At 32.7% G+C, this 72,089-nt stretch overlaps 1 protein-coding gene across 1 annotated transcript; it reads left to right on the top strand.

Moving 5' to 3' along the window:
* The first annotated feature begins 28,303 nt into the window (after positions 1-28,303).
* LOC139853981 (uncharacterized) lies at positions 28,304-29,451 on the top strand. The gene is made up of 2 exons (XM_071843316.1): positions 28,304-28,402; positions 28,522-29,451. The coding sequence occupies exons 1-2, from the start codon at positions 28,304-28,306 to the stop codon at positions 29,449-29,451; spliced, it is 1,029 nt and encodes a 342-aa protein (XP_071699417.1).
* The last annotated feature ends 42,638 nt before the right edge of the window (positions 29,452-72,089 follow it).

Genomic DNA, 72,089 nt, shown 5'->3' with positions numbered 1-72,089 from the left:
GTATTTTTATCGTTTATTTCGTAATATTTATTGTTCGCTATATAGTTTTAAGTTTAGTATTTTGCCGTATTTATTTTTATATTTCTAGCTTTTAGGCTTTGCCGTAAAATTCCTTAAGTGTTTTTTCTTTAGAATTAAAACTTAGGCGCTTTAGAATTTTGCGACGCAGTTTATAGATCTTAGTGCCTATTTAAGTAATTGCCATTTTTCGTTTAGAATTCCTTTTAAGCTTTAATACCTTTAGGCGCAACTTTTTAATTTCTAGTTTTTAGATCTTTTAAGTTTCGACGCTCTACTTTTTTATTATTATTTTTCGACTTTTTGTTTTTCAACGCTTATTTTTCGACCTCTTGTTTTTTTTCGACGCGCTTTTTCTTTCTCATTTCTACACTCTAGTTTTTAGGACATAGATTTTTATTTCAAAATTTCGACGAAAAATTATTTTAAGCGGTTAAATTTATAGACATCCAAATTTTCTGGTTCGTAGTAATAGTTGGATTTGTTAGTGGCGAGTTGTGGGCTTCCGATTTAAAGGGTCCTGGCTACCTGCTGCATCTATTGGCTATTCAAAACGTGGGCAAAATCAGAAAAGTCTATTAATTTGATAACTTATATAATTTTTATATTTATAACTAATAGGATATTCAGTGAATGCACCGAACAAAACGTTCACCACCTTTCGTACGTTCACCACCTGTAACTTGATCAAGACATCTAGCGAATACTATCGCCGTTGATTTTTCTTTAGAATCATCATCTAGTCGAACAAGTTCTCCAACTCAAATTTCCTATAATCCATTTTTTGAACCCGATTTCACAATTGAGAACCCGGAGGATATTCAAGGACAATTCAGAGATCCTGAACCACTAATCATTCCTCCGGAACCACAAATTACACATCCAGAGATTGTCGAGGAAGAAACCATTAAATCAGAATCCTTTAGTGATTCATATTCAACAAATTCAATCATTGAAAATCTGAAACCTCTAAGTATGGAAGACCGAATGAGGGCTAAACTCACTGGCCAAGGTCACGCCATTATTAAACCAGATGTTAATGCACCAGATTATGAAATCAAATGACAAATCCTACACATGGTAACTAATCAATGCCAATACAGTGGTACGCCAAAAGAAGATCCAAACGAACATCTTTGAACCTTTAATAGGATCTGTACTCTATTCAAAATCAGAGAAGTTGAGGATGAACAGATCTATCTCATGTTGTTTCCCTGGACTTTAAAGGGAGAAGCCAAAGATTGGTTAGAATAGTTACCTGAAGGGGCGATTGATACATGGGATGTTTTAGTTGAAAATTTTGGTAAACAATTCTTTCCGGTATCTAAAGCCGTGAGATTTCAAGGAGAAATTTTTACGTTCACGCAGAAGCCAAATGAAACTCTATATGAGGCGTGGACAAGATTCGGAAAGTTGTTGAGAGGATGTCCTCAGCACGGTTTAGACACTTATCAAATAGTATAAATATTCTACCAAGGTGTCGACGTTGCTACACGAAAAGACATCGACACAGCAGCTGGTGGTTCCATTATGAAGAAAATCGCAACCGAAGCTCACAAAATTATTGATAACACAGCCTCCCACTCACATGAGTGGCACCAGGAAAAAGATATTTTTCGTTCATCTAAAGCGGCTAGAGCTGATTCTAGCCATGACTTTGATTCCGTTTCCGCAAAAATAGATGCTTTCGAAAGACGAATGGAAAAGATGACTAAAGATATTCACGCAATACGAATCAGTTGTGAGCAATGCGGTGGACCACACTTAACGAAAGATTGTCACATTGAGCAAACGATGGAACAACGTGAGAATGTTTCCTATATAAACCTAAGGCCGGGAAATAATTATCAAAATAATTATCAACTGCCAAGGCCAAACTTCAATCGAAACTAAAACATTCTTTACAATCCAAATGGACCCAATAATAACTCGTACAACCAACAAGGTCCGAATAACCAACCAACTCAAAACAACACTTTCAATCAACAAAGACCTAGCTTGTATAAACCACCACAACAAACCGAAGAGAAAAAGTCAAATCTGGAAGAAATGATGGCAAAGCTAATGGAATCTCAAACACAATTTATTACATCTCAAACCCAAACGGATGAGAGGTTCCATCAGTGATTAAGAACTCAAGAAGCTTCCATTTTGAATCTAGAAAAATATGTAGGTACTCTTGCTAGCATGATGAGTGAGAGAGAACAAGGAAAGCTACCGAGTAATACTGAAGTAAATCCTCGGAATGAGAATGTTAATATGGTGTCAACAAATTCTGAAAAATCAGCACCAGAAGATGGGAAGATTTTAGATGTGAGTAACAATGAAGAAGTTACAACACCACCACCACCCGAGTATGTAAAGCCAGTGGTGGCACCATACAAACCAACCATCCCGTTTCCAAGAAAATGAGTTGAGTATGAGCAAGTAATAGGTAATAAAGTTTGTGATACCTCTGGAAAGAAGAAGAAGAATAAGAAAGTACAAGAAACAAAAACCGTAAAGATAAACTCGGTGAAGACAGTTCCACCAAAACCTCCACCCAGGTTAGGTGATCCGGGTGAATTTATTGTTCCTTGTCTACTTAGTGATTGTGTCATGTATGATGCACTAGCAGATTTAGGTGCGAGTATAAGTGTTATGCCTCTTTCATTATATAAGAGATTAGGAGTAGGTGAGTTAAGTCTAATGGAAATGAGTGTTCGACTCTTTGATCAAACCATTAGGCACCCAGTTGGAATTGCTGACAACCTACCCGTTCAAGTGGGTAATTTAACCTTTCTAGTCGAATTTATTGTCATTGACATAGAAGAGGACCCAAACATTCCTCTAATTTTAGGTCGACCATTCTTAGCGTCTACTGGGGGGTTATCTTATGTAAGAGAGGGTAGAATGACACTTAGTAATGATGAAAAAGCAATCACCTTTATGATTCGAAAGTCTAAATCTCCACCAACCAAAACCGTTGAACCAACAAAAACGATTGGTAAGAACCATGTTGTTTTACCAACTCCAACGGTAGTGCTTAACAATAATAAAACGCCTAAGTGTGGGGAAGATGAAGTAACACCTAATGATGGCCTAATAACAAAGAGCCCCCTTGTTGATACGAAATTAAATGACCCCGTTATTAATAGTTCAATGAAGAAACTTATTAAACGGATTCGCGATGCTAGAACCAAGGGGAACTTTAAGTTATATAACCGGTTAGTATCCAATCTATCGCCTAAATAAAAGGCAAAACTAGTTGAATTTGTGGATATTACACAGGAATCTTGAAATGTCCCGTTCATATTGATTATAAACGTTCCATATTAATTGATTTCATTGCGAGGTTTGGACCTCCATATGAGACGTTTTTCAAAGACTGCATTCATTTTAAAACAAACCATAACCTTTATTTCATCAATAAAGGTTTAAAAAGCTTTACGTAGATTATCAAATAATGATAATCTAAAATATCCTGTTTACACACGACTATTACATAATGGTTTACAATACAAATATGTTACAACGAAATAAGTTTCTTGAATGCAGTTTTTACACAATATCATACAAGCATGGACTCCAAATCTTGTCCTTATTTAAGTATGCGACAGCGGAAGCTCTTAGTATTCACCTGAGAATAAACATGCTTTAAACGTCAACAAAAATGTTGGTGAGTTATAGGTTTAACTTATATATATCAAATTGTAACAATAGACCACAAGATTTCATATTTCAATATACATCCCATACATAGAGATAAAAATCATTCATATGGTGAACACCTGGTAACCGACATTAACAAAATTCATATATAAGAATATCCCCATCATTCCGGGACACCCTTCGGATATGATATAAATTTCGAAGTACTAAAGCATCCGGTACTTTGGATGGGGTTTGTTAGGCCCAATAGATCTATCTTTAGGATTCGCGTCAATTAGGGTATCTGTTCCCTAATTCTTAGATTACCAGACTTAATAAAAAGGGGCATATTCGATTTCAATAATTTAACCATAGAATGTAGTTTCACGTACTTGTGTCTATTTTGTAAATCATTTATAAAACCTGCATTTATTCTCATCCCAAAAATATTAGATTTTAAAAGTGGGACTATAACTCACTTTCACCAAATATCACTTCGTCGAGAATTTGACTTAGCCACGGGTTGATTCACGAACCTATAACAATATATACATATATCAAAATATGATCGAAATATATTCACAATATTTTCTTTATTACGTGTTGATGATTTTTAGTTGTCCAGTTAGCGGTCCGATGTTAGAAGTCCACAATTGATCGTACATGAATAATTTAATATATATATCTTGAATCAATCCACGACCCAGTGTATACATATCTCAGTATTGATCACAACTCAAACTATATATATTTTGGAATCAACCTCAACCCTGTATAGCTAACTCCAACATTCACATATAGAGTGTCTATGGTTATTCCGAAATATATATAGATGTGTCGACATGATAGGTCAAAACATTGTATACGTGTCTATGGTATCTCAAGATTACATAATATACAATACAAGTTGATTAAGTTATGGTTGGAATAGATTTGTTACCAATTTTCACGTAGCTAAAATGAGTAGTTTTTACCAATTTTGTTTTGCTCGCCATTTCTTCGTTTCTAATCCATTTTGAGTGATTTAAGCGGCCACGGTTTCGTATTGAACTTGACTTTATGAAACTAAACAGAAAAGGTATAGGTTTATAGTCAGAAATACAAGTTACAAGTTGTTTTTGAAAGAGGTAGTCATTTTCGTCGAAAGAACGACATCTTGATGACTGTTTTGAAAAACATACTTTCACTTTGAGTTTAACCATGATTTTTGGATATGGTTTCATATTCATAAGAAAAATGATTTTCCCAGAAGTATAGCTTTTAAATCAAAGTTTTTCATAGTTTTTAATTATCCAAACCAAAACAGCCCCCGGTTGTAACTACGACGGCGTAAATCCGGTTTTATGGTGTTTATCGTGTTTCCGGGTTTTAAATCATTAAGTTAGCATATCATATAGATATATAACATGTGTATAGTTGATTTTAAAAGTGTAGTTAGAAGGATTAACTTTATTTGCGAACAAGTTTAGAATTAACTAAACTATGTTCTAGTGATTACAAGTTTACCACTTCGAATATGATAGCTTTTCATGTGTGAATCGAATGATGTTATGAACATCATTACTACCTTAAGTTCCTTGGATAAACCTACTGGAAAATATAAAAATGGATATAGCTTCAATGGATCCTTGGATGGCTCGAAGTTCTTGAAGCAGAATCATGACACGAAAACAAGTTCAAGTAAGATCATCACTCGAAATAAGATTGTTATAGTTATAGAAATTGAACTAAAGTTTGAATATGAGTATTACCTTATATTAGAAAGATATCTTACTATAAATAAGAAAGATTTCTTGAGGTTGGATGATCACTCTACAAGATTGGAAGTAAGCTAGCAAACTTGGAAGTATTCTTGATTTTATGAAACTAGAACTTGTAGAATTTATGAAGAACACTTAGAACTTGAAGATAGAACTTGAGAGAGATCAATTAGATGAAAAAAATTGAAGAATGAAAGTGTTTGTAGGTGTTTTTGGTCGTTGGTGTATGGATTAGATATAAAGGATATGTAATTTTGTTTTCATGTAAATAAGTCATGAATGATTACTCATATTTTTGTAATTTTATGAGATATTTCATGCTAGTTGCCAAATGATGGTTCCCACATGTGTTAGGTGACTCACATGGGCTGCTAAGAGCTGATCATTAGAGTGTATATACCAATAGTACATACATCTAAAAGCTGTGTATTGTACGAGTACGAATACAGGTGCATACGAGTAGAATTGTTGATGAAACTGAACGAGGATGTAATTGTAAGAATTTTTGTTAAGTAGAAGTATTTTGATAAGTGTCTTGAAGTCTTTCAAACGTGTATGAATACATATTAAAACACTACATGTATATACATTTTAACTGAGTCGTTAAGTCATCGTTAGTCGTTACATGTAAGTGTTGTTTTGAAACCTTTAGGTTAACGATCTTGTTAAATGTTGTTAACCCAATGTTTATAATATCAAAATAGATTTTAAATTATTATATTATCATGATAATATGATGTACGAATATCTCTTAATATGATATATATACATTAAATGTCGTTACAACGATAATCGTTACATATATGTCTCGTTTCAAAATCATTAAGTTAATAGTCTTGTTTTTACATATGTAGTTCATTGTTAATATACTTACTGATATGTTTACTTATCATAATATCATGTTAACTATATATATAACCATATATATGTCATCATATAGTTTTTACAAGTTTTAACGTTCGTGAATCACCGGTCAACTTGGGTGGTCAATTGTCTATATGAAACCTATTTCAATTAATCAAGTCTTAACAAGTTTGATTGCTTAACATGTTGGAAACACTTAATCATGTAAATAACAATTTCATTTAATATATATATAAACATGGAAAAGTTCGGGTCACTACAAATCTGACCAATGGCTTAAAGCAAAAGTCACAGATATGCAAGTTGATTATGGTCCAAAAGAAATTGACGATGAAGTTAATCACAATTTCGACACCACGGCTACCTAAGTGTGGGGAGATTCAAATGTTCTAAGAAAAAAATGATGTCTAGAGTTAGTTGTTCTATTCTCGTGTAGTTCCGAGAACGGAATCCGATTGGTCTTTTCCGCTAGCAGACACTAAAGAACTAGTTTTCTCCCTCCATTCTGAATTTTTGTTTTGTAGGTTTTGTATTAAATTAATATGCATTTTTAAATTTAAGTTTTGTGTGAATTTAAAAACAAAAATTACTTTATTTCATTAAGTTTAAAAAATGATTTCTAAAATTCTTCGTAAGTTAAAGACTAGATCATAGAATTGAAATTGTTTTACCCGAGGGCGGGGCGAAAAATTTTGTTATCATTATTTTTAATTTTATTGATCTAAAGTATACCTAAAAAATTAAAAAAACCCAAAAATCTTTGCTTTTAAAACAATCGATTTAAAAACGACAAATTTTAAATTTTGTCGATGGCCGAACTAGGTAAACATACCGAAACTACCTAAAGTAAAAGGAAACAAAATTTTAAAAAAATTATTCATTTAAATTGTTTTAATAAATAAAGATTTTATAAATAATAATAATAATAATAATAAAAATATTATGTATGTTTGTAGTTTATCTTATGTACAAAATAGGGTAAGACATCGCACTTTCAAAGACTGACATTAAGTTCAGCAAAAGCTACTAATTTTAACGACAAGACGTAAAATATCAAATGTGATATAAAACAATATGTTTGCAAACTAGGTATTTTTAATCACTTTTCTACACTAATCACCCTCATGAATTTATAATTATAGTCTGATTTCATGCAAATGAGGGCATTGCATGATCTCAAGTGTGGGGAAGGGTTATAAATTCTCTCGGGTTTGCACTTGGTTGATTTGCAAAATTTTGTGAAAATTTGAAAAATTTTCAACTAAATGAATTCAAAATCATGTTTATACATATTTATGAACGATAAAAACTATTTGTTAATACCGAAATTATCGTTACCTCGGAAAGGACATAAATTGAGAAATAACCTAATATGCTTGAATTCATTTAAAATGGAAAAGAGGAGAATAAAAAGGCAAAGAAAAGAATAAATAAAAGCTAAGTGTGGGAAGAATTTATCAAGTTCTTCAAAACATATATCACATATTTGTACAAGATTATTGCAGGTACTTTTGCTTTAGACTAAACTAATCAGTTTTACCCGATTTATTGTAATACATTTGAAAGAAAGATGGATCTACACGATGAATCAATTCCATCATTAAAAGGAAGTAAAGTCTTCCGAAAAAGAAACGCGCTTCTTGATTTAGGTCAGGAAGTTGTCGTCCAGACCAGTTGTAGAGTCTACGAAAAACCTTGAAAAGTTTTCTCAAAAATTAACTGGAAATCCACGGACCTCAGCATCAAACAGGGTCGCCATGTGGTCAGACTTATCCTAACCATGAGAGGATCTGTCTCGTAAAATGGGGAGGGCGCCGTGCAAATTAGCTTGAAAAGACTAATGAATCAGACCCCCAGAAAGTATAATCTCCTTAAAGATCAAAAATCAGCTTTTAAGACTGATATTACTCAATCCTTAAGATTGATCTTAAAGATTGAGAATTCAAACTTATGGAATTCGATGATATCTAAACTCGAGCTTGAACGAGAAAATATTTTGATCAAAATAAAACCAAATTGTTTTCTGAAAACCTATTTTCAATGCGTTCATTACCATTGAACGTAAAATCCTAAGAATTCACCGAAATTCATTAGGTCACCTGAACCAAATCAGGTGTCAATCGTAAGAACGGTGGTTGCATAGCATGGTCGAAGACAGGACCTTGTGCCAGACCGAAAAATTATAGGGTGATCTTTACTATTGCTCCTACAAAGGATAGTAATTTCATCCGACACGTTGTAGACCATGAACATCTGCATGTCATTAGACATCATCTTAACAGTTACTTGTTCATCGCTTTCCTTTACAATCGGACGGTAATTTACCGAAAGGTAATATACGGAGCAAGTATACTGGACGTGTTGCTTTCCTAATACAAGGTTAGCAAGTGAGTGACACAAAACCGCAAGTTTTGAGACAAAATTATAAAAATACGAAACCCACAAAACCCACAAAAACATTTTACAAACACCGGTGAAGGGTTATTCCAGAAAACTTATCTAGGGTAAAAGCTAAAATGAATTTTCAAAAGATCAAATGTTTTCATAAAGATCCAATTTCCTTAAAGGATCTAAATTTTCATAGTCATGTGGGACTGTAAACCACATCGTTACTATCATTGCTTATACCGCCGTATCAAAATCACTGATGTATAAAGTGTGAGAATAAAAAAAGTGATTCAAGTGAAGTGTGATTTAATTTCAAGTTCTGTATTGCTTGAGGACAAGCAACGTTCAAGTGTGGGGATATTTGATAGTGCTCCAAAAGAACATATATTTATTCGCAATATCATCCCAATATGTAAAGTTTTTAGTTGCAATTGTTCTATTTTTATGTAATATTCGTTTAAATAAATAAGTGTGAAGACAAAAGAAGAAAACGAAGATTTGAAGACGCAAATGACCAAAAAGCTCAAATGTACAAGATATAATTCAAGTGGTTCAATTTATTGATGAGAAACGTCTAAAAATGACAAGAGTACAAGTCGCGGAACGCAAAGTGCAAGATATCTACGCGTACGAAAGGATGTTCGAAAATCCAGAACCGAGACATAAACCGAGCATCAACGCATGAGTCAACGGACCTAAAATTACAAGTCAACATTGCACAAGAATATAATATAATATATATATAATTATATAAAATTATATATATTATATTATATTATATATATTAAATTATTCGAGCAGCCCACGTTTTAATCAAGAGAGAGAGTGCTGGCCAGCCTGTCTATGTGATCGCATGAGAATAACAAAGGAATGCCATGCGTGTGATGACCCGGGAATTTCTGACCAAATTTAAACTTAATATTATATAGTTTTGACACGATAAGCAAAGTCTATTAAACCGAGTCTCATAATGTTTGAACTATTTCCATGAATGCATCTGACCTTGACTATTTCCGACGATTCACGAACAATCCTTTGTAAATAAATATGTAAATACATATGTAGATATAAAGAAAATAAATATATGTATATATAATATTTTGAATTAATAAAGTATACATTAGTTAATTAAAATTTATGTTGTTAAAAATAAATATGTATATATAAATGTAAGTATATGTATATTAACTTGAAATGATAAAATATAATACATAAAATAAGATACAAAATAATTAGATGTAATTAAAAATGAATATATATATATATATATATATATATATATATATATATATATATATATATATATATATATATATATATATACATATATATATATATAATATAATGTACATGTATCATTATTATTATGTATATCATAATATATGAAATTTATAAATAATAACTATCCTATAAAAGTCATGATAAAATATATGTTATGAATATTGAATTTTTCCACAACTAATAATATATAATCACAAGTTTGAATATAGTATTATATCAATATTATTATTATTACTCTCATTATTATTTCATGTTAATATTAATATATATATATATATATATATATATATATATATATATATATATATATATATATATATATATATATATATGTATGTAGATAGGAAGTTTGACATTATTGATTGATTATTTTAATATATTTAGTGCTACTCTCATTATTGTTATCAATATTATTATTTGTATTGTTAATATATATATAACTGAAATATATAACTTGATATTACTTGTATTATTATTAAAAAGAATCCTGATCATTGATATATTATTATTATTATTATTTGTTATTATTATTAATAAAATATTTTATTAAAAAAAAACTAAAATAATAAATATATAGAAATAGATATATAACAGTCATTTTTTTTTGTTTTAATCTGTTTGTTCTCTTCTGATCTTGCACCCGTGAAGAAGTGGCCACCAATCCCACCAGATATTGTGTACAGCTAATAGATCCTTTTATTTGTTATCACTAGATGTCAAAACAGAAACCAGATGGAGATGGGAGAGCACAACGTTTTTTATTTATTTATTTATTTTTTTCTCTGTTTTCTTCTTTTACTTGTACGCTGCTCATTTTTTTTAATTCAATTTCGAATCTGTTTTTCAAAAACTAATAATGTAGTTACCTTAGGAATCTTCCATTCAAACTATCTTCAAAATCTCGATTTCTAATTCGTTCTAACGAGCAAGAATTGTCGAGTCAAAGTTTGTTATAAATAAAGTCAACAGATTCGTTCTTGGTAAAATTTGATTTTGTTTTGACGTTTCAAGTTCAATTAACGATTTAAAAAGTTTATATGAGTGATTAGAAACATACTTTATGTTATAACCTTGGCCTAAATCGTTTACGAAATCAAAACATCAATTTTTTTTAAGAGCTGCTACAGCCGCGACTGCTTGTTCTTATTTATATTTTTTTTTTGTTTTTGTTTTCGTTAATCAAAAACACAGTTACATATTAGTAAATGTTTTCAAGTTTTAAATAAATCAACAAACTCGTTATATTTGTTATTGAATTTGAGATTGGATTGATTCGATCTTGAAGGAGGAGATGAATAAGAAAACAGTTTAAACATGGGTTATAAACAATCGAGTGGGTTGTAAAACAGATAAGTGAATTGGAGTACACGGTTTGGTGTAATGTCGGATTACCGAGAGGTCTCGGGTTCAAGCCCAGGCGTAGGCAATTATTTTTTTTGAACACTTATGAGGTAGAATTTTCTTTTCTTTTCTTTTATTATTATTATTATTATTATTATTATTATTATTATTATTATTATTATTATTATTATTATTATTATTATTATTATTATTATTATTATTATTATTATTATTGTTATGATTAGTATTATTATTATACTTGTTATTATTATTATTACTATTATTATTATTATTGTGTAAAGTTATAAATTTATGATGATAAAATAGTTAGAAAACAACATAGTTGTTAATAATTATGAATTGAAAGTAATAATCAATATATTATGGTTTTGACTTAAACTTGGAAATATATGTATAAATCATAGGTATGATGATAAGATTAATCGAAGATGCAAGTTATGATGATATATATAGCTATATGAAAGAATCACATGAACACACACACACACACACACACATATATATATATATATATATATATATATATATATATATATATATATATATATATATATATATATATAGTACTTAAAGGATTAAAATTTAACATAAATATTAATGAGGACTTAATTAAAAATTACTATTTATTATGCTCATTAACTTTAAAACGAAAATGTAAGTTATATAGGAATCGTATATATATTAACAGTAAAAAATAATATTATCATTAGTATTATAAGTATTACTAAAAATATAAATTTTTAGTATTAATATCATTATTAGGAGTATGATTAATATTATTATTATCATGAAAAATAATACGATTTTTGTTCATAAATATTGGTATTATTATCATTTTATAAGTATTGGAGTTATTATCATTAACCTAAGTATAAATAATAAGGTTATTATTATTAGTATTATCAACATTGAAAATTATTATAATTATAATCAAATACGACTTTTATTCACTATTATTACTATTACATATTATGATGTATATAAAAATATACTTAAAAGTAATAATACATATAAGTATTAATTAATTATATTAATAATCTTTATATAAATGCCCATGTAGAACAAATTAGGTATATTTCAAAACCATACAAATAAAAATCAATTTTTTTATATATATATACAAATCAAATAACTACTATATAAGGTTATAATATATAAATTTGTTCGATTACGATTATATATTTTAATATATATACAAATGATATAGGTTCGTGAATTTGAGGTCAACCCTGCATTTATTCAATGTCGTAATATGTATTTTTACTACAAAATACATTAGGTGAGTTTCATTTGCCCTTTTTACTCTTTACGTTTTTGGACTGAGAATACATGCAAATACTTTATTAACTGTTTTACAATATTTATATGCGTGATTTTCATTAATCCCTTTTTAAATGCTTTTGTAATATATATTTTTGGGACTGAGAATACATGCGATGTTTTTATAACTGTTTTACGAAATAGACACAAGTAATTGAAACTACATTATATGGTTGAATGATCGAAATCGAATATGCCCCTTTTTATTAAGTCTGGTAATCTAAGAATTAGGGAACAGACACCCTAATTGACGCGAACTCTAAAGATAGATCTATCGGGCCCAACAAGCCCCATCCAAAGTACCGGATGCTTTAGTACTTCGAAATTTATATCATGTCCGAAGGAGGATCCCGGAATGATGGGGATATTCTAATATGCATATTGTTAAGGTCGGTTACCAGGTGTTCAATCCATATGAATGATATTTTTGTCTCTATGTATGGGACGTATTTATGAGAACTGGAAATGAAATTCTTGTGGTCTATTAAATTGATGAAAATGATTATTTATGATAAACTAATGAACTCACCAATCTTTTGGTTGACACTTTAAAGCATGTTTATTCTCAGGTATGAAAGAAATCTTCCGCTGTGCATTTGCTCATTTTAGGGATATTACTTGGAGTCATTCATGGCATATTTCGAAAGACATTGCATTCGAGTCGTTGAGTTCATCAAGATTATTATTAAGTCAATTATAGTTGGTTATATTATGAAATGGTATGCATGTCGTCAACATTCGATGTAAATGAAAGGTTGTCTTTTAAAAACGAATGCAATGTTTGTAAAATGTATCTTATAGAGGTCAAGTACCTCGCGATGTAACCGACTATTGTGAATCGTTTGTAATCGATATGGACATTGTCCGTATGGATTAGGACGGGTCCTTTCAGTTGGTATCAGAGCAAAGGTCTTAGCGAACCAGGTCTGCATTATTGTGTCTAACTGATAAGTCGTTAGGAGGCATTAGTGAGTCTGGACTTCGACCGTGTCTGCATGTCAAAAGTTTTGCTTATCATTTCTAGTCGGAAATCATCTGCTTATCATCCTTAGGAAATTACCTGTTTATCATTCTTAGTCTAGACACATCGTACTGCAATGATTGCATGAATAGTGTATAGACAAAATTCGTATCTTAGCGTATCTGCTAATTCATATCTTAGCACATCTGTTATTGTTACCTTTGCCTGACAGCTTCCGTAGATTCCTCCGTAACTTATGGGATTTTAGTATTATATATGCATATGTAAACTATGTATTGCAGGGTACTAATCTACATCCTATAATCTATTTCTTATCGAAAATCCTTCATCTGATCGTACGAGATGAATCCTGCAACCAGTTCGAGTCCCTCAGATTCCGATAGCTATTCCGATAGTTATTCCGACAGCTATTCCGACATAGATGTTCACCTAAGCTCCAAAAACAGCGTCATCGGCATGAATCAACCAATCAGCCATTATCAATTCATCTGACGGGTTCGTAGTCGACTTAATTAATGGAAACGCGCAGAAGGCAATCCCTTCCACCAACCGAATTCACCTCTTGACAATGAACCTGAAGCGTTTACCGGCGGACCTATCCGAAACACCATCTTCAGCCTCATTTCCAGGGTAGCTCGTCACGATTATATTCTATCTAAAATTCTAAACCTTATTCATCTACTCGTTCCAACCGACAATCATCTTGGAATAATAGGAGAAGTCAATGAACTTCGCGCTCGAGTAATCAATCTGGAGAATATGGTACAAAATGTACCAGCTTCAGCAACATCACCGGCACCAACAGTACCATCAGTAACAACACCCGTACTATCAACAATCCATGTCTCAACATCTCATTATGTACCTCGAGTATAATCATCGTTCTACGTATCGTTCTACATCAATTATCTTCGTTCTTCATGACAATTAAGTAATCTCTAAATGTTTTAGAGATTATGTATTCTAGTTCTAATGGTAAACCAAGTGAGTTTAATATCACATTGACTCATTAAATCCATAATTACGTCTGACGAAAATATATATGTATATATGTTTTCATAAGGATTGTAATTAAAATTTTATTGTACAAACTGTTAATGGTGAAAATATTTTAACGGGTAGGTAATACCCGAGGAATATTTAGATTTCGCATTAATAAGTTACACTGTACATTCTTCGAATCTGTTTCAACAGTCATATACTATCCTACTTATATCCACCGATATACGTATCCGTTCACCAAAGAATAACTATTTTCATTCAAATTCAAATTTCATATTAGGATTTTGACATATCAGAATCCAACAAGTGGCATAATGAAGAAAAAAATGGACACAATAAAAATTGATTAGAAACACACTAATTAACAATATGAAATTTTGTTAAGAATCCACGCTAACAAAATCCTAGCTAACTGTTCCTAGCTAACTGTTAATTCCGTATTACATTTTATTTATCGCAATTTAATTATCGCAATTTATTTTATCGCAATTTAATTCTCGCAATTTTATTTATCGTTATTTAATTTCTGTTATTTATTTTACGCACTTTAAATATCGGGACACGTATTTAAGGTTTTGACATATCATATCGACGCATCTATATATATTATTTGGAATCACCATAGACACTCTATATGCAGTAATGATCGAGTTCTCTATACAGGGTTGAGGTTGATTCTACAATAATATATATAGTTTGAGTTGTGATCGAGTCTGAGACGTATACGGGTCACGACACGTATTAATTAATTCGAATATTAAATATTAAACTATATATATGAATTATTGGACTGTCAACTGTGGACTATCGACTGTGGACTAATAACATTAAACAATTAAAATAAAATTTTTTTTTATTATAACATATGAAACTAAACAATTCTTCAAGTTGCCACTTGATTTCATCTAAAACCTTAATTGTACCTTGACGATTCCAATCTGCATTCAAACTTTCATAATTCTTGAAAACACCTCAATCGATAGGATGAATCAACCGCACTTCATTTACGGAAGGAAAGATTTGTGCATATAGTTATGCACCTGAGAAACTCTCGACAACTGAGTAAAAGTTTAACACGTAGCCGCGTCAGATCCTTTGGCATTTATTAGCCAAAAAAAAAATAACTTTGCGGTTCTTCTTCAAAATAGCCAATTTTGTCACAGCTCCAGCAAGTCAACTTCGACTTTTTGTTTGAAACAACTTTATTATAACCTTGATACCTACGTTGTCTTTTCGCCTTCGTTACAGGGAACTGTTTATATCCCACCACATTAATAGTAAACGTACCAGCAACTTCACTACTCTTTGGCGTAAGTCACTTCGATAAATCACTATATTTATTCATAAATACCCTATCATATACTCATCCTCCTTTTGTAACAAGGATTGCCTTATCGGGAATCAGCAAATCAGTATTTTAAATCTCGCAATGTTTCTACATCAACAGTTATATGTATACATATAACATTTATCTCTTAGAACTATGATCTTTCATTTTGAAATTCTGAAAAGCACCTAGTCTGCGAATTAATACTCTTAATGTTGAAAAAGCTAAATGAAGCAGCAGAAACTGTAGACAACCGTAAACGACCTTAATCGTCGGAAGTTTAATGATAAAGAATAGTATGTTGGAAAAGCTCAGAAAAGTTGGAACTGAAAAAAGGATTGAGCTAACCATGAAGGAGACCAAGGACAAATACAAGGACCATACCCTATATTCAAAGAATCCAGAAAATTCTGGATCCGTTGAAATCTTTAGAGAATATCTTGCTCCAAAGTCATGTTAAAATCTTGCGGAAAATCTTTCTCCATCAACCATCGAACTTAGAAATTTCAAAATATCATCATCAATATCTTCGATATTTCTGAGGATATTTTTATAAATATTCTCATCCGAAATTATATACCTCTTCGTGCTTCCTGTGTATCATTATATTGGAAACATTCAATAGAAAATTTAGTACCGAAAACAGATTATGGGAAACTATGAAGAAAGCCGTGAACAAATCACAAAGAATAAGTTGACTTCAAAGAATCCAAATGATTCAATGTCTACTAAAATCTTTAGTGAATATCTTACTCCTTACTTTAAACCCTTGCAGATAATAGTTTCTATCATCCTCTGATCTTTGATATTCCGAGATATTATCGTATCTTTCATTATAAATATCCTCCATATTTCTGAAGATATTTTCATAACTATTCTTATCTGAAATTATTAATCTCTTCCTGATATCAGTGTTACATCATATAGAAACTGTTAGTTTCTATATTCTGTAAACTTTCAAGCTTAAAAATATGAATGTTATTGAAGTAATGTTGGGAACGGATGCATGAGTTAGTATAATATAATGACACTTGATCAACGTGATTATATTACAGTAAGTCATGCTGAGTTTCTAAATGGAACATGATGATTCACAGATTATAACGTCATCATGTGACATGTTACATAACTATTTCCTTCTGATTAACTTCTGAACATATCAATAAAATATATACTTAATAGTTCTATTCTCAGTGACTCTGGTAATTTGACAAATCAAATCGTGTTATTACGTTCTTTCTTGTTTAGAACATTATATTCATTCGAAACTCTATACTTACGAATTCTGGACCATTGCAAGAGGTGTCCAATCGTAAAAAGAAGAAACAAAGGGACAAAGTGAAAGGACCCATTCATATACATTATAAACGATTCACAATAGTTGATTACATCGCGAGGTATTTGACCTCTATATGATACGTTTTACAAACATTGCATTCGTTTTTAAAAGACAAACTTTCTTTACATCAAAAATTGACGGCATGCATACCATTTCATATTACATCCAACTATAATTGACTTAATATTAATCTTGATGAACTCAACGACTCGAATGCAACGTCTTTCAAAGTATGCCATGAATGACTCCAAGTAATATCCTTAAAATGAGCTAATGCACAGCGGAATATTTCTTTAATACCTGAGAATAAACATGCTTTAAAGTGTCAACCAAAAGGTTGGTGAGTTCATAGGTTTATCATAACAATCATTTCAATATATTAATAGACCACAAGATTTCCGTTTATAAATATATGTACACTCGCAAGTGTATAAAAGTATTCTATAAGTTGTAGGCACCCGGTAACAAGCCTTAACGTTCATGTTTTACCCTCTGAAGTACACCAGATCAGGTGTGTTTAAAATAACCTCGAAGTACTAAAGCATCCCATAGTCAGGATGGGGTTTGTCAGGCCCAATAGATCTATCTTTAGGATTCGCGCCTACCGTACATAGACAAGTAGTTTAATGTTACCAAGCTAAGGGTATATTTCTGGTTTAAACCCACGTAGAATTAGTTTTAGTACTTGTGCCTATTTCGTAAAACATTTATAAAAACAGCGCATGTATTCTCAGTCCCAAAAATATATATAAAAGGGAGCAAATGAAACTCACCATACTGTATTTCGTAGTAAAAATACATATAACGTCATTTAACAAGTGCAAGGTTGGCCTCGGATTCACGAACCTATATTAATTATATATATTTATATGTTGGTCAATATTTGTCTAACAATTTTTGGTCAAGTCATAGTGTACCACAATCCTAATGCTCGAGACTAATCTACAAAAGTTAATATAAATTTCATTTGTCTTAAAATGATTTCCAAAATATTTGTACATAATTAAATATAGTTAAATATAGTCATTTTATATTTTTAAATATTTACAAAATTTATTAGAGTAAATAATATTATAATTTATTTGTTAACACATAAAACTTTATATATATATATTTACTAAATGATAATAAAAATGACATTTTTTATTATAACAATAATATTTTTATTTAAAATTATACTTTCAATAAATATATATTAATTTTAATGTTAATAATGATATTAAATTAATAGTTCAATCAAAATAATGATTTGATAATCTTTGATAAAAATATTATTTGTTTTAATTAATTTTTTTTTTATAATGATAATCATAATAATCATAATAATAATATTAATATTTTCATTAAAAATAATACTTTTATTAAAAATGATAATTTTTGTGTTAATGATAATAAAAATAATAAGTTGATAATTTTAACCATAATAATGATCAAAATGATAATTTAATAGTTTTTGATAAAAAAATATTAATTATTTTTAAATAATAATAATCATAACAAATATAATAATATTTTGATAATAATTATAATAATAGTAATGATAATAATAATCAAATAATTTTAATGATGATTTTAATGACGTCGTAATAAAAATATTCATTTTTAATAATTAACACAAAAATTCAATTGATTATAACTTCAAATCCGTCCGTTGAATCCATTCGAAATCTAAATGAAAAGTTTATAGTTTTTCGCCACCTTTCCAAAAACATATATATCATATACCTTATCTTAACCGCAGAGGTAACTAATTCAGATTCTATCCTAGGATATATTTTGTGAAAAATAAATATAATAGCATACATAATTCTAATTTCTCTAGCACTAGTCAGGGACACACTAAAAGTAAATAAAAGTCAAGTTTTGAGTGCTCACGTATCAATATTGAGATTCAATATTGCAGGATAGTATTTAGACGCAACGGAGATGATAAACATTAGTTTGACTCACGAGCAAAACCCCCAATCATTACCCATAACCTCCATAGCTATAACCCATAATCTCCTTAATTTTATTCCACTCATGACACCAATTTTGGAACACTTGGGCAGAACCCCGTCATAGAATTTTAATACTAATGGTACTCCTAATCTCAAGATTAATAATAATATTAATCTTAATATAGATAATAATAATAATAATAATTTTAATAATAATAATAATTATAATAATAATATATGAATATATAAGAAAGAGATTGAGAGACAGAAGATGAAATGAAATGAATTCGACATATGTGTTTGTGTCGTGTGATATATATATATACGTATATATTTAATATAATAATATAAATATAATAATTAAAATAAAGTAATAATATAATAATATAATAATATAAAATTTTAAAACGTGTAAAATAAATAATATATAATAATTCAATTTTAAATCTTACGAATCTTTAGAATTTAAAAAGTGGTATTTCTCAAATATTTTAGGGGTATATTATGTAACTTATAATTAATAATTTCTATCATGTCACTTTCATGTGAATAGTAAATTAATTAATTTCATTTTATTTACTATTCATATGAATAGTAAATGAATTAATTTCGATTCAACTATTTAAGCTACACGTTGTTGTACGCTGTGCTTTAAAAATTGTACATTTTTAATTTAACTTTGTTTCTAAAAAAAAAAAATTACAAAAATTATATCATAAAAAAAATAAAAATAAAATGACTTAATATATAAAATTTTAATTTGAAATAGCATCGTTTAATAGTAAATTTTTATCATTTCAAATATAAATCATGACGGGTTTGAGTTTTAAATTATAGGTTGTTCGTGAATCGTAGGGTAAAGTCCAATGGTTAGTTGATTACATAAAGATTTCAAAACTTTCGAGACTCAACATTACAGATTTTGCTTATCTTGTCGGAAACATATAGAGATTAAGGTTTAAATTTGATCGGAAATTTCCGGGTCATTACACAAAGCTCCAAAGGAAATAGAAATTAGAGTATAAATAGCAGCAAAGAGGAAGGAATATTAACTATGGATGACAATGATTATAGAAAACAGATATAGGGACATTGAAATATAAGGAAAGATATAAAGTCCGATAATAGCACCTAAATTACAAATCGTGTATATCAATGTTTATCGCAACATAAAGACACGGGAAAATTATAAGTACTATAACTCCAAGGGCAAAGCAGAAGTAAGCAGATTCCTCTGGTGGAAGTTGAAAAAGAAGAATAATTGTTGTGATAATCAGGATAAGGACAAGGATCAGAACTGGAGTAAGCATTTCACGATCTTTGGAATTTGGGAAATTGAGTATTGAAGTGGTGAAGATTAATGGAACGGAAAAAGTAAAATTTATAGTGAAAATATCAGACAGAGGAATCGAGGCAGATCACCGCATTTAATTATAGAAATCTAAATTTCCTTATTCGCAGAAGAATCAAATCTTTTAGATTTCGAAGATTTTCTTCAAATCCCTTAAATTCCAGAAATCAACCACATCTACGTCAGAAGATTTGACGAAACATTATTTCTTCAATTCACTCTTGTGTGATAACTTCACTCATACGCTTCGAATTATCGAATTGTTTCATCTATGAATTATGTATTCTAATGATAATTTTATTCAACCAAGGCAACGTCAAAGTTTAAGACGCACCTTATTTTCTAAATTCAACCATGACTAGTCAAAAGTTATGATGAAACTTTTCTTTCTCATTTCACTCTTTGGTGATAACTTCATTTGTGCTCTTCGAATAATCGAATTATTTTATCCATATTACTCAAAGATGATAAAACTCTAATTATCATCTCATATTCGTCATAAAATCATTTTTATTGTTAGCCATGACGACCTCACTCAAATTTCGGGACAAAATTTCTTTAACGGGTAGGTACTGTGATGACCCGGGAATTTCTGACCAAATTTAAACTTAATATTATATAGTTTTGACACGATAAGCAAAGTCTATTAAATTGAGTCTCATAATGTTTGAACTATTTCCATGAATGCATCTGACCTTTACTATTTCCGACGATTCACGAACAATCCTTTGTAAATAAATATGTAAATACATATGTAGATATAAAGAAAATAAATATATGTATATATAATATTTTGAATTAATAAAGTATACTTTAGTTAATTAAAATTTATGTTGTTAAAAATAAATATGTATATATAAATGTAAGTATATGTATATTAACTTGAAATGATAAAATATAATACATAAAATAAGATACAAAATAATTAGATGTAATTAAAAATGAATATATATATATATATATATATATATATATATATATATATATATATATATATATATATATATATATATATATATATATAATGTACATGTATAATTATTATTATGTATATCATAATATATGAAATTTATAAATAATAACTATCCTATAAAAGTCATGATAAAATATATGTTATGAATATTGAATTTTTCCACAACTAATAATATATAGTCACAAGTTTGAATATAGTATTATATCAATATTATTATTATTACTCTCATTATTATTTCATGTTAATATATATATATATATATATATATATATATATATATATATATATATATATATATATATATATATATAGATAGGAAGTTTGACATTATTGATTGATTATTTTAATATATTTAGTGCTACTCTCATTATTGTTATCAATATTATTATTTGTATTGTTAATATATATATAACTGAAATATATAACTTGATATTACTTGTATTATTATTAAAAAGAATCATGATCATTGATATATTATTATTATTATTATTTGTTATTATTATTAATAAAATATTTTATTAAAAAAAAACTAAAATAATAAATATATAGAAATAGATATATAACAGTTATTTTTTTTTTTTGTTTTAATCTGTTTGTTCTCTTCTGATCTTGCACCCGTGAAGAAGTGGCCACCAATCCCACCAGATATTGTGTGTACAGCTAATAGATCCTTTTATTTGTTATCACTAGATGTCGAAACAAAAACCAGATGGAGATGGGAGAGCACAACGTTTTTATTTATTTATATTTTTTCTCTGTTTTCTTCTTTTACTTGTACGCTGCTCATTTTTTTTAATTCAATTTTGAATCTGTTTTTCAAAAACTAATAATGTAGTTACCTTAGGAATCTTCCATTCAAACTATCTTCAAAATCTCGGTTTCTAATTCGTTCTAACGAGCAAGAATTGTTGAGTCAAAGTTTGTTATAAATAAAGTCAACAGATTCGTTCTTGGTAAAATTTGATTTTGTTTTGACGTTTCAAGTTCAATTAACGATTTGAAAAGTTTATATGAGTGATTAGAAACATACTTTATGTTATAACCTTGGCCTAAATCGTTCACGAAATCAAAACATCAATTTTTTTTTAAGAGCTGCTACAGCAGCGACTGCTTGTTCTTATTTATATTTTTTTTTTGTTTTTGTTTTCGTTAATCAAAAATACAGTTACAGATTAGTAAATGTTTTCAAGTTTTAAATAAATCAACAAACTTGTTATATTTGTTATTGAATTTGAGATTGGATTGATTCGATCTTGAAGGAGGAGATGAATAAGAAAACAGTTTAAACATGGGTTATAAACAATCGAGTGGGTTGTAAAACAGATAAGTGAATTGGAGTAGACGGTTTGGTGTAATGTCGGATTACCGAGAGGTCTCGGGTTCAAGCCCAGGCGTAGGCAATTATTTTTTTTGAACACTTATGAGGTAGAATTTTTTTTTCTTTTCTTTTCTTTTATTATTATTATTATTATTATTATTATTATTATTATTATTATTATTATTATTATTATTATTATTATTATTATTATTATTATTATTATTATTATTATTATCATTATTATTATTATTATTATTGTTATGATTAGTATTATTATTATACTTGTTATTATTATTATTATTACTATTATTATTATTATTGTGTAAAGTTATAAATTTATGATGATAAAATAGTTAGAAAACAACATAGTTGTTAATAATTATGAATTGAAAGTAATAATCAATATATTATGTTTTTGACTTAAACTTGGAAATATATGTATAAATCATAGGTATGATGATAAGATTAATCGAAGATGCAAGTTATGATGATATATATAGCTATATGAAAGAATCACATGAACACACACACACACACACACACACACACACACACATATATATATATATATATATATATATATATATATATATATATATATATATATATATATATATGTATAGTACTTAAAGGATTAAAATTTAACATAAATATTAATGAGGACTTAATTAATAATTACTATTTATTATGCTCATTAACTTTAAAACGAAAATGTTAGTTATATAGGAATCGTATATATATTAACAGTGAAAAATAATATTATCATTAGTATTATAAGTATTACTAAAAATATAAATTTTTAGTATTAATATCATTATTAGGAGTATGATTAATATTATTATTATCATGAAAAATAATACGATTTTTTTTCATAAATATTGGTATTATTATCATTTTATAAGTATTGGAGTTATTATCATTAACCTAAGTATCAATAATAAGGTTATTATTATTAGTATTATCAACATTGAAAATTATTATAATTATAATCAAATACGACTTTTATTCACTATTATTACTATTACATATTATGATGTATATAAAAATATACTTAAAAGTAATAATACATATAAGTATTAATTAATTATATTAATAATCTTTATATAAATGCCCATATAGAACAAATTAGGTATATTTCAAAACCATACAAATAAAAATCATTTTTTTATATATACAAATCAAATAACTACTATATAAGGTTATAATATATAAATTTGTTCGATTACGATTATATATTTTAATATATATACAAATGATATAGGTTCGTGAATCCGAGGCCAACCCTGCATTTATTCAATGTCGTAATATGTATTTTTACTACAAAATACATTAGGTGAGTTTCATTTGCCCTTTTTACTCTTTACGTTTTTGGGCTGAGAATACATGCAAATGCTTTATTAACTGTTTTACAATATTTATATGCGTGAGTTTCATTAATCCCTTTTTAAATGCTTTTGCAATATATATTTTTGGGACTGAGAATACATGCGATGTTTTTATAACTGTTTTATGAAATAGACACAAGTAATTGAAACTACATTATATGGTTGAATGATCGAAATCGAATATGCCCCTTTTTATTAAGTCTGGTAATCTAAGAATTAGGGAACAGACACCCTAATTGACGCGAACTCTAAAGATAGATCTATCGGGCCCAACAATCCCCATCCAAAGTACCGGATGCTTTAGTACTTCGAAATTTATATCATGTCCGAAGGAGGATCCCGGAATGATGGGGATATTCTAATATGCATATTATTAAGGTCGGTTACCAGGTGTTCAATCCATATGAATGATATTTTTGTCTCTATGTATGGGACGTATTTATGAGAACTGGAAATGAAATTCTTGTGGTCTATTAAATTGATGGAAATGATTATTTATGTTAAACTAATGAACTCACCAACCTTTTGGTTGACACTTTAAAGCATGTTTATTCTCAGGTATGAAAGAAATCTTCCGCTGTGCATTTGCTCATTTTAGGGATATTACTTGGAGTCATTCATGGCATATTTCGAAAGACGTTGCATTCGAGTCGTTGAGTTCATCAAGATTATTATTAAGTCAATTATAGTTGGTTATATTATGAAATGGTATGCATGTCGTCAACATTCGATGTAAATGAAAGGTTGTCTTTTAAAAACGAATGCAATGTTTGTAAAATGTATCATATAGAGGTCAAGTACCTCGCGATGTAACCGACTATTGTGAATCGTTTGTAATCGATATGGACATTGTCCGGATGGATTAGGACGGGTCCTTTCAATGCGATCGCATGGCTTCCAAAATCAGGATACATCTATAAAAGGCCAGCGAATTGAGATTAATGAGTACACACCAATATCAATCTCTCTTCTCTATATGTAATATATTTATTATAATTATAATTTTAATTTAAGATTAATAATAAATTATGGTTTAGTTGGGTTATTGTAAGAAATGTTTTACGGGTTTTAAAGTCGGAACTCTGTCCGTGTAACGCTACGCGATTAATAATCAATGTAAGCTATGTTCTTCCTTTTTAAATTAATGTATCGTAACTAAGTTATTATTATGCTTATTTGAGCCGAAGTAATCGTGATTTTGGGCTAAATATTAAGACGGGGTTATTGGATTTTGTACCATAATTAAGGTTTGGACAAAAGACTGACACTTGTGAACATTGGACTATTGACTATTAATAGGTAGGGGGTATTGTCTAATTGAATGAAAACTCATTGGAATATGTCGAACCTATCTTCAAATTAGTTAATCTAATAATTATTAAATTGATTACGAATGTCCTATTTAGTGACGTTTTTAGGACATCGTTTACAATCATTTAATTAATTATTCGGGTTGGGTAATTGATTATTCATTCTGATCAAGTGGATAAATTAATATTCATATCTCATTAAAACAGGGGTGGATTACATACAAGGATAATTGGTGTAATTGTTAACAAAGTAATAAAACCTTGGATTACACGCAGTCGATAACCTGGTGTAATCATTAAACAAAGTATTAAAACCTTGTTACAGTTCGAATCCCTAATTAGTTGGAATATTTGACTTCGAGAATAAGGTTAATTTGATGAGCATTTTATAATTATGACTGATGGACTATTATGGACAAAAACCAAATAGGTATCAAATAATCCAGGACAAAGGACAATTAACCCGGGTAACAATTAATCAAAACGTCAAACATCATGATTACGGAAGTTTAAATAAGCATAATACTTTTATTTCATATTTCATCGTACCTTTATTTACTGTCATTTTTATTACTACAGTTTACTTTATCGTAATTTAGATTCTGTCATTTATATTATCGTCATTTATCTTCACGCTTAAAATATAAAATCGACAAACCGGTCATTAAATGGTAAAACCCCCCTTTTATATAATATTATTACTACTTATATATATATATATATATATATATATATATATATATATATATATATATATATATATATATATATATATATATATATATATATATATATATATAGTTGTTAAAAATATAGTACGTATCACTAGCTCCCTGTGGAACGAACCGGACTTACTAAAAACTACACTACTCTACGATTAGGTACACTGCCTATAAGTGTTGTAGAAAGGTTTAGGTATATTCTATAAATAAATAAATAAAACTTGTGTAATTTGTATCGTATTTTGTAATAAAAATAATAGTATTTCGTACTACACCTCGCACACATCACACCCCTTTCCCTTCGATTGGCCATTTCAGGTCTAGGGGCTTGAGCTATAGGATCCTTTAAATCGGAAAATCTAAACCCTTCCGCCTAGAGTTTCGTAGAAACCATTCGTCAAGAAAGTTCGAAGATCTATACATCTCTTATACATATCCCAAAATATTTTTATGTGTTACAATATAAGTAGTAGGTTATAGGTGATAGTAATAGTAATAGTGTATACATGTTAATTAATAGTATAAGTAGTATTAGGGTTTCATTAATTAGGGTTAGTTAATTAAAGTAGTATTTTAATGATTAGGGTTTGTAATAAATGTCCTAGGGTTTAATAAATGTCTAGGGATTAGTAATTAAATTAGGGTTTAATAAATTAGGGTTAGGTTTAGGGTTTTAATTAAAGTAGTATAGTTTAGGTGTAATTAGGGTTTAGGGTTTTAGTATGTATATGTATATATTTTCGTGTATATATGTATATATATATATATATATATATATATATATAAAATTTATTTTTTACATGTATACATATGTATATGTCGATATGTATATATATATATATATATATATATATATATATATATATATATATATATATAGTTATTTTGTTTCCTTAATTAAACACAAACAAATCTCCTAATTGTATCTAGGGTTTTGAAGATCAAAGTTTCCTTTCCCTCTTTTTTTTTCTTAGTCGACACACACACACGCACACACACACACACACACATATATATATATATATATATATATATATATATTTTCATGTATATATAGATCTAGGTGTGTTTATGTATATACTTATGAATAAACAAGTGTTTCTTATGAATATGAATTAACAAAGATCAAAGTTTATGTAAATAGTTTAGGGTTTATGTTATACCTTTGAAGATTCGAAGATGACTAACAAGAAAAGAAGAAACTCTTTGATGATTGAAGATCAAAGCCTTGAAGATTCGAAGAACACCTCGAAGATTCTTGAAGAACACGATGAACGCGAAGAACACTTGAAGATTACCTTGAAGATTGATGATGATTTCGATGAGTGGTGGTGGTGTTTCGGTTTTGGGAGCCGAAAATGGGAGAGAGGGGAGAGAGATTTTGAGAGAGAATTTGTGTTTTGATTTGGACATCTTTAGCTCTAGCCTAGGCCTCTATTTATAGTTGAGATTGGAAGATTCTAGAATTAGGGTTTGATTAGGTTTTACTTAGGAAAAAATTCGCTTGGAAAAGGGGTAAATAGGGGATGCTTGGGCCGAAATTAGGAGGGGTATTTTAGGCAATTCATATATATATATTTTTTTAAATTTTTGGCTAGAGCTTTTTAGGGTTAGGGTTTGGGATTTTTCACTTTAGTCCTTGTACTTTAGTCTAGCTTAACAAATCCTTAATTATCCAAGTTTATTTATTTTAAGTACACAAGTCTTAAAGTTATTTATTTGTTTACGGAAGTTGATTAACTTATTTTTTTTATTAACTTGTCAAGTAATGTACAAAGTTATTTATTGTTTTTTATAATTCTTAACGCTTAACCATTACCGATTAAAGTTTAATTATTAAGTTTAATTATATTATTGGGCATTTAATAAGGAAAAGTATAGAATGGAAAAATGAGGGTCGTTATAGAAGAGATGTTCCGCCAACTTTTGCTAAAGTGCAACAAGAAACGTATGATTATCTGCGAGGTGGAGAAGATAGTACTATAACACCTGCTTGCGGGTGGGGTAAGGATAAAAGTTGGCGCGACGATAATGACTCTTTTTGTGATGGAAATGGCGATAATTACCGCGGTTCAGGATATACACGGTGAAATGGCGGCGGTGGTTACCCGCGCAATGATAGGTATCAGGGTCAAAATGATAACCATGGTTATAACCGTCGAGATCGTTATTCTTCGCGAAAATGGAATAATGAGTCTTTCAATATCATTCAGATGCTAACAAAAACGCCTTAGGAAATTTTGCTACAGGAAAGAGTTGCTAAGTCTTTTCCTGATCCGCAACCGTTAGGGGAGAATAGCAGGCGAGATAGGTCAAAGTTTTGTGTTTTCCATGATGATTATGGTCATGACACCAATCGTTGTAGAGATTTGGCGGAACTGATCGCGGAGGCGTATGAGCAAGGAAAGATGGACCATTTGATCGCGCAGGGTGCTGCAAGTACTGCGAATGCAATTATATTGCCCGCAGAAACCAACGCTCCGCAAGTGCCAAATGTGGCTGAGCGAAAAGCTCCCGCGGTGAAAAATCTTGGGCTAAAAATGGTGACTAAGAAAGAAAATCAGCGCGGAATTCATGTCATTAATGTGGTAGATATACAGGGCGAAATGTCAGTATTCCAAATATCTGAACAAATTGCAAGCTGGCAATGTCTCTCTATTGCTTTTCCTCCTGCAAGCCTGACCGCGGATGTTGACAAACTGGTAGTGGTTTCATGCCGCATTGCGAATACTGACATTGTGATTATGAAGGTGCATATTGACACTGGTAGCAGTGTAGATGTCATATATGAGCAATGTTTTAGCAAATTACCCGCAAATATTCAAGCTTTGATGAAACCTACTGCGGTTTCACTTGCTGGATTTTCAGGAGAGTCAACTTGGCCTGTTGGTCAGTTGGAGTTGCAAATTGAGTTAGTTGATGATCGCGATGAATCACTAAGGCGCCAAGCATTGTTGAATCTTTATATAATGCGAAATCACTCGCGATTCAATATGATTCTCGGGCGCACTGCTTTGCGCATGTTTGGCGCAATCCCTTCTACTATACATGGCATGGTTAAATTTTCTGTTAATAAGGGAATTAGCATGCTAACTTCTGCGGTGGTAGAGCCATTTTGTGCTATGATTATGGCAAGAGAAAGTGTGGGTGTTGAGGGACATTCAGTCCACCTTGAATAGTGCGAATATTTGTAATAGAAGGCTTGTGATAGAATGCTTAGTCAAGTTTGATCAATCATTGATATGCTATTTTTATTTTCTGAAATTTTTATTGCGGAAAAGTAATGAATAAAGCAAAGTTAGTTTCAGTGTTAGTGGTTGTTTCTATACAAAGCAAAAACACTGCGTGTGGCCACGCGTAGTGATTATTTTGCAGAATACAGTTGCTTAATTTTCATAACACTGAATTAATGTTTGTGTAAATGTAATTAAGGCTCTGTAGATATTTTTAACAATATGGCATGGTTTTCGCTAAACGTGGTCTGCTTAATGTTATAACAATAATGCGAGTATGCATTGTGAAATAATACGTTTAAAACCAAGTGATGAGGTTGCACACTTGTGTTAAAAAATGAATGTTGCGAAAGGATAAAATTTCCTAAGTGTTTGTTCTTGCCAATACTTAGATGCTTCGCAATGCTAAAAATGGCATAGGGATCGATTTGTCGGACTTAGAAGATTCGTAATGAATAATAGATTGTTTCGCATAAGTACGCGTTTGTTATGTGCACAATAGCGAATGTGAAAATTGCAAAGGGCAAGTATGAATTATGAATATATGATAAAGTAAAGCGCTATATAAATAAGACAAGTTGCAACTGCGGAACATAAACAATTCATTAATAAACACGCTATGCAAGCGCGTGGAATTACAAAAAACGCAATTTATAATTGCGGGATTGAAATTTACAATTACTTAAGATATTTTAAAGCTTCGGTGCTTTAATATCTGCAAACTTAACGCCCTCGCGTTGACTGAGCTCTTCTAACGCTGATATGGTGATTTTCTCAACCTCTTTCTTTGCTATAGCTGGCGCTTCCCGGGCATCATCGGTCGCACATATCTCATCTGCCATGTCCGATGGAAGTGGTTGATAAAGATCGCCAAACTTGCAGAGCAGGTCATACCACTCGCAGCGAGTAGCGAGCTTGGCTACTTGGGCATATGCCTGAAACTTCTTAGTTACTGGCTTAGAATCCATTACTTTGTCGCCGAGTTTCGGCAGATACTTAACAAGTTGAGAAAATTCTTTTTCAGCATTTTCTGCTCTCTTTTTGAGCTTGGCGTTTTCGTCCGCTGCTTTTTTGAGTTGAGCCTCAAGTTTTTGCGCCCTCCTTTGTTGAGCGTTAGCAGCTTTAACCTGCTTTTCAAACTCATCGGATATCTCGTTGAAACGCTCAACGTTGTCGATGGCCAAGCAGATTGCGTTATAGCAATTATGGAGTCGCTGTCTTTCAGCTTGAGGAAAAGTCAGTTGGCGATATTGATCTTGAGTACTTTTGGGGTTGAATTTGCAGAGTTTGCGGTACAATCGGTTGGCTTGTTCTGCTTCTGCGGCTTCATCCGTATCATTTTCTTCTTCGTTGGATGCTTCAACGTCAGAAGGAAGGTTTAGGTCTTCAGTACCGGGCTCTTCCAGAACATCCTCGGGGATACACCCAGTGATATTGTATAGCGGTTCAGGCTCACATGTGGAGTCTGAAAGTACAACTAAAAAAAGATAAGCGAATACGGCAAATTAGTGTGATAACAATAAAAGCGTAGTATAAATGATAACACAGATTGAAATTTACTTATTCGCTTCTTGTTCGGATAAAGAGCGAATCCGTCTTTTGCGAGGGGTGGTAGCACCCTCTTATGCTTTTCGCTTACCGCGGTCTTCACCGCCAGGAATAGTAAGCGTATTGATGATAGGCTCATCAATGGGAATAATCTCGCCATCGCCGTCTTTTAAGCGACGGGCTGGTCGAATCCTGCTAATATCCGCTGACCTCATAACTAGGTCAAGGTCAATCACTGCAAAATAAAAATGCAAAAGGTTATGCGGAAAAAAAGGAAAATGTATTATGTATTAGTATAATGCGAAAAGTTTATCCGATATACCATTGTTCACTTGGTCAATTAAAAGGGCATTGCAGTCGCTCCAAAGCCAGTGGATAGAAACCCCACCAATGTACAGCGGTACATTAGAGTATGACCGCAGGATTAAACCCATACCCTTGATCATTTTAAGGATGTCTTGTTCGAGATCATCCAGAGTGATCTTGTCGTTTAAATTCGTATCGAATTCCGTACACCACTTTCTTGGTATACTGTTATCAACATGCGCGGTATCGTTGATAAAAAAGAACGAACCGCGCCAGTTACCAATGGAGTCTTTTGGTGAAGTCATCACGCCAAGTTTACTGCAGAATGAGAACCATCCCGCATCGTGTGGCACAAGACTGTTGCAAGAGCGAAACACGTTAAGAAGAGGTTGCTTGTTGATTGAATTGCAGTACATCTCAAAAAGCACGATTTTGTTAACTGCATTAGGATGAAGCTAGGCAATAGCAATCTTGTAGTATTCACAGACACTGCGAAAGAATTGAGTAAGAGGCAGGCGTAGATTGCCTTGTGAAATGGCAGCTTCATAGATTATGATCATTCCCTTAGGGGGAGCATTAGCTCTATCCTCCGCCGATGGTGCGGTAGTAAGAAATTGAGCAAGTGGGGGATAGTATTGCTGAAGGGTTTGGAGTTTTGCCTCCGTCATGTATGAAACAAAACAACCGGGAGTGTTAGCAGAAGATGAAGATGCCATTCGTAATAATATACTTAGATCGGCTGGTGAATTGAAAAGTTTTAAGGGTTAAATCGTTTAATTGCAACGAATGCGTGTGAATTTTGATAAGAAAGTTTGATCGAGTAAGCAATCGAGGAAGAAAGCGTAAAGTTTTTTATGCGAATCATCCAGCTATTTATAATTGAAATTAGGGCGAGGAAGTCGAAGGGGGTAATGATTACTCTTAAAAGGCTAAAATTACCGCAACGTGTAAACGGTAATTTTCTAGCCGTTACAGCTTTCCTGATTTGACAGTTTTGTAAAGTTACCGTTGTTGTTATGCGTTGTGATTAATAAAATCAACGGTAATAATTTGGTGGTAAAAAATTATTAAAAAACCAATTGAGAATATATTTTAAGGTAGCACAGTTTTATTTATAGAGTTTATCATGATACATCTGCTTCGTGAAATGTATCATAATAAACTGGGGGGACTTGATCATATACATAGCATTGTATATGTATATTTTAGTGGCTAAAGGCCAAAAGCAGAACTTACGCGAACTATAATAAAAAGGTGTGGAATATCCGCTGAAAATAAGTATAGCGGCTATGTTTCCGCTTTAATAAAAGACTGCGGTTTAATCCGCTAAGTTTCCGCGGATAGTTAAGTAATCCGCAGACCGCGGATATTTCGAATACTATAAATAGAGAGCATGGCCTCTCATTTATAGGTTGTTGATTCTCTGCCATTTGCCTAGACCTTTGTGATTTTTACTTGTGACTTCGCTAAAGGAATTTCTACATTGAGTTAAGGTGAATCATGCTAATTAACAATCAAAACCGGGTCGGGGTGGTTGATCACTCGATTGAAAAGTGAAAGACGATCATCAGGGTCCAAAATAATCATCAAACATCCCATCCTCCATCTTTATCATTGCACTCAATCCTTAATTAAATAATAACTTGATATAGGATTGATCAATCGTCGTCAAATTTTCAAAAGAATCACACTAACGCAATTGATATAAGTACATTAAGTGTAATATCTTTATCATTTTACCAAACACGTAAATATCAAACATGCAAATGAATCATACCACATCACTCGTATTATCTACACCATTTTCAAAAAAATGCGGTACCAAGTGGGTAAAAAACCGAAAAATACCGGTTCCGTACCGGTACCGAAACCGGTACCTTATTGAAATTTCGGTACGGTTTCGGTTCTCCATTTTACCCAATTTCAGTACCGGTACTAACCGGTTCCGGTACGGTTCGGTACGGTTCTGGAACCGATCTCATCCCTAATCTACACCTAATTTACTACTTAATTATACTTAGAATAATAATACAAGTTTAACTCTCAAGGGGTATAACTGTGAATTTATGAGACAAAAGTGTAGAATGATCAAAAAATGATGTGTGTGAATCACCTCCCATATGTTTATCATTACAAACAATGGAGTAAAAACGGTAACATGCCCATAAAAATAATTTTTTTTTTAAAGAAATATGCGTAACAACAAAATCTTAAGAAATTTGCGTGTGTTTGGCTTGGAACACAATCAAACCTCTGACTGAGCTACCTTAAATTGAGGGTAAAAGTAAAGGTAAATGTAAAGTTAAAGGCAATCCTCTCTGCGGCTGGCACTCGAGGAACCACGGGGCACTCCGGTAGAAGGTTTTCTTTGTTCGGGCGGGTAGGACGAGAAATTCGAACCCATACTTTAATGTACACAGCCTAGCAGGATTACTTCTGGCTGTTTCCAATCCTACCGTAAATTGTGCTGAACTTAAATATTCTAAATTAAGCTCTAAGCTACCCTAAATTAAGTTAGCCTAATACGAAATTTAATTTTGTATCTATATTTATTCACGGTAACTATAAGTTATGAAAAAAAAAAAAAAAGGTTAAGTTATATATGGCTTGCTTAAATGTAAGGTTCTCCAATTAGGAACTAAAATCAGCAGGCTTCGATATTACTTATATATCTTTACATCATATGGAATAAAAGATTTTTTTGACATGTACAAAAGCTATTAGAATCACAATTTACTAGAATTTTATCCGATTCTATGGTATTGAAGTGAAATATAGAAACCTAGGATTATTAGCTATTGATGTCAATCTATCGTTTTCATTTTCAATCGTCTTGATATCCACTCGAAACTTTTAACTTGAATCTCGTTTGAAAGTTACGGAGACAACCAAGTAAATTCTCCCATAAACTTGTTGAGTCCTAGCTTTCAAAATCATCCACAAAGCATTTTACCGGTTGCCATATTTTATGACTCATATTATGATTTCACCGGTTGCCATATTTTGTGACCCAATTCTGATTTGATATGAACGTTATTCCCATTGAATGTTTCTTAATTTTTTTAAAACTCGACTATCATCCAAGCTCCAGACCTAAGTGCTAAGATTCACAACAATATACACTATTGTGAGCTAGCTCTTCCCTGGGAACCTTGACCAATTCCATTTTCGTTTCTACGAGCCTCCCAAGTCCCATCCACTCAAACTTTATATTTACCCTATTTCATTTTAGTAAGACAAAATTTCATTCCTCGTCCTTGAACTTTATATCAACTTTGACTCCCTGTCCTTTTTTTTGTGTGTGCATCCGTCGTCCCTAATGTATCAGAAATCTACATCCCTCGTCCTCCCGTCTATTTTCAGTCTATTTTGCCGTTACCCTCCTATCACGTGCAGAGCATGTGGGGGTAAAAAGGTCATTAAACTACAAAGACGAGGAGCGTAATTATATCTTCTTCCATAAATTACCTCTCAGGTTGTTCATCAGTTATCAGTAATTATTAATTTTAATTATTCTAATTTCTCAAAACCCGAAAAAACTTGAAAAAGGGGTTTATGCTCCACCAAAATCCCCCACCCCCAAATTGACCTGCAAATACTCTATTAATGGCGGCTTCTAAAATAGCATCGATAGTTGTCATGGCGGCTGCCGCCGCTTCAACCACCACTTACGTTTACGGCGACGGTCCGTCCTACCGGTTCAACCCGTTCGCTCAGTCTCCAAATCCTCCATCTCCACCATCCAATCAATCTGGTTCAGATCCATCAAATCTGGATCCTAAACCTGAAGTTGAAGATTCAAAAGGCGGTTTTGATGCTGAAACTTTAGAACGAGCTGCTAAAGCACTTAGACGAATTAATAGCAATCAATATTCTAAACAGGTGTAATGTAATTATTTTTTTAACTATAATTATTTTTCATTATTATTGTTATATAGTCTGTAATTATCTATGTGAGTAAGTACTGTGTTTGTAAATATATTGAATCCATTATGTTTAGTGTACGTATTCATTTTGATTCTTGCGTAATTTATGGAAGAAGAGGAATGAATTTGATTGTATTAGGGTTTATGATTTATGATTTTGGGACTAAATGGAATATTGAAGAAGAAGACATAATTACGCTCCTCGTCCGTGTAATTTAATGAACTTTTTACCCCCACATGTTTTGCACATGATAGGAGGGTAACAACAAAATAAACAGAAAATAGACGGGAGGACGAGGGATGTAGATTTCTGATACATTAGGGACGAGGGATGCACAAAAAAGAAAAAGGACATGGAGTCAAAGTTGATGTAAAATTCAGGGACGAGGAATGAAATTTTGTCTTTTAGTAATGTCACCTATAATTTTTTATTATATTGAAGGTATAAATCAAGACACATAAGTAAGATAAGAAATGGTCATGAAAATGAGATGTAGCGATTACATTATCATAAGTGACCATACTGAAAATGCGACTAACTCTACGTTATCTCACAACTCTTCTTTGATTCCTTGCTTGATAATGAGAACACTTTACTAAAATTTTTGTTGACATATTTTGATTATGTAGATGTAGATCATTTTTCAACATAAATTCCTGATTGCGGTCTTGACGAATCTGGTTATTCGGATTCAGCTAAAAGTGAGAGGCGAAACTAGGATTTTAGATTAATATTGTCACTGTTGGGAATTTATGGATCCAAACAACAACCACCAATTCAGATTTGGTGATCCCACAAACAACAAACGAACGATAATAAAGAAAAGTAAAGAAAACGACACAAGAATTACGTGGTTGTATACAATCAGCGTGATTGCTTTAGTCCACGGCCAACTTTAGTGATTTTATTGATATTTTTCGTACATAGGGTTTAGGATTACAATAAGGTGTATTTATCGGCATACAACAACTTAAGGAGCAAGTAAAATAAATTCTGGAAGTTTCCTTCCCGTCAGAAACCCGCGTCGCGCCTCCACGTGCAAACTCGAAATAGAAGCTTTTCTTCGATTTCTCTCTCGTCTATTCTCTAGGCCGCATCGCGCCAGGTAGGGCCGCGACGCCTCTATCTGCATCCGGACTTCTCCTTTTGTTTTGATATCCTTCACACATCTAACAATCTCCCACTTGAAGATAGTCAAAACAATAACCCAAAGCCAACCATTTCAAACAAGAACGTCGAACCACCTACTTTATACCGCCAATCAAACATGGGACACGCAAACTCAACATCGCTGGTGTGACGACCCGAAAAATTTCGACCAAATTTAAACTTGATCTTTATATGTTTCCGACACAATAAGCAAAGTCTATAATGTTGAGTCTCGAAAACTTTGGAACTATGATCCTGTATTCAATTACTCTTCGACCATTACCGACGATTCACGAACAACTAGTTACAAATAAATATATATAGATATATAAATAAGTGTGTGTGTGTGTATATATATATATATATATATATATATATATATATATATATATATATATATATATATATATATATATATAAACAAAAGTATATATAATAATTTGAATAATAAAATATAAGATATCAAACAGAATAATTAAGTATTGTTAAAATGAATGAATATTAAATATTCAACATATGTTATCACATAATATATAATTGTAATTTAAAAATATATTTTCTATAATATTATTATCATTATTTTTCTTATTATTAATATCATTATTAATATCATTATTATTATAAATGGTAGAAAAATTATGATTATTATTAGTTCATTAATATTATTAATATTAATAATAAACATTAATGTTTGTATTATTAATATTATTATGTTTCTTTATATATATAATATGCAGATACAGATATAATTAGATATACAAATACACATATAATATATAACACGTTGAGATATATATCACTTTCAACTTTATTTTTTTTCCTTATTTTCTGTACGCCTGTGACTCCTTCGATCAATTCATCTCAACAAATTGATTCAATCATCCTTTAATTTCTACAATGATTGCTTTGTTTTCTTATCAATTAAAAACTGTACGGGGTAATATATATACACATTAGATAAGCATATTGATATAATCACACACCTACACTACAACACCATTTACCTAACTCCTTCTCTAGATCACGAGAACACCATCGGTTAACCGCCATCAACCACCTCACCATCACCATCGAGCCAAGCTACCGCTTGTTTTCTTTTCTGTCGAAGCAAACGCCAAACCGAAACCATCACCTTTGCACCTTAGCGAATGATTTGTTGTATATTTATGTTTCTGTGAAGAACCGAAATAACTCATCACCATCACAAACTAATGCTACTTCTTCTTGTTGTTTGATTTTCGATTACCACTCTAGAACCAAAACTCATACTACTACTGTTATTGTTTCTTATTATTTGTTTGCTCGACACCAATACCCCTCTCACGAAATCATCTCAACTTGCAACCCGAGCTATTGTTGATCGAAGTTATATCACCATCATCAAGTTTCGGCCATTACTATTCGTTCAACTTCGCATGATCAACAACCCAAAACCACCACTTACAACTTGTTTCTACTGTTCGGTTCCTCTTTTACTTATGATTTACAAACCATCCTCATAAACCACCATCCCAATATTAACCTCCAAATCCATTGAACCATCACCACTACTATCCACAATCGTTACAGCTGCTGCACGTCCGTTCTTTTCTTAAATTATTACTGCTACCCGCTATTTTCTGTTTTCTGTTTTGAACGACCCAAACGACCACCCATTTAAATCGCTATAAACTGCTGTGCCGAATATTATTTTTTTCTGTTTCCACTCGCTACTTCATTGATCGAAAGCTTTGTGGTTGTGTACTGCTGCAACTTCGTTTCTTCTCGTTTTAAATATAGATGATTATAGATAATGGTGGGACAATTGGTTGATAATGATAATACTGCACGTCCCTTTTCTTTTTCTTTTGAGCTGGCCGTTACCAAAGTAAAACCCCACATAAAAAGATGATGAGGAGCTGTAAAGAATTCGTTGATTCTGCACGTGATACCCTCCTATGGTGACCGACAGTATTCCTTTTATTCTATTCTGCTGGTATTTTTTCGGGCTTATTCTATTTCCTGTTGGGCTTGTGAGGGAATTTTGGGCCGTGATTTTCCATTTCTTGTTAGGCCACCTTGTTACTTATTTGCCTTTGGGCCGATGATTGTTAATTGGCCTGCCTTATTATTGGGTTGTGAAGATGTTATACGGTTCCTGTGAAGATGTTATACGGTTCCTGTGATGGTGTACGTTGATAACTTTAAGTATAACAATAGATGATTAGATGATGAATTAAGATGGCGATGATAGTTGATAAATGTTTGTTAATGAACATGTTAAGGATGATGACAGTAAATGATAACAATAATTGATAATAATGGAAAACAGATACATGATAAAAGGATTAGAATCCTTATTTTGACAGCAAATAAGAAACAGACCAACGGTTAGGCATGTGTGGGATATTCGAGAGGTCTCGGGTTCGAGCCTGGGCGGTGGCGTTATTTCTTTTAGCTTATTCTTTTGAGGTAGCAATCTCATTATTATTATTGTTATTATAATTATTATTATTGTTATTATTATTTTAGATTACTTATTATTATTACTAAGACTAAAAACATGATTATTATTATTATTATTATCATTAATATTAATTAGATTATTATCATTATTATTCATATTATAAGTATTATTATTAGTATTATCAATTAGGTTATTACTAGTAGTTCATTAGGATTAATACCATTATCATTAATATTAAAAATTATTATTATAAATATTATCATTTTTATTGTTATTATCAAAACTATTAAAGTCAGTATCATTACTAAATCTAATTATTTTTAGTATTACTGTTATCATAAGAAGATACAAATTTTTATTTTTATTATTTTACCAAATAAATATTAGTTACATGAAAATGTATTTAATACATAACATAAATAAATCATTATTTTGACAAATAATAAGGCTTTCATTTAACACATATAAATAAATATATATTTTATCAATTTATTAATAAGACATATAATTTATTAAATATAACAATTTTGTCAATAATAATAATACATAAATTTGTTCGATTACAATTATATGTGTTAATATACATACTTGATATAGGTTCGTGAATCCGAGGCCAACCATACACTTGTTCAATGTCGACATATGTATTTTTACTACAAAATACAATATCGTGAGTTTCATTTGCTCCCTTTTTAAATGCTTTTGCAATATATATTTTTGGGACTGAGAATACATGCGCTGCTTTTATAAATGTTTTTACAAAATAGACACAAGTACTTGAAACTACATTCTATGGTTGGATTATTAAACCCAATATCGCCCTTCAAGTCTGGTAACCTAAGAATTAGGGAAATGTCCCCTAATTGATGCGAATCCTAAAGATAGATCTATTGGGCCTAACAACCCCCATTCAGGTTATGGATGGCTTTAGTACTTCGAGATTATTATACAGATTAGAGGTTCTATTTGGAGATATTCTATGCATTAAGTTAATGTCGGTTACTAGGTGTTCAACATACGAATGATTTTTATCTCTATGCAGTTTGCGAAATGCCTGATATGAGATGTGTTTATAAATGAAATCTTGTGGTCTATTAAAATTATGGAAATGATTGATTACGATAAACTAATGAACTCACCAACCTTTTGGTTGACACTTGAAAGCATGTTTATTCTCAGGTATGAAAGAAATCTTCTGCTGTGCAGTTGCTCATTTTAGAGATATTACTTGGAGTCATTCATGACATATTTCAAAAGATGTTGCATTCGAGTCGTTGAGTTCAACAAGATTATTATTAAGTCATTGATAGTTGATATAATATGAAATGGTATGCATGCCTGTTAACTTTTGATGTAATGAAAGTTTGTCTTTTAAAAACGAATGCCATGTTTGTAAAATGCATCATTTAGAGGTCAAATACCTCACGATGTAACCAAATGTAATGTATTCGTCCAGGTGGATTAGGACGGGTCGCTTCAGCAGGAAGAGCAGGCTTTCAATACAAGGTCTTCAACACTACTTTTTGAAATCTAACATCAATAACCCTTTATCACTCTAGTCGACGTCTTCTATTTTCAGTTACCAAGAAGACCAGTTGAAGTTATGCAAAACTTCAACTTCCCGATCGTAACCACCTTAGTACACATATCAGCAGGATTCTCAGTACCAGGAATTTTCATAACAACTAAAGTACCATCTTCAATGAGTTCGCGAATTTTATGATATCTTAGCTTAATGTGTTTCGTACGACTATGAAACACCGGGTTCTTTCCTAAATTGATAGCACTTTGATTATCATAGTAAATGATCCAATTTTGTTGAACTCGCCCCAGCCCATAGGTTGTATCATGTAAATCTCTTCATTAAGATCCCCATGTAAAAATGCGGTCTTAATATTTAACTGTTCTAGATGTAAGTCATCAGTAGCAACAATACTCAAAACCAACTGAATAGTAGTCATCTTCACAACCGACGAGAAAATCTCTTTAAAATCGACCCCCTCCCTTTGTTGAAATCCTTTAACTACCAACCAAGCCTTGTACCACTTTTTCCCGTCTAACTCATCTTTGACTCGAAAGACCCATTTATTGTGCAACGCCTTTTTATTTGGAGGTAATTTTACTAGTGACCATGTCTTATTCTTTATTAGTGACCCCATCTCTTCTGTCATAGCAAGCTCCAACTGTATGGATTCTTTAGAATGTCTTGCTTCAAAATAACTCTCGGGTTCACCATTTTCGGTATAGAGTAGATAGTTTGCCGATGGAGAAAACCTAACATTAGGTTTGGGCGTTCTACTTGAGCACCTCAATGGTGGTGTAACGGGTTGTGGTGATGGAGTTACATTGCCACTTTTTCCACCATTAGAGCTCCCACTACTTTCAGAGCTTTCACCACTCTCCGAATCATCCCTATCATTTTGATCCTCACCGTTAATCGGCAATTCGATAGTTTCCGAACTCCCACTAGAACCTGTATTCACATCAACAAACTCATCAAACATAACTGGATCATTATTGGAATTAACCGTTACCTTAATGCGATACAATGAGTTTTCATCAAAGATAACATCTCGACTACGAATCACCTTTCTTGCCTCATTGTCTCAACACCTATAATCCATGTCATCCAAACCATACCCGATAAATGTACATTTTCTTGATATTGCATCAATCTTGTCTTTGTCAATGTCTTTGGTCTTCACATAAACATTACAACCGTAAATCCTTAAGTGAGCCAAACTCACCTTTTTACCTGTCCATTCTTCTACAGGATTTCGAAACTCTAACGGTGTCGAGGATCCCCTATTAATCAAATAAGCTGCCTTGTTCACGGCATCTGCCCAAAACATCTTTGGTAGACCCGCATGTAACTGCATACTCCTAGCCCGCTCATTGAGTGTCCAGTTCATGCGTTCGGCAACCCCATTATGCTGTGGTGTTTCCGGAACTATTTATAACATACGAATACCATGTTACATACAATAGTCTTTGAACTCTTTGCTGCTGTATTCTCCTCCATTGTCAGATTTCAAGCACTTAACTTTTAAGTTAGTCTCGTTTTCAACAGCAGCTCTCCACACTTTAAAGGTAGCAAATACATCATATTTAACTTTAAGAAAATAAACCCATACCTTCCTTGTGGAGTCATCAATGAAGGTAACATAGTAGCGAGAACCACCATGTGACTCGACCGTTGTAGGTCCATAAACATCGGAATGAACGAGTTCAAGCTTCTCCTTGTTTGGTGCAATTCTCAATTTCCCAAAGGACACTTTCTTTTGCTTCCCCAATGTTGGTACGATTTTCCGTGTAGCGGCTGTAAGGTACCAGTACAAGACAATAACTGCTCAGCGTGTGGCGTATAATGTTGATTGTTGTTTGCCCTCGAGAAATTATCTCTGCAGACCCGGAACACGGATGGATGATCCGTGGGGTGGCCTCAATCAATCTAAGGATCAATCTGAAATTGATCCGTATGGCGTATTACTGCTAAGCGGCTAATGTATGTTTAGAGTGAGAAAGAACTGTGTGTGAGAGAAAGTGTATTTCTCTCTGACTGAAGTTCAGATCAAAATGATGTGAAATGTGGTGACCCAGGGGGTCTATTTATAGGCACAGAATGTCCGAAATTCACGGGATACACGTGTCAATCACTGAGTGGTTCTGTTACATGATGTATCCGGAAGGTCGGTGGCGTGTGCTGACGTGGCTGCATGCCGTTCACGCGCTGAGTTAAAGGGCTTAAGCATAGAAGCTTCCTGCAGGGCTTACGCTTGACGCTGGGCGGCAAATACTGAAAACCGCCAAATTTAATTATCTTTTGTGCTCTATGATCAATTTTTCTGTATGAAAATGGTGTTTTTATGCGTGTATCTCATAGGATACACCATTAAGTCCCCCCAGTTTAATGTCTTTATTTTTGTAAAAAATAAAATCATTAAACTAAAATTTAAAAAATGCCCTTTTTCCTCGAAGACACAAAACTGCTGTAGCCGTCTGTTTTTCTGCTCTGACATCATATTATCAATCATGAATTTGCCCCCAAAATCCTTTTGATTTATTTTCAAAATTTAAATTGCTTTGTTCAATTGATCTGATCCATATACGTGTATCAATCTCTTCCTTTTATCATCCATCAAGTGAATTATAAATAAGCCGTTCTCCTTTTCTTTCTTTTCTTTCGAAAACCGATCATCTGCTTTGAAGATAACTGCAAGTATTTATTTTAGCAAATCTGTGAAGTGCAAGGTTAGTGCAATTATTCATTACTTGTCTTCCTCTTCTCCTTTTTATTTTTCCACTACCATGGCCGAATCCAGCACCATCTCATCTCAAAGAGACAACCGAGATGTGAGCACTATTCTGTCAAGTATTACTGAAGCCGAAATAGATAGACTATGTATAGATCATAGGAACCTTAGATTGCTGAACCCCGTGGTTCCTTCTCCTGATGATAGGGCAAACAAACCACCTAAAAAGATGATTACACTGTATAAGCTTCAATTTACAATAGGTAACCTTCGTATTCCTTCCACCGTTTTCTTGCAAGAACTTCTATCTCATTATGGGATTGGCCTTAGTCAAATTCTCCCACTTGGTTTGAAAAAATTGTGCTTTTTGAATTGTACTGTAATGCTGTTGGCAAAATTCCAAGTAAAAACATTTTTCACGAGTTGTTTAGGACTCGATTGGTGAGTAAATGCTGGTACACTTTTGATTGTAAAGCTAATAAGGCTTTTACCGGAACGAAAGAAACCTCCTTGAAAAGATGGAAAGAACCATTCTTTTTTGTTAACGAAAGAGTTATACAGGACAATTGGGCAAACATTCAAAAATGGAGGAAAACCAAAATAGGAGTAAGTAAATCAATTGTTTTGTCTGATGATGAAAGAACAACTGTTGAAGAGTGGAAATCGTTAGAACTGCCACAACGTTCATATGCTGATAACGAATCCATTTTAGCGCGTTGTGGGATGAGTGATAATTGGCGTGCTGGATTTGTACCAGTGCTGCACTGGAAAGGCTGTGGTAGGCAATTTATAGATATGCCTTATTTGTACTATGTCATTGTAGAATGCATTCTTATTGCTATGCATTCAATGTGTCTGTTTTTTGCAGAAGAAGAGATGCAGGTCTTTAAAGTATTTAAGAAGGCCAATCTGGATTCTCTTACTGTTACTGAGCGGCCAAAGACTGCTGCTGAACTTGAGACCGATAAGGTCAAAGATACTATTTTTGAAGAACAACTGAAGAGCCCTGAACGGCCTACGGAAGGCGGTAATGATTATATTGCACAACCCTCCTCATCAGATGTGGAAATTATTGAGGCTAATCCAAAACCGCCTACCGCCAAGAAAACTAGGAAACACACAAAGTGTGTATGGAAGCGTGCAACGGGCAAAACTTTTCAACAAACAAAGAAAAGGAGTATGTCTTTAATATTGTCTTCTGCCTTGACATAATATGTATAATATGTGTTAATGCTTATCTGTAAAGTTGGTCATCTACGATGCAGAACCAATTTTGTCAACAGATGGTGATGAAGCCACTGCTAGTAGTGACAAGAGTGGTAAAACTGTTAATGCTGAAGATGATAATAAAGAAGAAGAGGATGAAGAAACAGATGAGGATAATATTGTTAAAACTCCTCCTTTCACTAACCCATTACCTTCTTCAAGAATTGGTACAACACAATCTTCTTCATCTTCACAGCCGCCTTCCGTTGTCCCTCTGGCCGGCTTAAGAAGCTTTTTAGAAAATCCTGTAAATAAATTTGACAGCTTTGTCAATTTTTTGAAGGTACACATTACCAGTTAATTCATGAAAATCTATATGTATTGTTCACATTGACTTTAGTTTATTGAATATATGTTTATGCTGCAGGGAAATACGATTGCTGATATTTCTTCCTCTCTATCTGCAATGACCCTTAAACAAAGTTACCAATCAACTTGTAACAACTCTGCTTTTTCCGTCACTTCCGTTAACTTTCTGTTAATTAATTTAACGGCGATTACTTGACTTTTGTGTGTTTATGTGTAATAAATACATACTTGATCCTAGGAGGGTTACAATAATTAATATGGGTTGATATTAATTCAAATAAATATTTCGGATAATAAAATATGATAAAAATGATACGGTTTTGATAACTGCTTTTTGAGCAACGAAACGCTCGGGTTTATTTTAATAATTATTTTAATAATTATTAACTTTTTAAAAAATATTTAATTTATTGGGTTTTTAATAAATTAACGTTTGGTTGCGTTTTAACGATCGGTTTAGCGTTTCGGGCCTTCGGTACGACTAAACTGTGACGACCCGGAAATTTCCGACCAAATTAAAACTTAATCTTTATATGTTCCAACACAATAAGCAAAGCCTGTAATGTTGAGTCTCGAAATGTTTGAACTATTTATATAGATTCATTTAACCTGTGACTATTTCCGACGATTCACGAACAATTGTGTATAAATAAATATGTAAATATATATACATGTATAAATATAAGAGTGCATATTAAGTTGTATTAATAAAATACAAAATAATCATTTGAATTGAAAATGTAAAATAATGTACAAGATAATTAAGATTAAAATTTATTTATGATTTAAACGAATTCTTATTTTTATTTATTATCATTTTTATGATATTATTTAGTTATTTTATTAGAATTATTATTAATATTATTAGGGTATTTACTATTAATATTTATTAAAAATAAAAATAGGGAATCCCATTATGTTAGAAGTAACTATCAATTTTTTTTCTTTTTCTTCACATGAAAATAATTTACGTACTTCATGTCTCCAGTTTGTTACAAGTCTACTTCACAAATCAATTGGAAATCAATTTAACTGTTAAATCATGTACCTAATCACTCTATATAAGTTACAAACTGCAATTTGAGTTGAAAACAAAGAAAACCCAGAAAATAAGCTCGACACTCTGTACATTCATCTTTTTCACCATATTTTGATTTAGAACAAATTTTCAAAATGTAATAACGCAGTCATGTTAGGAATCGTCTATCTAAACTATCTGTAAGTTTTCAATCCTCAATTCTTTCTATTAATTTCTAATTTGAGAGTCAAAGTTTTGGTTTTCAAAGTCAACTAAGTGTTCTTGAATCAAATTCGAGTTTGTTTTGATATCTCCAGTTAATTTGATGATCCATAAAGATTATAGGAATGATTTACAACACAATTCATGTTGTAATCATAACCTATAACACTCTTAATCTAAAAATCAATTTTTGAGTTCTCGAGTTCTTCACAGTGATATACACTAACGTGAATTCGAAACAAATTTCAAAAACTAAAAATGTAGAGTTGTTAGGAATCATTTACTTAAACTTCCTGCATAATCTCAAGTTCCAATTCTTGATAACGAATTCGAATTTGCAAGTCAAAGTTAAATTGTCAAAAGTCAACTGTTTTGTTCTTGGAGAAATTAGAGCTTGTTTTGATGTTTTAAGTTCAATTGATGATTTCAATAGTTTTTAGGAATGATTTGAAACATGTTTCATGTTGTAAAGATTGTCCAAAACGAACTCAAAATTAAAAACAAATTTTTTTTTTCTTGGCTACTAGCAAGCAGTAGGATTTTTTTTTTTCTCATTTTTTTTATATCATGAACACATTTTTATTTTTTTGTTTCATGTTTGTTTAGAAGTCCTAAAACCATTTTGATGATTGACTATTAAGAATGAAGTTGTTTGATTGTTTAGATTTTGGTAAAGAAGATGAAGTGGGTTGAAACATGTAATAGATAAGTATTTGGGTTTGTATTATAAATCAGAAAAACTGAAATGGAGGAATGGTTAAGGGTGTTGATGAGTGAACGAGAGGTCTCGGGTGTAGTGACCCGAACTTTTCCATGTTTATATATATTAATTGAGATTGATATTTACATGATTAAATGTTTCCAACATGTTAAGCAATCAAACTTGTTAAGACTTGATTAATTGAAATATGTTTCATATAGACAATTGACCACCCAAGTTGACCGGCGATTTACGAACGTTAAAACTTGTAAAAACGACATGACGATATATATATGGATATACATATGGTTAACATGAGATTATGATAAGTAAGTATCTTCATAAGTATATTAACAATGAGTTATATACATATAAACAAGACTACTAACTTAAGGATTTCGAAACGAGACATATATGTAACGATTATCGTTGTAATGACATTTAAATGTATATATATCATATTAAGATATATTAATATATCATAATATCATGATAATATAATAATTTAACATCTCATTAGATATAATAAAAAATGGGTTAACAACATTAATTGAGATCGTTAACTTAAAGGTTTCAAAACAACACTTACATGTAACGACTAACGATGACTTAACGACTCAGTTAAAATGTATATACATGTAGTGTATTTAGATGTATTAAAATACTTTTGGAAGACTTCAAGACATATATCAAAACACTCATACTTAACGAAAATGGTTACAGTTACTTTTCCATTCTTTTCTTTCATCAAGAATTCTAGTCGTATTCTTACCCGTATTATACACAGCTTCAAAACGTACTTACTATGAGTATATACCAATAGGAACTAGCATGGGATTCCACTCTTGATTATGTCATGTATGACTAATCAATTTTAACTTCTACCATGAGCTAGTCAACTAACTAGAACTCCTTTTAACCCCACTCACCACTCACCAATTACCACTCATCATTCACTCCATTTCACTTCCAATTCTCTTTCTAATTCTCTCTCAACACACACACACTATTATGAATCTATTTTTTCAGTAGTTAATCATCATCTTCATCAAAAATCACTTCAAGAATCAAGCTATAATCATCATAGGAAGAACACTTCAAGAACACTTCAAAAATCCCTTCAAGTTTACTAATTTACTTCCAAGCTTTCTAATCCATTCCAAGTAATCATCTAAGATCAAGAAACCTTTGTTATATACAGTAGGTTATCTTTCTTATTCAAGGTAATATTCATATTCAAACTTTGATTCAATTTCTATAACTATAAACTATCTTAATTCGAGTAAAAATCTTACTTGAACTTGTTTTTGTGTCATGATCCTACTTCAAGAACTTTCAAGCCATCCAAGATCCTTTGAAGCTAGATCATTTCTTGTCACTTCCAGTAGGTTTACCTACTAAACTTGAGGTTCGTGAATCAACAGTGGCCAAGTCTTACTTCTCGACGAAGTAAAAATCTGTGAAAGTGAGTTATAGTCCCACTTTTAAAATCTAATATTTTTGGGATGAGAATACATGCAGGTTTTATAAATGATTTACAAAATAGACACAAGTACGTGAAACTACATTCTATGGTTGAATTATCGAAATCGAATATGCCCCTTTTTATTAAGTCTGGTAATCTAAGAATTAGGGAACAGACACCCTAATTGATGCGAATCCTAAAGATAGATCTATTGGGCCTAACAAACCCCATCCAAAGTACCGGATGCTTTAGTACTTCGAAATTTATATCATATCCGAAGGGTGTCCCAGAATGATGGGGATATTCTTATATATGCATCTTGTTAATGTCGGTTACCAGGTGTTCACCATATGAATAATTTTTATCTCTATGTATGGGATGTGTATTGAAATATGAAATCTTGTGGTCTATTGTTACGATTTGATATATATAGGTTAAACCTATAACTCACCAACATTTTTGTTGACGTTTAAAGCATGTTTATTCTCAGGTGAATATTAAGAGCTTCCGCTGTTGCATACTAAAATAAGGACAAGATTTGGAGTCCATGTTTGTATGATATTGTGTAAAAACTGCATTCAAGAAACTGATTTCGATGTAACATATTTGTATTGTAAACCATTATGTAATGGTCGTGTGTAAACAGGATATTTTAGATTATCATTATTTGATAATCTACGTAAAGCTTTTTAAACCTTTATTTATGAAATAAAGGTTATGGTTTGTTTTAAAAATGAATGCAGTCTTTGAAAAACGTCTCATATAGAGGTCAAAACCTCCCAATGAAATCAATTAATATGGAACGTTTTTAATCAATAAGAACGGGACATTTCAGTTGGTATCAGAGCGTTGGTCTTAGAGAACCAGAATTTTGCATTTGTGTGTCTTATCGAGTTTGTTAGGATGCATTAGTGAGTCTGGACTTCGACCGTGTTTACTTGAAAAATGATTGCTTAACAAATTTTGTTGGAAACTATATATTTTTAACATGTGAATATTATGTGATATATTAATCTCTTAACGCGTTTGATATTATGTGATAGATGTCTACCTCTAGAACAAGTCCCATTGACTCACCTAATAATAATGAAGAGTCAAATGTAAATTGGAATGATTCGTGGACTGATTCACAAGTTCCCGAAGAGGAACCGGAAGAAGAGTCGGAACCAGAAGAAGAATCGGAACCCGAAGAAGAATCAGAACTGGATGAAGAAATAGAACCGGTGGGGGAAATAATAAAACGGTTAATTAAAAGAAAATCCTCAACCAACCGACCAAGGTTAATTATGGTCAACGGTGTTTCCGCCAAGGAAGCAAAATATTGGGAGGATTACCAATTCTCCGATGAATCGGATTCCGACGAGAATTCCGATGATGTTATAGAAATTACCCCAACTGAATTTAAAAAGGCAAAAGAAAATAATAAGGGAAAGGGCATAAAAATAGAGAAATCTAATTCCAACCCCGATGAACTTTATATGTATCGTCAACCCCCGAAGTCCTTAAGTTGTAATAATGACCCGGGAACCTCTAAACCACCAGGTTTTTCTAAACCAATGTGGATAACGACGGCTCGTATTAGGGGAACATCATATATCCCTAGAAACTTGGCAAAACGAACCAAAACTGAAGAAGAAGAAGAAACAAGCGAGTCGGAATAAGATAGTTGTATTCGTGTGGTGTAATATATGTAATATAGTGTGCTTATGCTTTATGATATATGAAAAAAAATTGCTTGTATTAATAAGTATTTTTTTTTTATGAATCTAACTCTTGTCTATTTTACAGTATAAAAACACAAAATGGATAGACAACCCAATATTTTAAGAGACCTACCCGGAGACATGATTGATGAAATCTTGTCTAGAGTCGGTCAGAATTCTTCAGCACAACTATTTAAGGCGAGATCAGTTTGTAAGACATTCGAAGAACGTTCCAAGAATGCCTTGGTTTATAAAAGGCTTTCGTTCGAAAGATGGGGGATATCACATTGGGTAATCCATAAGTTACGATGTGTTTACTTTGACGCATATATTGTGGGGAACCCAAATGCTATTTTACGCAATGGGTTAAGAAATTATTTTGACTCAATATATCCGAATATTGGACTTCGTGATTTAGAAAAGGCGGATAACATGCAACATAAAGAAGCATGTTATGCTTACGGATTAGTAATGTTCGCTTCTCACCAAAGTGAGAACAAGAACATCGGCCTACAACTATTAAACAAAACGTTCCCACAAGTGACGAAGTCGGTAATTGGGGTAAGAAATGAGGTTTTTAGATTGTTACGGGACTGTTGGACATTACGTAACCCTCGTCCCTTTGACGACATTACAACACGCTGTCTTATCAACGGCCATAACGGTTATGTTCCACAAGACCAAGGATGGGAAGTAGTCCTAGTAAAACAAGAATGCATGACTTGTTTCTGGACGTATGAATTACGTGTCTTTATTGCTTTTGCTGAACGACTTGTGTACTAGCTAGAATTATCTTCACAACTATCTTGTATCAAAGTTATTGTGTGCTATATTTCATGCTTTATGTAAAATAAGCGGTATTGTAAGTTTGTAAAATATTGTATAAAAGTTTGAACACGAAATATTATTATAATCAGTTTTTCATATAGAATTGTAGTAGTTGAATTGTATATCAGCTACTAAGTATGAACTTAACGGGTAGGTACTACCCGAATTTAAACTTATAAAACGCTAATATGAAGAAAAAGCTTTTATAAATGAGTTCATATTATGCTACGAAATACTATTAACTACTCTTAAAATTCTGTATGATTAACTTGTTCCATTTGACTATTTTGAAGGAAATGGCACCGACTACTCGACACACCGTGAATATGAATGAAGAGGAATTCCGTACTTTTCTAGCTTCAAACATAGCCGCAGTACAGGCTGCACTACATACCAATAATAACCTTGGATCTGGCAGTACAGGAAATCGTGTAGGATGCACCTACAAAGAATTCACTGCCTGCAAACCTTTGGAATTTGATGGAACCGAAGGACCGATCGGATTGAAACGGTGGACCGAGAAGGTTGAATCGGTGTTTGCCATAAGTAAGTGTACTGAAGAGGACAAAGTGAAGTACGCTACACATACCTTCACAGGTTCTGCATTAACATGGTGGAATACCTATCTAGAGCAAGTGGGACAAGATGATGCGTACGCACTACCGTGGTCAGCATTCAAGCACTTGATGAACGAGAAGTACCGTCCCAGAACCGAGGTCAATAAGCTCAAGACAGAACTTAGAGGGTTATGAACCCAAGGATTTGATATTACCACGTACGAAAGACGATTCACAGAATTGTGCCTATTGTGTCCGAGAGCATTCGAAGATGAGGAAGAGAAGATCGACGCGTTTGTGAAAGGATTACCGGAAAGAATCCAAGAAGATATAAGTTCACACGAGCCCGCCTCCATACAACAGGCATGTAGAATGGCTCACAAACTAGTGAACCAGATTGAAGAAAGAATTAAAGAACAGACTGCTGATGAGGCCAATGTGAAGCAAGTCAAAAGAAAGTGGGAGGAAAACGGTGATAAGAATAACCAATACAACAACAACAGCAATTACAACAATAATCGCAACAATTATCCCAACAATCGCAACATCAATCGCAACTACAACAAACGGCCCAACAACAACAACTACAACAACAACAACAGCAACTACAACAATCATCCCAACAACAATAATAACCGCAACAACAACAACAATCAGAAGCAGCTATGCCAAAGGTGTGAAAAGTATCACTCGGGGTTCTGCACCAAATTTTGCAACAAGTGTAAAAGAAATGGTCATAGCGCGGTGAAGTGTGAGGTCTACGGACCAGGGGTTAATAGAACGAAAGGAACAAATGGTGTCGGAACGAGTAATGGCGGAGCAAGTAGTGTCGGAGCAAGTTATGCCAATGTAGTTTGTTATAAATGTGGAAAACCGGGCCACATTATTAGAAATTGCCCGAACCAGGAGAACACGAATGGACAAGGCCGCGGAAGAGTTTTCAATATTAATGCGGCAGAGGCATAGGAAGACCCGGAGCTTGTTACGGGTACGTTTCTTATTGACAATAAATTTGCTTACGTTTTATTTGATTCGGGTGCAGATAGAAGCTATATGAGTAGAGATTTTTGTGCTAAATTAAGTTGTCCATTGACGCCTTTGGATAGTAAATTTTTACTCGAATTAGCAAATGGTAAATTAATTTCAGCAGATAATATATGTCGGAATCGAGAAATTAAACTGGTTAGCGAAACATTTAAGATTGATTTGATACCAGTAGAGTTAGAGAGTTTTGATGTGATAATCGGTATGGACTGGTTGAAAGAAGTGAAAGTAGAGATCGTTTGTTACAAAAAAGCAATTCGCATTATACGAGAAAAAGGAAAACCCTTAATGGTGTACGGAGAAAAGGGCAACACGAAGCTACATATTATTAGTAATTTGAAGGCACAAAAACTAATAAGAAAAGGTTGCTATGCTGTTCTAGCACACGTCGAAAAAGTACAAACTGAAGAAAAGAGCATCAATGATGTTCCCATTGCAAAAGAATTTCCCGATGTATTTCCGAAAGAATTACCGGGATTACCCCCACAGCGATCCGTTGAATTTCAAATAGATCTTGTACCAGGAGCTGCACCAATAGCTCGTGCTCCTTACAGACTCGCACCCAGCGAGATGAAAGAACTGCAAAGCCAATTGCAAGAACTTTTAGAGCGTGGTTTCATTCGACCAAGCACATTACCGTGGGGAGCTCCTGTTTTGTTTGTCAAGAAGAAAGATGGTACATTCAGGTTGTGTATCGACTACCGAGAGTTGAACAAACTTACCATCAAGAACCGCTACCCACTACCGAGAATCGACGACTTATTTGATCAACTACAAGGCTCGTCTGTTTATTCAAAGATTGACTTACGTTCCGGGTATCATCAAATGCGGGTGAAAGAAGATGATATTCCAAAGACTGCTTTCAGAACACGTTACGGTCATTACGAGTTTATGGTCATGCCATTTGGTTTAACTAATGCACCAGCTGTGTTCATGGACCTTATGAACCGAGTGTGTGGACCATACCTTGACAAGTTTGTCATTGTTTTCATTGATGACATACTTATTTACTCAAAGAATGACCAAGAACACGGTGAACATTTGAGAAAGGTGTTAGAAGTATTGAGGAAGGAAGAATTGTACGCTAAATTTTCAAAGTGTGCATTTTGGTTGGAAGAAGTTCAATTCCTCGGTCACATAGTGAACAAAAAAGGTATTAAGGTGGATCCGGCAAAGATAGAAACTGTTGAAAAGTGGGAAACCCCGAAAACTCCGAAACACATACGCCAGTTTTTAGGACTAGCTGGTTACTACAGAAGGTTCATCCAAGACTTTTCCAGAATAGCAAAACCCTTGACTGCATTAACGCATAAAGGGAAGAAATTTGAATGGAATGATGAACAAGAGAAAGCGTTTCAGTTATTGAAGAAAAAGCTAACTACGGCACCTATATTGTCATTGCCTAAAGGGAATGATGATTTTGTGATTTATTGTGACGCATCAAAGCAAGGTCTCGGTTGTGTATTAATGCAACGAACGAAGGTGATTGCTTATGCGTCTAGACAATTGAAGATTCACGAACAAAATTATACAACGCATGATTTGGAATTAGGCGCGGTTGTTTTTGCATTAAAGACTTGGAGGCACTACTTATATGGGGTCAAAAGTATTATATATACCAACCACAAAAGTCTTCAACACATATTTAATCAGAAACAACTGAATATGAGGCAGCGTAGGTGGATTGAATTATTGAATGATTACGACTTTGAGATTCGTTACCGCCCGGGGAAGGCAAATGTGGTAGCCGATGCCTTGAGCAGGAAGGATAGAGAACCCATTCGAGTAAAATCTATGAATATAATGATTCATAATAACCTTACTACTCAAATAAAGGAGGCGCAACAAGGAGTTTTAAAAAAGGGAAATTTAAAGGATGAAATACCCAAAGGATCGGAGAAGCATCTTAATCTTCGGGAAGACGGAACCCGGTATAGGGCTGAAAGGATTTGGGTACCAAAATTTGGTGATATGAGAGAAATGGTACTTAGAGAAGCTCATAAAACCAGATACTCAATACATCCTGGAACGGGGAAGATGTACAAGGATCTCAACAAACATTTTTGGTGGCCGGGTATGAAAGCCGATGTTGCTAAATACGTAGGAGAATGTTTGACGTATTCTAAGGTCAAAGCTGAGCATCAGAAACCATCAGGGGTACTTCAACAACCTGAAATCCCGGAATGGAAATGGGAAAACATTACCATGGATTTCATCACTAAATTGCCAAGGACTGCAAGTGGTTTTGATACTATTTGGGTAATAGTTGATCGTCTCACCAAATCAGCACACTTCCTGCCAATAAGAGAAGATGACAAGATGGAGAAGTTAGCACGACTGTATTTGAAGGAAGTCGTCTCCATACATGGAATACCAATCTCTATTATCTCTGATAGGGATGGCAGATTTATTTCAAGATTCTGGCAGACATTACAGCAAGCATTAGGAACTCGTCTAGACATGAGTACTGCCTATCATCCACAAACTGATCGGCAGAGCGAAAGGATAATACAAACGCTTGAAGACATGCTACGAGCATGTGTTATTGATTTCGGAAACAGTTGGGATCGACATCTACCGTTAGCAGAATTTTCCTACAACAACAGCTACCATTCAAGCATTGAGATGGCGCCGTTTGAAGCACTTTATGGTAGAAAGTGCAGGTCTCCGATTTTTTGGAGTGAAGTGGGGGATAGATAGATTACGGGTCCGGAGATTATACAAGAAACTACCGAGAAGATCATCCAAATTCAACAACGGTTGAAAACCGCCCAAAGTCGACAAAAGAGCTACGCTGACATTAAAAGAAAAGATATAGAATTTGAAATTGGAGAGATGGTCATGCTTAAAGTTACACCTTGGAAAGACGTTGTTCGATTTGGTAAACGAGGGAAATTAAATCCAAGGTATATTGGACCATTCAAGATTATTGATCGTGTCGGACCAGTAGCTTACCGACTTGAGTTACCTCAACAACTCGTGGCTGTACATAACACTTTCCACGTCTCGAATTTGAAGACATGTTTTGCTAAAGAAGATCTCACTATTCCGTTAGATGAAATCCAAATCAACGAAAAACTCCAATTCATCGAAGAACCCGTCGAAATAATGGATCGTGAGGTTAAAAGACTTAAGCAAAACAAGATACCAATTGTTAAGGTTCGATGGAATGCTCGTAGAGGACCCGAGTTCACCTGGGAGCGTGAAGATCAGATGAAGAAGAAATACCCGCATCTATTTCCAGAAGATTCGTCAACACCTTCAACAGCTTAAAATTTCGGGACGAAATTTATTTAATGGGTAGGTACTGTAGTGACCCGAACTTTTCCATGTTTATATATATTAATTGAGATTGATATTTACATGATTAAATGTTTCCAACATGTTAAGCAATCAAACTTGTTAAGACTTGATTAATTGAAATATGTTTCATATAGACAATTGACCACCCAAGTTGACCGGCGATTCACGAACGTTAAAACTTGTAAAAACGACATGACGATATATATATATGGATATACATATGGTTAACATGAGATTATGATAAGTTAGTATCTCCATAAGTATATTAACAATGAGTTATATACATATAAACAAGACTACTAACTTAAGGATTTCGAAACGAGACATATATGTAACGATTATCGTTGTAACGACATTTAAATGTATATATATCATATTAAGATATATTAATATATCATAATATCATGATAATATAATAATTTAACATCTCATTAGATATAATAAAAATGAGTTAACAACATTAATTGAGATCGTTAACTTAAAGGTTTCAAAACAACACTTACATGTAACGACTAACGATGACTTAACGACTCAGTTAAAATGTATATACATGTAGTGTATTTAGATGTATTAAAATACTTTTGGAAGACTTCAAGACATATATCAAAACACTCATACTTAACGAAAATGGTTACAGTTACTTTTCCATTCTTTTCTTTCATCAAGAATTCTAGTCATATTCTTACCCGTATTATACACAGCTTCAAAACGTACTTACTATGAGTATATACCAATAGGAACTAGCATGGGATTCCACTCTTGATTATGTCATGTATGACTAATCAATTTTAACTTCTACCATGAGCTAGTCAACTAACTAGAACTCCTTTTAACCCCACTCACCACTCACCAATTACCACTCATCATTCACTCCATTTCACTTCCAATTCTCTTTCTAATTCTCTCTCAACACACACACACTATTATGAATGTATTTTTCCAGTATTTAATCATCATCTTCATCAAAAATCACTTCAAGAATCAAGCTATAATCATCATAGGAAGAACACTTCAAGAACACTTCAAAAATCCCTTCAAGTTTACTAATTTACTTCCAAGCTTTCTAATCCATTCCAAGTAATCATCTAAGATCAAGAAACCTTTGTTATATACAGTAGGTTATCTTTCTTATTCAAGGTAATATTCATATTCAAACTTTGATTCAATTTCTATAACTATAAACTATCTTAATTCGAGTAAAAATCTTACTTGAACTTGTTTTTGTGTCATGATCCTACTTCAAGAACTTTCAAGCCATCCAAGATCCTTTGAAGCTAGATCATTTCTTGTCACTTCCAGTAGGTTTACCTACTAAACTTGAGGTTCGTGAATCAACAGTGGCCAAGTCTTACTTCTCGACGAAGTAAAAATCTGTGAAAGTGAGTTATAGTCCCACTTTTAAAATCTAATATTTTTGGGATGAGAATACATGCAGGTTTTATAAATGATTTACAAAATAGACACAAGTACGTGAAACTACATTCTATGGTTGAATTATCGAAATTGAATATGCCCCTTTTTATTAAGTCTGGTAATCTAAGAATTAGGGAACAGACACCCTAATTGACGCGAATCCTAAAGATAGATCTATTGGACCTAACAAAGATCTATTGGGCCTAACAAACCCCATCCAAAGTACCGGATGCTTTAGTACTTCGAAATTTATATCATATCCGAAGGGTGTCCCGGAATGATGGGGATATTCTTATATATGCATCTTGTTAATGTCGGTTACCAGGTGTTCACCATATGAATAATTTTTATCTCTATGTATGGGATGTGTATTGAAATATGAAATCTTGTGGTCTATTGTTACGATTTGATATATATAGGTTAAACCTATAACTCACCAACATTTTTGTTGACGTTTAAAGCATGTTTATTCTCAGCTGAATATTAAGAGCTTCCGCTGTTGCATACTAAAATAAGGACAAGATTTGGAGTCCATGTTTGTATGATATTGTGTAAAAACTGCATTCAAGAAACTGATTTCGATGTAACATATTTTTATTGTAAACCATTATGTAATGGTCGTGTGTAAACAGGATATTTTAGATTATCATTATTTGATAATCTACGTAAAGCTTTTTAAACCTTTATTTATGAAATAAAGGTTATGGTTTGTTTTAAAAATGAATGCAGTCTTTGAAAAACGTCTCATATAGAGGTCAAAACCTCGCAACGAAATCAATTAATATGGAACATTTTTAATCAATAAGAACGGGACATTTCATCTGGTTCGAGCCCGGCTTGGTGCAATTTTTTTAAAACTGACTCCTAAGGTAGTTTTATACTTTTAAAAATTATTATTATTATTAATATTATTATTATTATCCTTAGGTATTTCTACAATTATTAATTTTACAAAACAAAAGATATATATGTAAATATATTATTACATAAAATATACTAATATTACATAAAATTATGTTTCAACTAATATTATTGATATAACATTAATTAAATATCAAATAAGTATCGTAATATATTATAAGAATAATTAATACATAACAAATATATAAACTTAATTGATTTATACTATAATGTGTTAATACTTGATATAGGTTCGTGAATCCGAGGCCAACCCTGCATTGTTCAATGTCGTCATATGTATTTTTACTACAAAATACAGTATTGTGAGTTTCATTTACCTTTTTACCCTTTATATTTTTGGGCTGAGAATACATGCGCAACTTTTATAACTGTTTTACGAAATAGACACAAGTAATCGAAATTACGTTCTATGGTTGAATGATCGAAACTGAATATGCCCCTTTTTATTAAGTCTGGTAATCTAAGAATTAGGGAACAGACACCCTAATTGACGCGAACTCTAAAGATAGATCTATCGGGCCCAACAAGCCCCATCCAAAGTACCGGATGCTTTAGTACTTCGAAATTTATATCATGTCCGAAGGAGGATCCCGGAATGATGGGGATATTCTTATATGCATATTGTGAATGTCGGTTACCAGGTGTTCAATTCATATGAATGATATTTTTGTCTCTATGCATGGGACGTATGATTATGAGAAATGGAAGTATGAAATCTTGTGGTCTATTAAAATTATGAAATGATTCTTTATGATAAACTAATGAACTCACCAACCTTTTGGTTGACACTTTAAAGCATGTTTATTCTCAGGTACGAAAGAAATCTTCCGCTGTGCATTTGCTCATATTAGAGATATTACTTGGAGTCATTCATGACATATTTCAAAAGATGTTGCATTCGAGTCGTTGAGTTCATCAAGATTATTATTAAGTCAATTATATTTGGATATATTATGAAATGCTTTACATGCCTGTCAACTGTCGATGTAACGAAAGTTTGTCTTTTAAAAACGAATGCAATGTTTGTAAAATTTATCATATAGAGGTCAATTACCTCGCGATGTAATCAACTATTGTGAATCGTTTGTAATCGATATGGACTTCGTACGGATGGATTAGGATGGGTCTCTACAGTTGGTATCAGAGCGGTGGTCTTAGCGAACCAGGTCTTGCATTAGCGTGCTTAACTGATAGTCGTTAGGATGCATTAGTGAGTCTGGACTTCGACCGTGTCTGCATGTCAAAAGTTTTGCTTATCATTTTTATCGGAAAACATCTGCTTATCATCCTTAGGAAATTACCTACTCATTATTCTTAGTCTAGACACATTTTACTGCATTGACTGCATGAATAGTGTATAGGCAAAATTCATATCTTAGCGTATCTGACAATTCATATCTTAGTGTATCTGTTACTGTAGACCTTGCCTGATATCTCTCGTAAATTTCTCCTTAATTTAAGGGATCCTGGTACTATATATATCTATGCAAATTATGCATTGAGAATACCATCTAACTATCAATTGATGCCACTAAACTCTTCATACCAAAAATCTTTCCTGAGATCGTTTAAGATGGCCTCTACGAATCGACCAAGTTCCTCTGACTCCGAAGACAGCGTGACAGGAGCACACCAACCAATCAACTACCGTGATTACTGGAGAAAATGGGGATGGGTTCGCGACATACTCACCCTATGGAGAAAGGAAGAAGGTACTCCATATCATGAATCAAATCTACCACCTAACCTTGGAGTACTTGACCCGCTCACCGGCGAACCCGTTCGCAATACCGTTTATACCCTATTTGCAAGAATTTTTCGTCTTGAAACTACCATTAATGGAACTAGAGAAGATATCCGACCTCTACCTCACATTGATAAACAACTCGGGTTAGTAGAAGAAGTTAGAGAACTCCGAGCTCGAGTATTAACTTTAGAGAGCACGGTATACAATTTGCAATCATCAACAGTATCACCAACACCAGTAACATCACCAGCCTTAGCACCAATGGCACCAGTACCACCAACAACCCAAGTTTCAACAATCCATGCCTCAACATCTCATTCTGTACCTCGAGTATAATTATCGTTCCACAAATCATTCTACATCATTTATCTTCGTTCGACATGATGATTATGTAAACTCTAATGTTTTAGAGATTATGTATCATAGTTCTAATCGTAAATCTGATGAGTTTAATATCACATTGACTCATTAATTAAATCCATAATTACATCTGAAGAAAATATATATGTAAATATATTTTCATAAAGATTGTGATTAAAAATTCTTTCGTACAAACTGTTAATGGTAAAAATATTTTAACGGGTAGGTAATACCCGAGAAATATTTAAGATTTCACATTAATAAGTTACATTGTACAGTCTTCGAATCTGATTCAACGGTCGATTACCATCCTACCTACATCTATCGATATACGAATCCGTTCACCATAGAATAACCATTTTCATTCAAATTCAATTTCATATTTGGATTTTTACTTACCAGAATCCAACAAAAGGCATAATGAAGAAATAATGGACACAATAAAAATTGATTAGAAACAGACTAATTAACAATATGGAATTTTGTTAAGAAACCATGCTAACTGTTCCAGCTAACTGTTCCTAGCTAACTGATTACATTCGATTTATCGCATTTTATTTATTGCAATTTAATTATCGCAATTTACATTCCCGCAATTTTATTTATTGTCATCTAATTTATGTTATTTACTTTACGCACTTTAGTTATCGTTATTTAATTCCTGTTATTTATTTTACGCACTTTAAATATCGGGACACGTATACAAGGTTTTGACATATCATATCGATGCATCTATATATATTATTTGGAATCACCATAGACACTCTATATACAGTAATGATCGAGTTCTCTATACAGGGTTGAGGTTGATTCTATAATAATATATATACTTTGAGTTGTGATCGAGTCTGAGACATGTACACGGGTCCCGATACGTATTAATTAATTCGGATATTATATATTAAGCTATATATGTATTATCGGACTGTTAATTGTGGACTATCAAATATGGACTGTCGACATTGGATAATTAAAATGAATTAAAATATTGATTATAACATATGAAACTAAACATATCTTCAAGTTTGCCACTTGATCTCATCTTAAACCTCATCTGTATCTTGACGATTACAATCTGCGTTCAAACCTTTCATGATTCTTGAAAACACCTCAATCGATAGGATGAATCAACCGCACTTCATCTACGGAAGGAAAGGTTTATGCATATAGTTATGCACCTGAGAAACTCTCGGCTACTGAGTAAAAGTTTAACACGTAGCCGCATCAGATCCTTTGGCATTTATTAGCAAAAATAACTTTGCGATCCCTTTTCAAAGTAGCCAATTTTGTCACAGCTCCAGCAAGTCAACTTCGACTTTTCTTTCGAAGTAGCCTTACTATAATCCTGATATATACAATTACCCTTTTTATAACGGAGAATTCTTTTATATTCCACCATATTACCAGAAGACGTACCAGCAGCCTCGTTGTTTTTTTTGGCTTAAATCTCTCTGACAAATCATTATATTTATTCATTGAAACCCTATCATATACTCATCCGCATCTTGTAACGAGAACTGCCATACCAATTACCGGGAATCAGCAAATTTGTATTTTGAGTCTCGCAACGTTTCCACATCAACAGTTATATGTATCCATATAACATTTATCTCTTAGAACTATGATCTTCCATTCTGAAATTCAGAAAAACACCCAGTCTGTGAATTAATGCTCTAAATTTTGAAAAGTTGAATGAAGCAACAAAAACTATGGATGATTTTAACAGTCAAAAGTTTGATAAAAAAAAAAGATACGTTGGAAAAGCTCAAAAGGAAGTTTGGTACTGAAAAACGAATTGAGCAAACCATGAAGGAGACTCTGAGCAAATCACAAGGACTAAACTTGTACATAAAGAACCCTGATGATTCTGTTTCTGATGAAGTCTTTAGTGAATATCTTGCTCCTTATTTATTCTAAATCCTTGCGAAAGGATTTTCTTCATCAACATTCGATCTCAGAAATTCTGAAAATATCATCATAAATATCTTTGATATTTCCAGGAATATTTTCATAACAATTCTTATCTGAAATCATTAATCTCTTCGTGCTATCAGTGTTACATCATATAGAAACTGTTAGTTTCTATATTCTGTAAACTTTCGAGCTTGAAATATGAATGTTATTGAAGTAATGTTGGGAACTAATGCATGAGTTAGTATAATATAATGACACTTGATCAACGTGATTATATTACAGTAAGTCATGCTGAGTTTCTAATGGAACGTGATGATTCACAGATCATAACGTCATCATGTGCCATGTTACACGACTCTTACATTCTACCCAATCTCCAAGTATATCAAGAACATATATTCTTAATAGTTCTATCTTTTCAGATATTCTAGTAATTTGAAAAATCAAGATCGTGCCATTACGATTTCCTTCTAGAACATTAACTATGTTCATTTCAAAATCCATATCTACGAATTCCGGACCATTATTCGCTTGACTTGAAGTCGGGAAGAGGAGACGAAAGTATGGAACTCTTGAATATAAAGAAAATATAAAGCTCGACAACAACACATAAATTACAAACCGTGCATATCAATACGTATTGCCACGTAAAGGCACGGGAAAATTAAAAACACTATAACCCCAAGATGTAACGACCCGACCAAAGCCGTTATTGACGGCGCCGTTAACTTAGGTCCCGTTGCGTGGTCGTAGTCCCTATATGAGACTCGTTTGACCAAAATTATGTCGCATTCATTTGAAAGGTACAAGACTTGCAAGTTTAGTTTACGAAACGGATCGACAATAAGTTTAAGTTACAAAGTTATAAAGTATGAATGAAATAACTTGCGACATAATTAGTTTGAAATCACAGTTGCTATAAATAGCGTAAGTAAGTAGACAAAAGTTTGAATCCAAAGGTGCTATCACTAGCGTATGTATGTATCTTGACTCCAAGCAAATAATCAGAGTGTATGCATGTATGCTTGACCCCAAGCAAGTATGAGTGTACGCGGAAACATGTATCAAATAGCCAAGTATGAACCTGAGAAACATATAGAAAACTGTCAACGAAAAACGTTGGTGAAATCATAGGTGTTTGTAATAAACGTTGTTTTTGAACCACAAGATTTAGTATTCCATAGTTGATTATCAAAATCGTTTGCATTCCAAAAGTATTGTTCGCGAGCACCCAATTATCAAGACTTAACCAACGTTACCCCATCACACAGTGCTAGAACCCACACTAAAACACAAAAATATATTTCATCCGCATAACGGTAGCGAACCGTCCGAATGAGGGTTTGTTAAACCCGTATGGCCACACAATATAAGTTCTCGCTTACACCCTGCAAGTGTAACTAATGATAATCGAATTGAGGATTTTTGTTCTAACTCGCTGTGGAATGTTTGTTTTCCTTGTACTTGTGTTCAAAGTATAAAAGTAAGTAGTACAAAATGTAACAAAGTATATGTTTCTCAGCCCACAATTTAAAAGTATAAAAAGTTGTTGAAAAGGTGGGACTATGATCTCACCTCGAGTGCATGAGTATAAAAGTACTTCACAAAGTAACGTATGCATGAAAGTTGCTTAGCCTTGACCTAAACAAGTAAGTTGTATCAATTAACCGGTTACGACACAAGGTCAGGTGAAATGTGTTCAATTAGTCCTATGGCTCGTTACGACTCGATTAAGTATAGCATGTGAATCACGTTGTCAAGTTTCATACAAGAAACAAGTATAAAAGCATGTTAGAATGATTGTATAAAAGTTTGGTTAAGTTTAACTAAAAGTCAAACTTGGTCAAAGTCAACGAAAAAGTCAACACGTTCGGGTTCGGTCCCGAACTATTTTTCTATGCTAAATATTCATATACAAGTATATTAAAACAAGTTTCATGTGAATCGGAGGTCGGTAGCTAGTCAAACATTTCGCGTGAAATGTGACAAAGTGAGCAGAATCTGGCCAGGCGATTCTGCGCGCCGCGCAGGGATGTGGCGCGCCGCGCCACTACCTGGCCAGAGAATTCTGGTCAGTTTTTCCAAGTGTGCACGAACCAAAACCTTTTCCAACCCAATTCTTGACCCGCAAACACTTATAATGCCTATCATATATCGTCGAAAAGGTATTTTGACGAGGAATACAACTAACCACATATCATCAATCAAAAACATCATTTACAATAACCGAAAACTCGTCAATTGATCAAGAAAGGTTTATTTTCAAGGTTTCAAGTTTGTAAAACGTATTTTATGATTCGGGAATCCAATTTACACATACGATATGCCGTTTCGAAGGTAATTAAGCATACATTGCATCTAAACACTAACAATTAACATTCCATGGCATTTAAGCATCCAAAAGTTCATGTCAAGAACTATCAAACCCTAGTCAAACATCACAAAATCATTAATCGGGTTTTTGAAGTTTTCTTAATCAACCTACACATCCAAATGTGGCTAATGATACTAGTAACACAATTAAAACATGCACTTTAACAATCTAACAACATTAACTCATCCAAAATCAAGGATTAAGCAAACCCATTTCAAAACTCAAACTAGTTACTCCAAACCACAAATCGAGCAAACAAAATATATATTCATGTTACACACGAGCCATAGACACTAACTAACACAATTTCAAGTATATAAAACGAATTTAGAGAAATTTAGTGTTTTAGAAATGTTACCCAAAATGGATGAAATTGGTACCAAATCGAAGAGGATGATGAGAGGATCACGAATATGTAATTTGTTTTGAAGTTTGCTTCCCGATCCGAATTTAGATGATGAATTATGTTTGTGTTCTTGAGAGAAAAAAAAAGAAAGAAAGAGAGAGAGATGGAGGGATTGAATGGTGGAAAAATGGGTTGACTAGTTGACCTAGTCAACTAGTTTGCCCATTTGGCAACTCCGGTCCCTCGAGTTTCAAAGCGGGTGCGGGATTTAACCGATCGAATATTTTTAAAACGCAAGTTAACGAGAGATGTTATAATTGAATGACGGAATTATTATGAACGTTAGTCAACGGAAACTACGAATTTAAATAACGAAAAGTATTATTTAAAAAAAAAAGACGGTGTAAAAAATAAATTTAACGGAAAAACGCGGGATGTTACATTATCCACACCTCAAAAGAAATTTCGTCCCGAAATTTAGTTGGAAGTAGTAGTTGTTGAATCTTACTCGAGATCTTGCGTTGTAAATTCTACGAATAAGTGAAGGTACGTCCTTGAGTATTTCCACGAATTTTGACGGTCGGGATCATATGTCGTTTTAAGGTTTGGCTTCCATGATTCATGGTTTCAACCGGTCCTCCTAGGAAGTGAGGTTTATCGTCGATAGTGAGTTCATCAAAGGAGATAACAAGTTCTCGTTTCGCAAAACACGTCTTTGAGTTGATACATCGAATGTAGGATAAACGGAGACCCAAAATGAGTCGGAAAAGTCTAAACGGCTAGCGACGGGTCCAAAACACCCCAAGAATTTAAAGGATCAAAATATTGCGGATTTAGCTTCCTACGTTTTCCCGAAACGGATTGCACCTTTTCCAAGGTGCGACTCTTAACGTGACGCGGTTTTCCACGTGGAATTTGAAATGTTTACGTCTAACATCGGCGTAGCTCTTGGTGATTACGAATCGCGTAGGGTTTTACCTGAATATGAATAAATTTTCTCGGTTGCTCATGAATAACCTCGGCCCCGGTGAATTGATCATCGTTTACTTGGTTCGACAAAGGAGAATGACGTTTCCGGTCACATGTGGTTTCAAAAGGAGTGACGTTAAAACTCGAATGAAAATCATTGTAGTACGAGGATTCGGTTAAAGGAAAATACTTTTCTCAAGTAAATTTGAAGTTGGTAATACAAATTTGTATTATGGTTTTCAAGACTTAAATCGTATGTTTGTTCGGGCCGTCGGGTTATGGTTGATGTGCGGTACTCATGTCTAAACGTGGTCCCGAGACTTTTTGTGAGGCACTCCAAAATCTAGAAGTGAAACGAGGATCTCGATCTGAAACAGGGTACATTTCCCTAAGGCATATTGAACAAGTTTGCTAGGAATTGAAAACATTAGCTAGGACAAGTTTCTCAAGAAAATTCGCGTCGCGGAAGATTTATCAGTTTCCAAAAACGTTCGTCGGGGCAAGTTCTCATCGGTTTCTGAAAGAAAAACGTTCGTCGGAACTATTCACCCTCGAGGTGAATACTAGTATAACGTGAAGAGTCTCTCTCCATTGAGAATTTAGAATAAGGACCTCCTGAACCGGAAGTACGAGGGTGATGCAAGAGAAGTTTCCGCCCCGATGTGAGCATAACGAGTAAATTGTAGTTAATCAATAAGACTGCGCGAGGATGAGCTAGTATACCCGTGTGACATACGGTTGAAATCGAATGGAATCGGTAATTCATTCGGAAGCATAAATATAATTTGACAATAATTGAAGGTGTGTCCCCGGTATGGTTGTTATAAATATTCTCGGAGTTTTCGGATGTCCAAACCTGAAAAGATGAAGTCATGTATATGGCACATGGTGGTGTTTAGGTTGATCGAGTCTAACCACCATCACGCGTCACTAGAACTTTAGTATGTCTTACCGTAATATAACCACGTTGATCGAGTGTCGTTATGTTACGCTAACTCATACCTCCATTCTCACATCACTCTATAGATTCAAGTTCGTGTCATTGCGAAAATCTAAAATGAACAAAATGTAACGACGTCTCAAATGTGACTCGTATTAAATCGAAAGAATTAGTGCAACTATAAAGAAGCGTTCCCCGAGGGAAGTGTATAAATGATTGTTAACGTCAAATCGGTTCGATTCAAACAATAATGTATTTAGGTATGAAAAGAGTAACGAGTCATGATAACGAGTAGCACGCAACCGTAGTGATAAATGTTGATGACGATACTCATCTAGAGTAGTGACAGTGACTTTACAATATTCATGGATAGTAAGATGAGACGGGGGAAATAACAACCAAGGAGTCAGAGTTCCCGAACAAGTGTGACTAATGAAGTCGTCGTCATCCATACGTGTATGAATCATGAATTTACGTGTGTTACCAAAAAGTGGCGGAATACGAGTTCGTATGATGAAGGTTGGGTACCATTAAAAAGTTTTCCTAAGAATGATTCAAGTATAATGCACAAGTAGTCAAGTAAGTGCTATCTATAGCAAATGTATGTCAGAATGCAAATGCTAACTATCCGGTTGTAGTCTAGACTCACTAATGCGTCCTAACGACTCTGTTAGACACACTAATGCACGTCCTAGTTCCCTACAACCAACGCTCTGATACCACTTGTAACGACCCGACCAAAGCCGTTATTGACGGCGCCGTTAACTTAGGTCCCGTTGCGTGGTCGTAGTCCCTATATGAGACTCGTTTGACCAAAATTATGTCGCATTCATTTGAAAGGTACAAGACTTGCAAGTTTAGTTTACGAAACGGATCGACAATAAGTTTAAGTTACAAAGTTATAAAGTATGAATGAAATAACTTGCGACATAATTAGTTTGAAATCACAGTTGCTATAAATAGCGTAAGTAAGTAGACAAAAGTTTGAATCCAAAGGTGCTATCACTAGCGTATGTATGTATCTTGACTCCAAGCAAATAATCAGAGTGTATGCATGTATGCTTGACCCCAAGCAAGTATGAGTGTACGCGGAAACATGTATCAAATAGCCAAGTATGAACCTGAGAAACATATAGAAAACTGTCAACGAAAAACGTTGGTGAAATCATAGGTGTTTGTAATAAACGTTGTTTTTGAACCACAAGATTTAGTATTCCATAGTTGATTATCAAAATCGTTTGCATTCCAAAAGTATTGTTCGCGAGCACCCAATTATCAAGACTTAACCAACGTTACCCCATCACACAGTGCTAGAACCCACACTAAAACACAAAAATATATTTCATCCGCATAACGGTAGCGAACCGTCCGAATGAGGGTTTGTTAAACCCGTATGGCCACACAATATAAGTTCTCGCTTACACCCTGCAAGTGTAACTAATGATAATCGAATTGAGGATTTTTGTTCTAACTCGCTGTGGAATGTTTGTTTTCCTTGTACTTGTGTTCAAAGTATAAAAGTAAGTAGTACAAAATGTAACAAAGTATATGTTTCTCAGCCCACAATTTAAAAGTATAAAAAGTTGTTGAAAAGGTGGGACTATGATCTCACCTCGAGTGCACGAGTATAAAAGTACTTCACAAAGTAACGTATGCATGAAAGTTGCTTAGCCTTGACCTAAACAAGTAAGTTGTATCAATTAACCGGTTACGACACAAGGTCGGGTGAAATGTGTTCAATTAGTCCTATGGCTCGTTACGACTCGATTAAGTATAGCATGTGAATCACGTTGTCAAGTTTCATACAAGAAACAAGTATAAAAGCATGTTAGAATGATTGTATAAAAGTTTGGTTAAGTTTGACTAAAAGTCAAACTTGGTCAAAGTCAACGAAAAAGTCAACACGTTCGGGTTCGGTCCCGAACTATTTTTCTATGCTAAATATTCATATACAAGTATATTAAAACAAGTTTCATGTGAATCGGAGGTCGGTAGCTAGTCAAACATTTCGCGTGAAATGTGACAAAGTGAGCAGAATCTGGCCAGGCGATTCTGCGCGCCGCGCGGGGATGTGGCGCGCCGCGCCACTACCTGGCCAGAGAATTCTGGTCAGTTTTTCCAAGTGTGCACGAACCAAAACCTTTTCCAACCCAATTCTTGACCCGCAAACACTTATAATGCCTATCATATATCGTCGAAAAGGTATTTTGACGAGGAATACAACTAACCACATATCATCAATCAAAAACATCATTTACAATAACCGAAAACTCGTCAATTGATCAAGAAAGGTTTATTTTCAAGGTTTCAAGTTCGTAAAACGTATTTTATGATTCGGGAATCCAATTTACACATACGATATGCCGTTTCGAAGGTAATTAAGCATACATTGCATCTAAACACTAACAATTAACATTCCATGGCATTTAAGCATCCAAAAGTTCATGTCAAGAACTATCAAACCCTAGTCAAACATCACAAAATCATTAATCGGGTTTTTGAAGTTTTCTTAATCAACCTACACATCCAAATGTGGCTAATGATACTAGTAACACAATTAAAACATGCACTTTAACAATCTAACAACATTAACTCATCCAAAATCAAGGATTAAGCAAACCCATTTCAAAACTCAAACTAGTTACTCCAAACCACAAATCGAGCAAACAAAACATATATTCATGTTACACACGAGCCATAGACACTAACTAACACAATTTCAAGTATATAAAACGAATTTAGAGAAATTTAGTGTTTTAGAAATGTTACCCAAAATGGATGAAATTGGTACCAAATCGAAGAGGATGATGAGAGGATCACGAATATGTAATTTGTTTTAAAGTTTGCTTCCCGATCCGAATTTAGATGATGAATTATGTTTGTGTTCTTGAGAGAAAAAAAAAGAAAGAAAGAGAGAGAGATGGAGGGATTGAATGGTGGAAAAATGGGTTGACTAGTTGACCTAGTCAACTAGTTTGCCCATTTGGCAACTCCGGTCCCTCGAGTTTCAAAGCGGGTGCGGGATTTAACCGATCGAATATTTTTAAAACGCAAGTTAACGAGAGATGTTATAATTGAATGACGGAATTATTATGAACGTTAGTCAACGGAAACTACGAATTTAAATAACGAAAAGTATTATTTTAAAAAAAAAGACGGTGTAAAAAATAAATTTAACGGAAAAACGCGGGATGTTACACAAGATAATAGTAGAAGTAAATATAATCCTCCGGTGGTAGATGAAAGAGAAGAATGACAGATATGAAAGTTAAGAGTATATCAAGGATCAGAACTGGATGGAGCATATTAATGAATGCTTTAAAAATATGAATCAGGTGAGAAAGAATGGAAGGTGTGAGCTGTGAAAATAAGGAAACGAAGGGAGTGGATTTATAGTAAAATATCCGACAGAGCAATCGAAACAGATTATTGCAATTAATCAAAGAAGATCTGATTTCCTATATCGCCGAAGAACCAAATCTTATTACGAAGATTTTCTTTAAATCTCATGAATTCCGGAAATCAATCATAACTACGTCATCAGTTCCCTCTCTTGCGATAGCTTCGATTATACTCTTCGCGTAATCAAATTTTTTTTTACCTATATTACTCACTGATGATAAAACTCTAATTTCTAGTTCGGATACGTCATGAAAACATACTTATTGTCAGCCATGACCATTCCACTCAAATTTCGGAACGAAATTTCTTTAACGGGTAGGTACTGTGACGACCCGAAAATTTTCGACCAAATTAAAACTTAATCTTTATATGTTCCAACACAATAATCAAAGCCTGTAATGTTGAGTCTCGAAATGTTTGAACTATTTATATAGATTCATTTAACCTGTGACTATTTCCGACGATTCACGAACAATTGTGTATAAATAAATATGTAAATATATATATACATGTATAAATATAAGAGTGCATATTAAGTTGTATTAATAAAATACAAAATAATCATTTGAATTGAAAATGTAAAATAATGTACAAGATAATTAAGATTAAAATTTATTTATGATTTAAACGAATTTTATTTTTATTTATTATCATTTTTATGATATTATTTAGTTATTTTATTAGAATTATTATTAATATTATTAGGGTATTTACTATTAATATTTATTAAAAATAAAAATAGGGAATCCCATTATGTTAGAAATAACTATCAATTTTTTTTCTTTTTCTTCACATGAAAATAATTTACGTACTTCATGTCTCCAGTTTGTTACAAGTCTACTTCACAAATCAATTGGAAATCAATTTAACTGTTAAATCATGTACCTAATCACTCTATATAAGTTACAAACTGCAATTTGAGTTGAAAACAAAGAAAACCCAGAAAATAAGCTCGACACTCTGTACATTCATCTTTTTCACCATATTTTGATTTAGAACAAATTTTCAAAATGTAATAATGCAGTCATGTTAGGAATCGTCTATCTAAACTATCTGTAAGTTTTCAATCCTCAATTCTTTCTATTAATTTCTAATTTGAGAGTCAAAGTTTTGGTTTTCAAAGTCAACTAAGTGTTCTTGAATCAAATTCGAGTTTGTTTTGATATCTCCAGTTAATTTGATGATCCATAAAGATTATAGGAATGATTTACAACACAATTCATGTTGTAATCATAACCTATAACACTCTTAATCTAAAAATCAATTTTTGAGTTCTCGAGTTCTTCACAGTGATATACACTAATGTGAATTCGAAACAAATTTCAAAAACTAAAAATGTAGAGTTGTTAGGAATCATTTACTTAAACTTCCTGCAAAATCTCAAGTTCCAATTCTTGATAACGAATTCGAATTTGCGAGTCAAAGTTAAATTGTCAAAAGTCAACTGTTTTGTTCTTGGAGAAATTAGAGCTTGTTTTGATGTTTTAAGTTCAATTGACGATTTCAATAGTTTTTAGGAATGATTTGAAGCATGTTTCATGTTGTAAAGATTGTCCAAAACGAACTCAAAATTGAAAACAAATTTTTTTTTCTTGGCTACGAGTAAGCAGTAGGAATTTTTTTTTTTTCTCATTTTTTTTATATCATGAACACATTTTTAAATTTTTTGTTTCATGTTTGTTTAGAAGTCCTAAAACTATTTTGATGATTGACTATTAAGAATGAAGTTGTTTGATTGTTTAGATTTTGGTGAAGAAGATGAAGTGGGTTGAAACATGTAATAGATAAGTATTTGGGTTTGTATTATAAATCAGAAAAACTGAAATGGAGGAATGGTTAAGGGTGTTGATGAGTGAACGAGAGGTCTCGGGTTCGAGCCCGGCTTGGTGCAATTTTTTTAAAACTGACTCCTAAGGTAGTTTTATACTTTTAAAAATTATTATTATTATTAATATTATTATTATTATCCTTAGGTATTTCTACAATTATTAATTTTACAAAACAAAAGATATATATGTAAATATATTATTACATAAAATATACTAATATTACATAAAATTATGTTTCAACTAATATTATTGATATAACATTAATTAAATATCAAATAAGTATCGTAATATATTATAAGAATAATTAATACATAACAAATATATA

Source organism: Rutidosis leptorrhynchoides, chromosome 6 (assembly GCF_046630445.1).
Source record: "Rutidosis leptorrhynchoides isolate AG116_Rl617_1_P2 chromosome 6, CSIRO_AGI_Rlap_v1, whole genome shotgun sequence".
Lineage (NCBI taxonomy): Eukaryota > Viridiplantae > Streptophyta > Magnoliopsida > Asterales > Asteraceae > Rutidosis > Rutidosis leptorrhynchoides.
Note: the sequence above shows the minus strand (reverse complement) of the source record. Positions and strands in the feature narration are given on the sequence as shown.

What these genes read in the sequence shown, in the direction of transcription:
- LOC139853981 (XM_071843316.1), top strand. Translation starts at nt 28,304, where the DNA reads ATGACTCTTTTTGTGATGGAAATGGCGATAATTACCGCGGTTCAGGAT. An exon ending in GCGCAATGATAGGTATCAGG is followed by an intron (nt 28,403 to 28,521) that starts GTCAAAATGATA and finishes ATTTTGCTACAG; the next exon opens with GAAAGAGTTGCTAAGTCTTT.